At 43.5% G+C, this 71,203-nt stretch overlaps 2 protein-coding genes and 1 long non-coding RNA gene across 3 annotated transcripts; all 3 read left to right on the forward strand.

Annotated features, from left to right (window-relative positions):
- The first annotated feature begins 21,918 nt into the window (after nt 1-21,918).
- LOC121540816 (very-long-chain 3-oxoacyl-CoA reductase-A-like) lies at nt 21,919-55,586 on the forward strand. The gene is made up of 11 exons (XM_041849927.1): nt 21,919-22,201; nt 39,052-39,098; nt 39,421-39,496; nt 41,865-41,972; nt 42,651-42,715; nt 45,700-45,744; nt 48,054-48,088; nt 49,031-49,112; nt 50,530-50,595; nt 51,534-51,683; nt 54,073-55,586. Exons 1-11 carry the CDS (start codon nt 22,024-22,026, stop codon nt 54,226-54,228), a joined length of 1,008 nt encoding a protein of 335 aa, XP_041705861.1. The 5' UTR covers nt 21,919-22,023; the 3' UTR covers nt 54,229-55,586.
- A 9,633-nt stretch (nt 55,587-65,219) lies between these two features.
- LOC121540016 lies at nt 65,220-66,093 on the forward strand. The gene is made up of 3 exons (XR_005995460.1): nt 65,220-65,268; nt 65,648-65,760; nt 66,018-66,093. It is a non-coding gene; the product is annotated as an uncharacterized LOC121540016 (long non-coding RNA).
- Nucleotides 66,094-68,790: 2,697 nt separating this feature from the next.
- LOC121540108 (alpha-ketoglutarate-dependent dioxygenase alkB homolog 3-like) lies at nt 68,791-70,630 on the forward strand. The gene is made up of 4 exons (XM_041848730.1): nt 68,791-68,835; nt 69,245-69,447; nt 69,596-69,641; nt 70,463-70,630. The coding sequence occupies exons 1-4, from the start codon at nt 68,791-68,793 to the stop codon at nt 70,628-70,630; spliced, it is 462 nt and encodes a 153-aa protein (XP_041704664.1).
- The last annotated feature ends 573 nt before the right edge of the window (nt 70,631-71,203 follow it).

Consider the following 71,203-nt stretch of genomic DNA (forward strand, 5'->3'; position numbering starts at 1 on the left):
CTACCCTCAACCTCTCCGATCATTTTCATGATGTCCATCCGGTTTGCTTCTATATGCCATATCTTTCTAACTGTGCTCTTTCACAAAAGCTCTCAACCTATAACCTATATACTTATTATGGACACAGTATGCTTTACATTAGTTATCTTGTTGTTATTAGTTGTTGTTAGTTGTTATTAGTCCCATTCACCATTTTTTATTTAGTAAATATTTTCTTAACTCTATTTCTTGAACTGCATTGTTGGTTAAGGGCTTGTAAGTAAGCATTTCACAGTAAGGTCTACACCTGTTGTATTCGGCGCATGTGACAAACATAATTTAATTTGATTTGAATCTTACCAACACATTCAGGAACTGTGAACAGTCTGTCCAGAGATGCCCGGGGGCTGGTAAGACTGTAACACCCACCGTCAAGAGTCCCAGCCCAAAGAGGAGCACTGCTCCTCCTACTGCAACACTAACACAATGGTGTTCTGTTAATTACTGCACCCCCATGTAACGTGCTCAGCTCGGGGCAATGACAGAATTCCTTTAAGTAATGTGAACAGAGTGTGACTGCACCATGTCTGGGGCCTACCTAGGGTTGCAAAATTCCGGTAACTTTCTAGATTTCCTGCTAATTCCCCTCCTGATTCCGGGAATCTTCCAACTGGGATTTTCTGGAAAACCTGGGTAACCCTAGGCCTAGTGAAACGGGGTTGTTTAATTCTTTAATCTTAGTATTTTCACTTGAATTCATTTCAGGGCATCTATCCTAATTATTCTAAAGTATCTCCAATTCCCAACGTATTTTGAATGCAATTTTAATGGCAAGGCACACAAGAGTGCTTTAAGACAACCAATAACACCCGAATGGTTTAGGAGGAATAGTGTTTAACAAATCAGAAGCTCTGATTGTGTGTAGTTAAGAGACCCAAACTGCTTGAATGGATAGATGCACACATGTGTGTGTGTGTGTGTGTGTGTGTGTGTGTCTGTGTGTCTGTCTGTGTGTGTGTGTGTGTGTGTGTGTGTGTGTGTGTGTGTGCTGCACATGTGAGTTTTACAGTGTGTTTGTCACTGTCCTCATAGCAGTAGCAGTGTTTGTCACTATGTCCTCATAATACATACTGATACCTCCTGATACCTCTTAATACCTCCTGATACCTCCTGATACCTCTTGATACATACTGATACCTCCTGATACCTCCTGATACAGTAGCAGTGTTTGTCACTATGTCCTCATAGCAGTAACAGTGTTTGTCACTATGTCCTCATAGCAGTAGCAGTGTTTGTCACTATGTCCTCATAGCAGTAACAGTGTTTGTCACTATGTCCTCATAGCAGTAGCAGTGTTTGTCACTATGTCCTCATAGCAGTAGTAGTGTTTGTCAATATGTCCTCATAGCAGTAGCAGTGTTTGTCACTATGTCCTCATAGCATTAACAGTGTTTGTCACTATGTCCTCATAGCAGTAGCAGTGTTTGTCACTATGTCCTCATAGCAGTAGCAGTGTTTGTCACTATGTCCTCATAGCAGTAGTAGTGTTTGTCAATATGTCCTCATAGCAGTAGTAGTGTTTGTCAATATGTCCTCATAGCAGTAGCAGTGTTTGTCACTATGTCCTCATAGCATTAACAGTGTTTGTCACTATGTCCTCATAGCAGTAGCAGTGTTTGTCACTATGTCCTCATAGCAGTAGCAGTGTTTGTCACTATGTCCTCATAGCAGTAGTAGTGTTTGTCAATATGTCCTCATAGCAGTAGCAGTGTTTGTCACTATGTCCTCATAGCAGTAGCAGTGTTTGTCAATATGTCCTCATAGCAGTAGCAGTGTTTGTCACTATGTCCTCATAGCAGTAGCAGTGTTTGTCACTATGTCCTCATAGCAGTAGCAGTGTTTGTCACTATGTCCTCATAGCAGTAGCAGTGTTTGTCACTATGTCCTCATAGCAGTAGCAGTGTTTGTCACTATGTCCTTAATGCAGTAGTAGTGTTTGTCACTGTCCTCATAGCAGTAGTAGTGTTTGTCACTGTCCTCATAGCAGTAGCAGTGTTTGTCACTATGTCCTTAAAGCAGTAGTAGAGTTTGTCACTGTCCTCGTAGCAGTAGCAGTGTTTGTCACTATGTCCTCATAACAGTAACAGTGTTTGTCACTATGTCCTCATAGCAGTAGTAGTGTTTGTCACTATGTCCTCATAGCAGTAGCAGTGTTTGTCACTATGTCCTCGTAGCAGTAACAGTGTTTGTCACTATGTCCTCATACCAGTAGCAGTGTTTGTCACTATGTCCTCATAGCAGTAGCAGTGTTTGTCACTATGTCCTCATAGCAGTAGCAGTGTTTGTCACTATGTCCTCATAGCAATAGCAGTGTTTGTCACTATGTCCTCATAGCAGTGGTAGTGCATTGCTCCCATTGTTATGAGCAGAGTCTTTATGGTGACTGTCTTTCTTTTGTTTTCATAGGAGATTTATAAAATACAGGATGTTGTGAATGGGGAAGTGGTGAAACGGAGGGATATGTCCTGGGAGAAGAAGAGGAGAAGAAGAGGACGAAAGCAACTGGGGGGGTCAAATAGAAGGAGAAGAATCCATAAAGTTGAAGAGAGGAGGTATCAGGAGGTATCAGGAGGTATTAAGAGGTATCAGGAGGTATCAGTAGGTATCAGTATGTATCAAGAGGTATCAAGAGGTATCAGGAGGTATCAGGAGGTATCAATATGTATCAAGAGGTATCAGTAGGTATCAGTATGTATCAAGAGGTATCAGGAGGTATCAGTATGTATCAGGAGGTATCAGGAGGTATCAGTATGTATCAGGAGGTATCAGTATGTATCAAGAGGTATCAGGAGGTATCAGTATGTATCAGGAGGTATCAGGAGGTATCAGTATGTATCAAGAGGTATCAGGCGGTATCAGGAGGTATCAGGAGGTATCAGGAGGTATTAAGAGGTATCACGAGGTATCAGTATGTATCAAGAGGTATCAGGAGGTATCAGGAGGTATCAGGAGGTATCAGTAGGAATCAGGAGGTATCAGTATGTATCAAGAGGTATCAGGAGGTATCAGTATGTATCAGGAGGTATCAGGAGGTATCAGGAGGTATCAGGAGGTATTAAGAGATATCAAGAGGTATCAGTATGTATCAAGAGGTATCAGGAGGTATCAGTATGTATCAAGAGGTATCAAGAGGTATCAGTAGGTATCAGTATGTATCGAGAGGTATCAGGAGGTTGCAGTATGAATCAGGAGGTATCAGGAGGTATCAGTATGTATCAAGAGGTATCAGGAGGTATCAGTATGTATCAAGAGGTATCAGGAGGTATCAGTATGTATCAGGAGGTATCAGGAGGTATCAGGAGGTATCAGTATGTATCAAGAGGTATCAGGATGTATCAGTATGTATCAGGAGGTATCAGGAGGTATCAGTATGTATCAAGAGGTATAAGGAGGTATCAGGAGGTATCAGGAGGTATTAAGAGGTATCAGGAGGTATCAGTATGTATCAAGAGGTATGAGGAGGTATCAGGAGGTATTAAGAGGTATCAGTAGGAATCAGGAGGTATCAGTATGTATCAAGAGGTATCAGGAGGTATCAGTATGTATCAGGAGGTATCAGGAGGTATCAGTATGTATCAAGAGGTATCAGTAGGTATCAGTATGTATCAGGAGGTATCAGGAGGTATCAGTATGTATCAAGAGGTATCAGGAGGTATCAGTATGTATCAGGAGGTATCAGGAGGTATCAGGAGGTATTAAGAGGTATCAGGAGGTATCAGTATGTATCAAGAGGTATCAGGAGGTATCAGTATGTATCAAGAGGTATCAAGAGGTATCAGGAGGTATCAGTATGTATCAAGAGGTATCAGGAGGTATCAGTATGTATCAGGAGGTATCAGGAGGTATCAGTATGTATCAAGAGGTATCAGGAGGTATCAGGAGGTATTAAGAGATATCAGGAGGTATCAGTATGTATCAAGAGGTATCAGGAGGTATCAGGAGGTATTAAGAGGTATCAGTAGGAATCCGGAGGTATCAGTATGTATCAATAGGTATCAGGAGGTATCAGTATGTATCAGGAGGTATCAGGAGGTATCAGTATGTATCAAGAGGTATCAGGAGGTATCAGTATGTATCAAGAGGTATCAGGAGGTATCAGTATGTATCAGGAGGTATCAGTAGGTATCAGTATGTATCAGGAGGTATCAGGAGGTATCAGTATGTATCAAGAGGTATCAGGAGGTATCAGTATGTATCAGGAGGTATCAGGAGGTATCAGTATGTATCAAGAGGTATCAGGAGGTATCAGTATGTATTAAGAGGTATGAGGAGGTATCAGTATGTATCAAGAGGTAACAGGAGGTATCAGGAGGTATCAGGAGGTATTAAGAGGTATCAGGAGGTATCAGTATGTATCAAGAGGTATCAGGAGGTATCAGTATGTATCAGGAGGTATCAGGAGGTATCAGTAGGTATCAGTATGTATCAGGAGGTATCAGGAGGTATCAGTATGTATCAAGAGGTATCAGGAGGTATCAGTATGTATCAGGAGGTATCAGGAGGTATCAGTATGTATCAAGATGTATCAGGAGGTATCAGTATGTATCAGGAGGTATCAGGAGGTATCAGGAGGTATTAAGAGGTATCAGGAGGTATCAGTATGTATCAAGAGGTATCAGGAGGTATCAGTAGGTATCAGGAGGTATCAGGAGGTATCAGTATGTATCAAGAGGTATCAAGAGGTATCAGTAGGTATCAGTATGTATCAAGAGGTATCAGGAGGTATTAGTATGTATCAGGAGGTATCAGGAGGTATCAGTATGTATCAAGAGGTATCAGGAGGTATCAGTATGTATCAAGAGGTATCAGGAGGTATCAGGAGGTATTAAGAGGTATCAGTAGGAATCAGGAGGTATCAGTATGTATCAAGAGGTATCTGGAGGTATCAGTATGTATCAGGAGGTATCAGTATGTATCAAGAGGTATCAGGAGGTATCAGTATGTATCAAGAGGTATCAGGAGGTATCAGTATGTATCAGGAGTTATCAGGAGGTATCAGGAGGTATCAGTTTGTATCAGGAGGTATCAGTATGTATCAAGAGGTATCAAGAGGTATCAGTATGTATCAGGAGGTATCAGGAGGTATCAGTTTGTATCAGGAGGTATCAGTATGTATCAAGAGGTATCAGGAGGTATCAGTATGTATCAGGAGGTATCAGGAGGTATCAGTAGGTATCAGTATGTATCAGGAGGGATCAGGAGGTATCAGTATGTATCAAGAGGTATCAGGAGGTATCAGTATGTATCAGGAGGTATCAGGAGGTATCAGTATGTATCAAGATGTATCAGGAGGTATCAGTATGTATCAGGAGGTATCAGGAGGTATCAGGAGGTATTAAGAGGTATCAGGAGGTATCAGTATGTATCAAGAGGTATCAGGAGGTATCAGTAGGTATCAGGAGGTATCAGTATGTATCAAGAGGTATTAAGAGGTATCAGTAGGTATCAGTATGTATCAAGAGGTATCAGGAGGTATCAGTATGTATCAGGAGGTATCAGGAGGTATCAGTATGTATCAAGAGGTATCAGGAGGTATCAGTATATATCAAGAGGTATCAGGAGGTATCAGTATGTATCAGGAGGTATCAGGAGGTATCAGTATGTATCAGGAGGTATCAGTATGTATCAAGAGGTATCAGGAGGTATCAGTATGTATCAGGAGGTATCAGGAGGTATCAGTATGTATCAAGAGGTATCAGGAGGTATCAGGAGGTATTAAGAGATATCAGGAGGTATCAGTATGTATCAAGAGGTATCAGGAGGTATCAGGAGGTATTAAGAGGTATCAGTAGGAATCCGGAGGTATCAGTATGTATCAGGAGGTATCAGGAGGTATCAGTATGTATCAAGAGGTATCAGGAGGTATCAGTATGTATCAAGATGTATCAGGAGGTGTCAGTATGTATCAGGAGGTATCAGTAGGTATCAGTATGTATCAGGAGGTATCAGTATGTATCAAGAGGTATCAGGAGGTATCAGTATGTATCAGGAGGTATCAGGAGGTATCAGTATGTATCAAGAGGTATCAGGAGGTATCAGTATGTATTAAGAGGTATGATGAGGTATCAGTATGTATCAAGAGGTAACAGGAGGTATCAGGAGGTATTAAGAGGTATCAGGAGGTATCAGTATGTGTCAAGAGGTATCAGTATGTATCAGGCGGTATCAGGAGGTATCAGGAGGTATCAGTTTGTATCAGGAGGTATCAGTATGTATCAAGAGGTATCAAGAGGTATCAGTATGTATCAAGAGGTATCAGGAGGTATCAGGAGGTATTAAGAGGTATCAGTAGGAATCAGGAGGTATCAGTATGTTTCAAGAGGTATCTGGAGGTATCAGTATGTATCAGGAGGTATCAGGAGGTATCAGTATGTATCAAGAGGTATCAGGAGGTATCAGTATGTATCAAGAGGTATCAGGAGGTATCAGTATGTATCAGGAGGTATCAGGAGGTATCAGTAGGTATCAGTATGTATCAGGAGGTATCAGGAGGTATCAGTATGTATCAAGAGGTATCAGGAGGTATCAGTATGTATCAGGAGGTATCAGTATGTATCAAGATGTATCAGGAGGTATCAGGAGGTATCAGTATGTATCAAGAGGTATCAGGAGGTATCAGTATGTATTAAGATGTATCAGGAGGTATCAGTATGTATCAGGAGGTATCAGGAGGTATCAGTAGGTATCAGTATGTATCAGGAGGTATCAGGAGGTATCAGTATGTATCAATAGGTATCAGGAGGTATCAGTATGTATCAAGAGGTATCAGGAGGTATCAGTATGTATCAGGAGGTATCAGGAGGTATCAGTATGTATCAAGAGGTATCAGGAGGTATCAGTATGTATCAAGAGGTATCAGGAGGTATCAGTATGTATCAAGAGGTAACAGGAGGTATCAGGAGGTATCAGGAGGTATTAAGAGGTATCAGGAGGTATCAGTATGTATCAAGAGGTATCAGGAGGTATCAGTATGTATCAGGAGGTATCAGGAGGTATCAGTAGGTATCAGTATGTATCAGGAGGTATCAGGAGGTATCAGTATGTATCAAGAGGTATCAGGAGGTATCAGTATGTATCAGGAGGTATCAGGAGGTATCAGTATGTATCAAGATGTATCAGGAGGTATCAGTATGTATCAGGAGGTATCAGGAGGTATCAGGAGGTATTAAGAGGTATCAGGAGGTATCAGTATGTATCAAGAGGTATCAGGAGGTATCAGTAGGTATCAGGAGGTATCAGGAGGTATCAGTATGTATCAAGAGGTATCAAGAGGTATCAGTAGGTATCAGTATGTATCAAGAGGTATCAGGAGGTATTAGTATGTATCAGGAGGTATCAGGAGGTATCAGTATGTATCAAGAGGTATCAGGAGGTATCAGTATGTATCAAGAGGTATCAGGAGGTATCAGGAGGTATTAAGAGGTATCAGTAGGAATCAGGAGGTATCAGTATGTATCAAGAGGTATCTGGAGGTATCAGTATGTATCAGGAGGTATCAGTATGTATCAAGAGGTATCAGGAGGTATCAGTATGTATCAAGAGGTATCAGGAGGTATCAGTATGTATCAGGAGTTATCAGGAGGTATCAGGAGGTATCAGTTTGTATCAGGAGGTATCAGTATGTATCAAGAGGTATCAAGAGGTATCAGTATGTATCAGGAGGTATCAGGAGGTATCAGTTTGTATCAGGAGGTATCAGTATGTATCAAGAGGTATCAGGAGGTATCAGTATGTATCAGGAGGTATCAGGAGGTATCAGTAGGTATCAGTATGTATCAGGAGGGATCAGGAGGTATCAGTATGTATCAAGAGGTATCAGGAGGTATCAGTATGTATCAGGAGGTATCAGGAGGTATCAGTATGTATCAAGATGTATCAGGAGGTATCAGTATGTATCAGGAGGTATCAGGAGGTATCAGGAGGTATTAAGAGGTATCAGGAGGTATCAGTATGTATCAAGAGGTATCAGGAGGTATCAGTAGGTATCAGGAGGTATCAGTATGTATCAAGAGGTATTAAGAGGTATCAGTAGGTATCAGTATGTATCAAGAGGTATCAGGAGGTATCAGTATGTATCAGGAGGTATCAGGAGGTATCAGTATGTATCAAGAGGTATCAGGAGGTATCAGTATATATCAAGAGGTATCAGGAGGTATCAGTATGTATCAGGAGGTATCAGGAGGTATCAGTATGTATCAGGAGGTATCAGTATGTATCAAGAGGTATCAGGAGGTATCAGTATGTATCAGGAGGTATCAGGAGGTATCAGTATGTATCAAGAGGTATCAGGAGGTATCAGGAGGTATTAAGAGATATCAGGAGGTATCAGTATGTATCAAGAGGTATCAGGAGGTATCAGGAGGTATTAAGAGGTATCAGTAGGAATCCGGAGGTATCAGTATGTATCAATAGGTATCAGGAGGTATCAGTATGTATCAGGAGGTATCAGGAGGTATCAGTATGTATCAAGAGGTATCAGGAGGTATCAGTATGTATCAAGATGTATCAGGAGGTGTCAGTATGTATCAGGAGGTATCAGTAGGTATCAGTATGTATCAGGAGGTATCAGTATGTATCAAGAGGTATCAGGAGGTATCAGTATGTATCAGGAGGTATCAGGAGGTATCAGTATGTATCAAGAGGTATCAGGAGGTATCAGTATGTATTAAGAGGTATGATGAGGTATCAGTATGTATCAAGAGGTAACAGGAGGTATCAGGAGGTATCAGGAGGTATTAAGAGGTATCAGGAGGTATCAGTATGTGTCAAGAGGTATCAGTATGTATCAGGCGGTATCAGGAGGTATCAGGAGGTATCAGTTTGTATCAGGAGGTATCAGTATGTATCAAGAGGTATCAAGAGGTATCAGTATGTATCAAGAGGTATCAGGAGGTATCAGGAGGTATTAAGAGGTATCAGTAGGAATCAGGAGGTATCAGTATGTTTCAAGAGGTATCTGGAGGTATCAGTATGTATCAGGAGGTATCAGGAGGCATCAGTATGTATCAAGAGGTATCAGGAGGTATCAGTATGTATCAAGAGGTATCAGGAGGTATCAGTATGTATCAGGAGGTATCAGGAGGTATCAGTAGGTATCAGTATGTATCAGGAGGTATCAGGAGGTATCAGTATGTATCAAGAGGTATCAGGAGGTATCAGTATGTATCAGGAGGTATCAGTATGTATCAAGATGTATCAGGAGGTATCAGGAGGTATCAGTATGTATCAAGAGGTATCAGGAGGTATCAGTATGTATTAAGATGTATCAGGAGGTATCAGTATGTATCAGGAGGTATCAGGAGGTATCAGTATGTATCAAGAGGTATCAGGAGGTATCAGTATGTATCAGGAGGTATCAGGAGGTATTAAGAGGTATCACGAGGTATCAGTATGTATCAAGAGGTATCAGAAGGTATCAGGAGGTATTAAGAGGTATCAGGAGGTATCAGGAGGTATCAGTATGTATCAAGAGGTATCAGGCGGTATCAGGAGGTATCAGGAGGTATCAGGAGGTATTAAGAGGTATCACGAGGTATCAGTATGTATCAAGAGGTATCAGGAGGTATCAGGAGGTATCAGGAGGTATCAGTAGGAATCAGGAGGTATCAGTATGTATCAAGAGGTATCAGGAGGTATCAGTATGTATCAGGAGGTATCAGGAGGTATCAGGAGGTATCAGGAGGTATTAAGAGATATCAAGAGGTATCAGTATGTATCAAGAGGTATCAGGAGGTATCAGTATGTATCAAGAGGTATCAGGAGGTATCAGTATGTATCAGGAGGTATCAGGAGGTATCAGTAGGTATCAGTATGTATCAGGAGGTATCAGGAGGTATCAGTATGTATCAAGAGGTATCAGGAGGTATCAGTATGTATCAGGAGGTATCAGTATGTATCAAGATGTATCAGGAGGTATCAGGAGGTATCAGTATGTATCAAGAGGTATCAGGAGGTATCAGTATGTATTAAGATGTATCAGGAGGTATCAGTATGTATCAAGAGGTATCAGAAGGTATCAGGAGGTATTAAGAGGTATCAGGAGGTATCAGTATGTATCAAGAGATATCAGTATGTATCAGGCGGTATCAGGAGGTATCAGGAGGTATCAGTTTGTATCAGGAGGTATCAGTATGTATCAAGAGGTATCAGGAGGTATCAGGAGGTATCAAGAGGTATCAGTATATATCAGTATATATCAGTATGTATCAGTAGGTATCAGTAGGTATCAACTAGAGAGGAGGTACGCTGAATGACGGACATTTTGGGCGGGGCACATTCACTATGAGAGAGCGAGAGAGAGCGAGAGAGAGCGATCAAGAGAGCGGAGAGAGAGAGAGAGAGAGAGAGAGAGAGAGAGAGAGAGAGAACAAACTTGGAGGGAAAAAAGAGCAACATCTAGATTGTGTCTAGATACAAATTGAAATTGCCCAAATGTTGTCCAAATCTGTTCCGAAACAAATCTCAAAGGCTGACAATAACGCTGACTGCACTGTTTTCTGAGGAGAGTCTCTCAAGCAGTACTTGACATTTCAATGTAAGTAAAACCATGAATATAGTGTATTCAGTGTCAGGGGAAACAAGATCATGCACATCATATTAGGAGTGCTGTTGTAGGCTCAGTTTTGTCTTTTAGATCCCAATGGATAAGATTATATGGACAGGTGGGTGGCTGATCCTAGATCAGCACTCTTATTCTGACACATATGGCACCAGAGGTCAAGGGTAGAAACAAGACTTAGGGCTCCTCTCTGTGTCTTGTTAGTCATTGTCTCTGTGTCCTGTTAGTCATTGTCTCTGTGTCCTGTTAGTCATTGTCTCTGTGTCTTGTTAGACATTGGCTCTGTGTCCTGTTAGTCATTGTCTCCGTGTCCTGTTAGTCATTGTCTCTGTGTCCCGTTAGACATTGTCTCTGTGTCCTGTTAGTCATTGTCTCTTTGTCCCGTTAGACATTGTCTCTGTGTCCCGTTAGACATTGTCTCTGTGTCCTGTTAGTCATTGTCTCTTTGTCCCGTTAGACATTGTCTCTGTGTCCTGTTAGTCATTGTCTCTGTGTCCTGTTAGACATTGTCTCTGTGTCCTGTTAGTCATTGTCTCTGTGTCCTGTTAGTCATTGTCTCTGTGTCCTGTTAGTCATTGTCTCCATGTCCTGTTAGACATTGTCTCTGTGTCCTGTTAGTCATTGTCCCTGTGTCCTGTTAGTCATTGTCTCTGTGTCCTGTCAGTCATTATCTCTGTGTCCTGTTAGTCATTGTCTCTGTGTCCTATTAGTCATTATCTCTGTGTCCTGTTAGACATTGTCTCTGTGTCTTGTTGAGTGTGTGCCACTTTATAAAGTCCCCGTAACTCAGTCATGGCAAAAAGGAACATCTTTCCCAGGATGCTTTGTCATGAAAAATACTAAACTCAACAATGGCTAAAGTAAGGTTTCTCATGTAGACCAGGCAGACGTGGGTAGGTGCCATCTTTGTATTTTGACACCACACCCAGTAATGGTGATTCACATTTCCACCATTTTCCAGGCATTCTGTCGTCAGATTCAGTCATTTCCTAGTGCTATAGATGGCATTTATGAGATGATACTCAGAACAAGCCAAGTAAAATCATGCATGTATTTACATCAGACAATCTGTTTATATTTCAAATACTTTGTTTGATATCAAAATGACTATATAAACCCAGATATAAAGCCACACATTTACAACTGCGCATATTTCTGTTCTCAACATATTATATTAGTATATTGTATTGGTCATTGATTTAAAGCTCTTGTCCTCTAAAACTAATATCCAGTTTGATAAAGAGATTAGAACAGAAAAATGACAATGAGTATTCTTAGAACAGAAAAATGACAGATTATTCTTAGAACAGAAAAATGACAGATTATTCTTAGAACAGAAAAATGACAGATTATTCTTAGAACAGAAAAATGACAGATTATTCTTAGAACAGAAAAATAACAGATTATTCTTAGAACAGAAAAATGACAGATTATTCAATCTTCCTGTTCCATTTGTGAAGTATCCCATTGATAATTCAATGTGAGATGAGAAAATAGTATTTGCTCCAAGAGACACACATTCAATATCTTTAGCACCTGCCATTCAATCCTTATATTGCTCTTGAGTTGTTAGTGTTCTTGAAGCTCTGAGATGTATTGTTAGCGCTAAGATTTACTATGAGAAATTGTAATACCGGTAGGTTAGAGTTTGCAATAGTTGTACTGGTGACGATTGTCTTAGTTGAGGTGGACATTTTCAACTCCAACATGTAAAGTTAAGTAAGTGTGTGTGTGTGTGTGTTTGTGTGTGTGTAAGTGAGAAGGGTGTATATGAAGAGTGTGTGAAAGGGAGAGATGGAGAGAGTCAGTTGGGTGAGAGATGGAGAGTCAGTTGGGTGAGAGATGGAGAGAGACAGTTGGGTGAGAGATGGAGAGAGACAGTTGGGTGAGAGATGGAGAGAGACAGTAAATATAGTATGTTATTCTAAGAACATACCCACTGGACACGGACGTCAATTCAACGTCTAGTTTTTATTTACATTTGGTTGAGTTGTCAACTAACGTGAATTCAATGTCAAATCAACAAAAAAATTCTACATGTAATTTGGTTTAGGTTAAAAGTTGGGTGAAAAAAATATAAGTGGATGACCTTTGGCAAATCAAATCAGTTTTCCACATTGATTCAGCGTCATCAAATTGAATTTTTGGGTTGAAATGACGTGGGAACAAATTTGACTCAACCAGTTTTTTTCCCCCAGTGGGTACACATTGTCAGACAACCTTGGAGTCCTTGAGGGGGCTGAAATGAAACGTTTATTTGTTTACATTACAGGAGAAGTGTGTGTGTCCTCTCCCCTGGCCGTTCCAATGAACCTGGACCGAGTCTGATACACACCTGTCACTCTGCCTCCAGAAGAAAACAGTCACAGGTAAGTATCCACTATTCTGTATATAGCCCATAGGGGTCTGGTGAAAACTAGTGCACTGTCAAGGTAATAGGGTGTCATTTGGGACGAAACAAAATCGCACAGTTAGATTCTCCATAGACACACAGACAACATTCAGAATCTAAATACTGTCAATATTGTTTATTTCAAAAGTTGTCAAAAAATTAGTGCAATTGGGTAGCGTAAACATGGCAGTTTTCATTGTGTAATTGTGACCAGGTTAGAATTGATACAATTCTTGAAATGCAAGGTGTCCTGAGACTAATCACCTGGTGGTTCTGTCAAATAAAACATTTTAAAAGTTAAAACAATTTCAGAACCAGAGAAATTATATGAAGTCTTGTTTATGATCAATGTGATCAATTAGACTATTAATATATAGGTTATGGCCAGCAAAGAAAAACTTCAAAGAAAAACTGAAGAAAAGCAGAATTTACATCATAATAAATTGCACTTAAAATACATAATACATAGCATAAATAGATCACAGGACTGTTAAAACATATTACAGGACATTTATTTTTTAAGACATTGAAGAGAGTGATTGTACAGTCTGACAGCAGAGTATTGTTTCTTAGGCAGTTCACACAGCCAGATGTCCTTTGAACTCCCAAATAATATTGTGTGTGTGTGTGTGTGAGAGAGAGAAAAGAGTGTGTTTGTGTGTTTCAAGAGTGTGTGTGAAGGTATATTGTGTAAGAGGAGTGGCTGATAGGGAGTGTGTGTGTGTTTGTGTGTGAGAGAGAGAGAGAGAGAGAGAGAGAGAGAGAGAGAGAGAGAGAGAGAGAGAGAGCGAGAGAGAGAGAGAATGTGTATGAATATATTGATTGAAAAAGATTTGAAGTCCTCTCTGTAAGAAATGTAATACATTTTAGCATTATACAGTTAGACTCTTTTGCTTGCAAAATCATGTAGCCTATATGTACGACCTTGTGTAGCCTACTGATTTGATTTGACCATGCAAATATCATCACGGTACTGTAATTATTCAGAGGTTAGAAAGACATTAATTTAATATAAAATGTAATATGTTCTGTGTAGTAAGATTAAGACATTAGTAAATTGCTTGTTAATTTGTTAGGGAGTGTTTGATAAAGTTAGAACTGAAATTCTTGATACAAACATGGTAAGACTATTCTTGGGATCTGTAAAGTATTGCTATTCTTCTCAGTGTGAATACGGTCTAATCGTTTGTGAAGGAGCAGGCGGTTTTATGGTATATTTGAAAACTGTGGTACTGTGACAGAACCATACGTTTGTCAGGAAACCGGTATTTTGTTATGACTGTTAGGGGACATTTAAACACTTACACATCAAATAAATGATTGATTGGCATATTTTATTACAAATGTAAAATGTGAACTTTAAGTACAAATACACATGGTGATTGTTTGAAATGGGGGCAAAGTTACCTGCACTGGACAAAAGAGAGGGGAAGTGTATCAGCCCAAGTGATACTAGGGGAGTGGCTGTGTGTTTCAGAGGAAATGGATGCAACACCCAGGAGTTTCAGAATATTGTCAAGATGAGAGTCCATATATTTTCTATACTTCTGAATGAGTTGTATGTTCCATTCCAACTGCACAAGATGCTGAAATGTGTTCAAGTCAAATATGACGCAGATGACTTTGACTTCAAAGAAAAACTGAAGAAAAGCAGAATTTACATCATAAAAAATTGCATTTAAAATACATAATACATAGCATAAATAGATCACAGGACTGTTAAAACATATTACAGGACATTTATTTTTGAAGCCATTGAAGAGCTAGTGTGATTGTACAGAGTAGTGTTTATTAGGCGGTTCACAAAGCCAGTTATACACATGATGCAGGATTAGACCACTAGAATATACAGATGTCCTATGAACTCCCAAATAATATTGTGTGTGTGTGTGTGTGAGAGAGAAAATAGTGTGTTTGTGTGTTTCAAGAGTGTGTGTGAAGGTATACAATTTGTACGAGGAGTGGCTGAAAAGGTGTGTGTGTGTGAGAGAGAGAGAGAGAGAGAGAGAGAGAGAGAGAGAGAGAGAGAGAGAGAGAGAGAGAGAAAGGATGTGTATGAATATATTGATTGAAAAATATTTGAAGTCCTCTCTGTAAGAAATGGAATACATTTTAGCATTATACAGTTAGACTCTTTTGCTTGCAAAATCATGTAGCCTATATGTACGACCTTGTGTAGCCTACTGATTTGATTTGACCATGCAGATATTATCACGGTACTGTAATTTTTCAGAGGTTAGAAAGACATTAATTTAATATAAAATGTAATATGTTCTGTGTAGTAAGATTAAGACATTAGTAAATTGCTTGTTAATTTGTTAGGGAGTGTTTGATAAAGTTAGAACTGAAATTCTTGATACAAACATGGTAAGACTATTCTTGGGATCTGTAAAGTATTGCTATTCTTCTCAGTGTGAATACGGTCTAATCGTTTGTGAAGGAGCAGGCGGTTTTATGGTATATTTGAAAACTGTGGTACTGTGACAGAACCATACGTTTGTCAGGAAACCGGTATTTTGTTATGACTGTTAGGGGACATTTAAACACTTACACATCAAATAAATGATTGATTGGCATATTTTATTACAAATGTAAAATGTGAACTTTAAGTACAAATACACATGGTGATTGTTTGAAATGGGGGCAAAGTTACCTGCACTGGACAAAAGAGAGGGAAGTGTATCAGCCCAAGTGATACTAGGGGAGTGGCTGTGTGTTTCAGAGGAAATGGATGCAACACCCAGGAGTTTCAGAATATTGTCAAGATGAGAGTCCATATATTTTCTATACTTCTGAATGAGTTGTATGTTCCATTCCAACTGCACAAGATGCTGAAATGTGTTCAAGTCAAATATGACGCAGATGACTTTGACTTCAAAGAAAAACTGAAGAAAAGCAGAATTTACATCATAAAAAATTGCATTTAAAATACATAATACATAGCATAAATAGATCACAGGACTGTTAAAACATATTACAGGACATTTATTTTTGAAGCCATTGAAGAGCTAGTGTGATTGTACAGAGTAGTGTTTATTAGGCGGTTCACAAAGCCAGTTATACACATGATGCAGGATTAGACCACTAGAATATACAGATGTCCTATGAACTCCCAAATAATATTGTGTGTGTGTGTGTGAGAGAGAAAAGAGTGTGTTTGTGTGTTTCAAGAGTGTGTGTGAAGGTATACAATTTGTACGAGGAGTGGCTGAAAAGGTGTGTGTGTGTGTGTGTGTGTGTGTGTGTGTGTGTGTGAGATATATATATATATAGAGAGAGAGAGAGAGAGAGAGAGAGAGAGAGAGAGAGAGAGAGAGAGAGAGAGAGAGAGAGAGAGAGAGAGAGAGAGAGAGAGAGAGAGAGAGAGAGAGAGAGAGAAAAGATGTGTATGAATATATTGATTGAAAAAGATTTGAAGTCCTCTCTGTAAGAAATGTAATACATTTTAGCATTATACAGTTAGACTATTTTGCTTGCAAAATCATGTAGCCTATATGTACGACCTTGTGTAGCCTACTGATTTGATTTGACCATGCAGATATTATCACGGTACTGTAATTTTTCAGAGGTTAGAAAGACATTAATTTAATATAAAATGTAATATGTTCTGTGTAGTAAGATTAAGACATTAGTAAATTGCTTGTTAATTTGTTAGGGAGTGTTTGATAAAGTTAGAACTGAAATTCTTGATACAAACATGGTAAGACTATTCTTGGGATCTGTAAAGTATTGCTATTCTTCTCAGTGTGAATACGGTCTAATCGTTTGTGAAGGAGCAGGCGGTTTTATGGTATATTTGAAAACTGTGGTACTGTGACAGAACCATACGTTTGTCAGGAAACCGGTATTTTGTTATGACTGTTAGGGGACATTTAAACACTTACACATCAAATAAATGATTGATTGGCATATTTTATTACAAATGTTAAATGTGAACTTTAAGTACAAAACAGAGATAAACATACACATGGTGATTGTTTGAAATGGGGGCAAAGTTACCTGCACTGGACAAAAGAGAGGGGAAGTGTATCAGCCCAAGTGATCCTAGGGGAGTGGCTGTGTGTTTCAGAGGAAATGGATGCAACACCCAGGAGTTTCAGAATATTGTCAAGATGAGAGTCCATATATTTTCTATACTTCTGAATGAGTTGTATGTTCCATTCCAACTGCACAAGATGCTGAAATGTGTTTTTATTTTCCATCAAATGGGCTGTTGCAATTTTAGTAAATGCCTTATTTTGAATGTGTTACTGGGGACACTATTTCTGTGTATTGTTACTGGGGACACTATTTCTGTGTATTGTTACTGGGGACACTATTTCTGTGTATTGTTTCTGGGGACACTATTTTTGTTGATGTATAACCGGTGTGTGTGTGTGTGTGTGTGTGTGTGTGTGTGTGTGTGTGTGTGTGTGTGTGTGTGTGTGTGTGTGTCTGCGTATAGGCCTTTATGAATACATACCTGTCTATAATTCAACACGTGATGTTCCATTTAAAAAATGCATGTGCCAACATATACAGGTAAAAGTCAGTAAATTAGAATATTTTGAAAAACTTGATTTATTTCAGTAATTGCATTCAAAAGGTGTAACTTGTACATTGTATTTATTCATTGCACACAGACTGATGCATTCAAATGTTTATTTCATTTAATTTTGATGATTTGAAGTGGCAACAAATGAAAATCCAAAATTCCGTGTGTCACAAAATTAGAATATTGTGTAAGGGTTACATTTTGAAGACACCTGGTGCCACAAACTAATCAGCTGATTAACTCAAAACACCTGCAAAGGGCTTTAAATGGTCTCTCAGTCCAGTTCTGAAGCCTACACAAACATGGGGAAGACTTCAGATTTGACAGCTGTCCAAAAGGCGACCATCGACACATTGCACAAGGAGGGAAAGACACAAAGGTTATTGCAGAAGAGGCTGGCTGTTCTCAGAGCTCTGTGTCCAAACACATTAATAGAGAGGCAAAGGGAAGGAAAAACTGTGGTCAGAAAAAGTGTACAAGCGATAGGGATCACCGCGCCCTAGTCAAGATTGTGAAAAAAAACCCATTCAAAAATGTGGGGGAGATTCACAAGGAGTGGACAGCTGCTGGAGTCAGGGCTTCAAGATCCACCACCAAGAGACGCTTGAAAGACATGGGTTTCAACTGCCGCATACCTCGTGTCAAGCCACTGTTGACCAAGAAACAGCGCGAAAGCGTCTCACCTGGGCTAAGGAAAAAAAAGAGCTGGACTGCTGCTGAGTGGTCTAAAGTCATGTTTTCTGACGAAAGCAAATTTTGCATTTCCTTTGGAAATCGAGGTCCCAGAGTCTGGAGGAAGACAGGAGAGGCACAGGATCCACGTTGCCTGAAGTCTAGTGTAAAGTTTCCACCATCAGTGATGGTTTGGGGTGCCATGTCATCTGCTGGTGTCGGTCCACTCTGTTTCCTGAGATCCAGGGTCAACGCAGCCGTCTACCAGCAAGTTTTAGAGCACTTCATGCTTCCTGCTGCTGACCTGCTCTATGGAGATGGAGATTTCAGGTTCCAACAGGACTTGGCGCCTGCACACAGCGCAAAATCTACCCGTGCCTGGTTTACGGACCATGGTATTTCTGTTCTAAATTGGCCAGCCAACTCCCCTGACCTTAGCCCCATAGAAAATATGTGGGGTATTGTGAAAAGGAAGATGCAGAATGCCAGACCCAACAACGCAGAAGAGTTGAAGGCCACTATCAGAGCAACCTGGGCTCTCATAACACCTGAGCAGTGCCAGAAACTCATCGACTCCATGCCACGCCGCATTAATGCAGTAATTGAGGCAAAAGGAGCTCCAACCAAGTATTGAGTATTGTACATGCTCATATTTTTCATTTTCATACTTTTCAGTTGGCCAACATTTCTAAAAAATCCCTTTTTTGTATTAGCCTTAAGTAATATTCTAATTTTGTGACACACGGAATTTTGGATTTTCATTTGTTGCCACTTCAAATCATCAAAATTAAATGAAATAAACATTTGAATGCATCAGTCTGTGTGCAATGAATAAATATAATGTACAAGTTACACCTTTTGAATGCAATTACTGAAATAAATCAAGTTTTTCAAAATATTCTAATTTACTGACTTTTACCTGTATATATTCTCTAAAAGATAAAGTTGTTGCATGGCATGACGTATGAAATTGTTGCTAAAAAAGCTGTTGGGTGGTTAGAGTAGCCGACTGTAGAATATTTAAGTGGAAGGTTTTAGTTTGTTGTGCATTGTCATATTTGAAACCATGGCAGAAAATGATAATGACATATTGAGGAAGTAGTTGTGAGTTATGTTATGTGGTAAATAAGACTACTTCTTCGTTGGAGATGAGAAGGTGTCGGATATTTTCAGCATTGATGTTGTTGTTTTAAATAATTCGGAAATATCCGTGCGTGAATGGGGTGATGAATTGTTGATTTCACCTCTATTTTGGGGCATTTAAAAACCCTCTATATTTGGCTGGGGTGTCATTCAGTATTACTAATGTTACAGGGTGACGCATAATCACTTTTTTTTTCTTCAGATGTTCGTGGTGGGGGCTGAGAGCAGTGTGAACAACAACTACTGACGCAACTCACAAAACAGATGGACGTGACATGAATGTATTTCTGTCTAATTTACAATTACAATTGTTGTATTCATTTTATGTAGAATGTAGGCTGTCTCTTTTATGCACCTTCATAAGATCTCAAGTGCTGAAAGATCCTTTCAAAATACTAATTGGTTGTAAATATTTTTGCCCTTTTAGCTGTCTTTCATTTTGAAAATGAATTCTGATGGACCTTTATAAGATGGCACTATAGTTGGTAAAGTGAAATTACATCATATTCATAAGATATCTAAGCAGGATGATACAAAATATGCTACGTCTTAATGAATAACCCCTGTTTGAGTAATAGCCTATCATCTGAAGAGATATATGCATGTAAGAATATAAGTTTGCTAATATGCCAAATAGGCAAGGCTACAAAAGGGGGTTAAAACGGCTGAAACGCCAGTTCATCCAAGCCATAACCTGTCACGTATATTTCGAATGATCTTCACTTCTGTCAAAGAATGCAAATGTTTGCATGACGAATTGTCAAAAGTCAATCGTTTTTCCTATTAAGCACATTTTTCTGAGCACATTGCATTGGTAAAATGTTCTAAGGGCATTTCTGGTTTGTTCATATTTCATGTTTAGTTACATGTCGGTGCAAGCATCCAGCTAGTAGGTTATGGCGACAGTGGGGTGTCTTCAAGACGAAGATAGCCTAGGTTACACTGTTGTGAGAATTTCTGTCTGGATTGCAAGCTAACGAAATGGACATCAAAATGGCCAACAACAAGTCGAAATGTTTCTCCAGAGTCGTGACATCCTGCCAAGGTTACGCATATTCTCTCAATAATCATGTTCGAGTTGTCATTGTGGCTCACAAATGTACAGTGCAATGGAATAAAATGTTAAGACATTCACTGACTGTCTCTCTGTTTATGTAATCACACATCCTCGCTCTTCTCTTCCGTGTTTGGGAAATTTACTCAGAGACGGAAGAGGAAGCGAGACATCTCACTCGCTCCTATTTTCTGGTTCATATACAACTGAGCATACCAGACACAGCTGCTAATGCATTGGTGCCTATGAGAGACCCCTTAAGCAGACCGGAACTTTGACAATTTTTTTGTCACAATTGTGGGAGTGGGGCATCTTTATTTATCCACCATCTTTGATTTACTATGGTGAGACAGCAGTCTCGCGAAACGTGAGAATAGAATGAAATGTGCCAGATGGGATTTGTAGTTTTTTTTTGTTTAGTTTTTTAGGGGGGAGTTGTTCTTGTGCGCGTGCCTCGCCTCTAGCTCTCATAAAACGTAAGCAAAAAAACACGGGTGCGGGTTGTTTTAGGGCGCTTATAAGCTTTATATGTGAAGTGTCAAATAAAATAAATTGGTATTCGTCACATATGTTTAGACTAACAGTAAAATGCTTACTTACACATACCCTATCACATGTTGTAATTATCAATATAATGGTACCAGGATGCTTAAAATAGGCGAATGAGTCATGTGCAGACGCGTGGCGTGATTTGTTGTTTTAGGGCGCTTATAAACTTTATCTGTGAAGTGTCAAATAAAATAAATTGGTATTCGTCACATAAGGGCGGCAGGTAGCTTAGTGGGTAAGAGCGTTGTGCCAGTAACCGAAAGGTCGCTGGTTCTAATCCCCGAGCCGACTAGGTGAAAAATCTGTCGATGTGCCCTTAAGCAAGGCACTTAACCCTAATTGCTAAAGAGCGTCTGCTAAATGACTTAAATGCTTCGTAATCAATATGTTTAGACTAACAGTAAAATGCTTACTTACACATACCCTATCACATGTTGTAATTATCAATATATTAGTACCAGGATGCTTAAAATAGGCGAATGAGTCATGTGCAGAAGGGTGCGAGCTGATACCAATGATTGACATTTCTTTATCCAATGGCGTCTTTCCAAAAGCTCTCCGGGAGGCCGGTGGATAGATGATTGTTCGACCAATCGGAGCATCCTTCCATTCATAAAGTGGTGTGGACAGTTTTTTTGAACGTGTGGGTTTGGAGGGTTTCATAATCCTGACTGAAACTGAAAAACCTGTTCGACAAGAGCCAATAAAATAATAGGAAAATAAATTGCCGTAATGTGCGCCCAATCGCTCCTCACCTAGGACATACATTTGACCCACCCTCCTTCACACAGAAAATTGTATGAATGGGAAGAGACTCTTCGTGATTGACATGTAAATTCACCAAAGGGTGGGCCGTTTCTTTTGGTAGACAGCTGTTGTAGCCAATCACGAGCGGAGGTGGGTTTGCCGGCAGCTGTAGAGTAGGTGGTGGGCGTGTGCTTAAATCTGGATAGACTAGTGTTGGGGGAGTTGTGGGAGTGTGATGCTACAACCACCTTATAAAGGGACCCACGGTGTGTCTTGAAATTAGAGCACGTTGCCTACATTTGAGGTCTCCACACAGTCACTGAAAAGCCGTTGTCATGCATTCGTTGAAGGTGGAGGACATGTTTCATATGGCCGAGACGCCGCTCTTCTGGGTCGGGACATTCACGGTGGCCTCACTTTCTTTGTGGGTGCTCCACCGACTCCTCCAAGGTTTTCGGATATGGGTCTTGGGAAATGGACAGTTGCTCTCTCCGAAACTGGGCAGATGGGCAGGTGAGTTGGTCACACGAATTCCTTACGAAAAAACACAAGTCACGAAGGCTGCTCAATAAGCCTTGAACACGACAAGAAAATGTAAACATTGGGATATTTAGGGAAACTTTGCAATTCCCCAAAAAGCTGTATTCTCATCATTTTTGACGTATCAGCGACATTAGAAAGTTGAGTTGTGTAACAGGGCTATCGAGTAAACGCACTAATTGGTAAACAAGATCATGCTTATTGCTAAATTGGCTTTTCAGTGTGCAACACCCGCACTTCAGCACCTCTGACTGATGTTCCAGACCCCAAACCAGCGTCGTTTTTCGCCCTCCAGTATAGATGAACCACAAACCAAATTGCGCAGGTTGCGCACTCATTCAGAAATCTGTCATGTGTGGGTGAGCATTCATCCAGCGGCACACTGGGCAACCGTAGCCCATCCACTTGATATAGGAGTAACCTGCCCAATTAAGACGTGACCTAATATTTGGATTTTCTCAAAATATAGATTCCTAATGTTGACATCGTTAGGTTATTCAACAGTTTATATAGCCTAGGCTATATGTTGGTTTTGCGTACATTGTTGGCATGTTTTTTGTTGACGCAATGGGTTATCAAATAGATTGATTTTTGCTTATTAGATTGACATTTAGGTTGATAGTTTGTTTGCCTCATTCTTAGCATCTGGCTGTATTTGGTCTAATTCGTATCAAGATATTTTTCTTGTTTCAAAAAGGTTTTTTTGACTAGGGCTTTCTGTCGCCGTTTTGGTCATATAGAAGTTTATCTTCGCTGTTTAGACATTTTAGGATCGTGTCTTTGCATAATGCGCAGACTAGTCTCGTTGGAATAGCCTTGGCCTAGCTTGACCCAGTTATCCAGTCTACTCTTTCGAGATTACTACTGCGTCTGGAGCAGAAGCGCGTTTTCGTCTTGCTGCGCAATTGGCCGAGCGCTCCCCATACCATCCGGATAGGTTTTATCTAGATGTTCTCATCCAAAAAGGCCATATCTTTCTCAGCATCATGACGCACGTTTGTCTAAAATTGTTTCTGGTTTGGATGATATTATAATTTGGTACAAAATGAATGCCATGTGCGTTTAAGGAATCCAACATGTCACATTGGTAGAATGCTTCTTGAATGCATAATGGCTGAGTTTGATATTCTCTCGGTTTCTATGCCTCGGGGTACCGGTGTATGTTGGCACTCTAGCTATGTGATCGGTTATTGTCTTGTCATATATTCCAAAATCATGTCATGGTTCTCACGTTGCATGGACGTTCGTATGTAACCATTTTAGGTAACCCTTGCAGGTTCGTAGTCAATCTCCACATATTGATTGTTGCACATTGATGTTTGGCAGGCTGCCACGAGCCCATGTCACTGTACAATAGGTGACACTAAATATGCATGCCTCGCCCTGAAACCAACCTTCAGCCTCTTCGCGTTAATTTCCAATGATCACAGTCCTCAGTATGTACATCACTAGTGGAGGTGACTGTGCCAGGGTATAGGGAAACTTGTTCCTCTCCCTGATCCTGAAGCACAGGTCTTGCAGCAAAGTTAAGCAAGACACACACACACACATACACACACACACACACACACACACAACAGGCTGTCTTGCCAACTCCTATGGTCATTGTCTAGACGACACACAGATCTGGGACCAGGCTACCTGTTCATGGCTGTCATGCCAAAGTGTCTTGTTCAGGCTATTGTGTCTATGTTGGTGTCTTCAACAGAGTGTAAAATGGAAACTCACCTCGTGCTACGCCAATGTGTAGCACTCACTTGGGTGATGCACGGCAACCATTTGTGGCAGAACGCTCACCACACATCAGGTGAAGTGAGGAAGAATGTATGCCAATTAGGAATGAGGGGGATAATTAGAACAAGATGCCAAGCCTGCGGAGTTAACGCATGTCTCAGCCATGTCCCTGGTTTCAACATGGTTCCCATTGCAACACCCATGGCCTGACAAGTAAGTTCCACTTGCCCAAAGCCACTGTCAGAACAGTGGGCCTGTACTGGGTTGGAGTAGGTAACCCAATGCCACTGTCAGAACAGTGTGCCTGTACTGGGTTGGAGTAGGTAATCCAAAGCCACTGTCAGAACAGTGTGCCTGTACTGGTTTGGAGTAGGTAACCCAATGCCACTGTCAGAACATAATGTTCTCCCCCTTTGGCTAAGGTTTGGATTTAAAGGTTGAGAATCAGATTCTAGATCTGTTGCAACTTATTTTTTATTTGTCTCGACCTCGGGACTCGGGAGAGGCGACGGTCGAGAGCCATGCGTCCTCCGAAACATGACCCTGCCAAGCCGCTCTGCTTCTTGACACACTGCTCGCTTAACCCGGAAGCCAGCCTCACCAATGTGTCGGATATGTCGGGGGAAACACCGTCCAGCTGGCGACCGAGGTCAGCTTGCAGGCGCCCGGCCCGCCACAAGGTGTCGCTAGAGCGCCGGCCAAACCCTCCCCTAACCCGGACGACGCAGGGCTGATTATGCGCCGCCTCATGGGTCTCCCGATCACGGCCAGCTGTGACACAGCCTGGGATCAAACCCGGGTCTGTAGTGACACCTCATCTGTTGCAACTTCTACCTCTCCGGCCAGTTTCTTAGACACAGATTATGCTTAGTCGTGGACAAAAAATACCACATTTCCATTGAGCGTGCTTTCTAATCCAGGACTAGGCTTAATCTGACACCAGTGAAGAAAGTAATAAAAAAAAGTTGAGACATCCATTCAGTATTATGATCTCTCTTTCACCCTCTGTCTGTCTTGCTGTAGCCTACGGGGGTAGGGGAGGAGAGGCGTGTAGGAGAGCAGGGGAGGAGAGGCGTGTAGGAGAGCAGGGGAGGAGAGGCGTGTAGGAGAGCAGGGGAGGAGAGGCGTGTAGTAGGGTAGGAGCTGCGAGTAGGGGAGGAGACGCGAGGACAGGAGGAGACGCGAGGACAGGAGGAGACTCGAGGACAGGAGGAGACTCAAGTAGGGGAGGTGACTTTAACGCTCGCTCGCTCGCTCTCTCTCGCTCTCATCTCTCTCGATCTCTCTCTCTCTCTGTGTTAGCGCGCTCTCTCTGTGTTAGCTCTCTCTCTGTTAGCTCTCTCTCTCTGTGTGTTAGCTCTCTCTCTCTCTGTGTGTTAGCTCTCTCTCTGTGTGTTTTAGCTCTCTCTCTGTGTGTTTTAGCTCTCTCTCTGTGTGTTTTAGCTCTCTCTCTGTGTGTTTTAGAGCTCTCTCTCTGTGTGTTAGCTCACTCTCTCTCTGTGTGTGTTAGCTCGCTCTCTCTCTCTGTGTTAGCTCTCGCTCTCTCTCTCTGTGTGTTAGCTCTCTCTCTCTCTCTCTGTGTTAGCTCTCTCTCTCTCTCTCTGTGTTAGCTCTCTCTCTGTTAGCTCTCTCTCTCTGTGTGTTAGCTCTCTCTCTCTCTCTGTGTGTTAGCTCTCTCTCTGTGTGTTTTAGCTCTCTCTCTGTGTGTTTTAGAGCTCTCTCTCTGTGTGTGTTAGCTCGCTCTCTCTCTGTGTGTGTTAGCTCTCTCTCTCTCTGTGTGTTAGCTCTCTCTCTCTCTCTGTGTGTTAGCTATCTCTCTCTCTCTCTGTGTTAGCTCTCTCTCTGTTAGCTCTCTCTCTCTGTGTGTTAGCTCTCTCTCTGTGTGTTTTAGAGCTCTCTCTCTGTGTGTTTTAGAGCTCTCTCTCTGTGTGTGTTAGCTCGCTCTCTCTCTCTGTGTGTGTTAGCTCGCTCTCTCTCTGTTAGCTCTCTCTCTCTCTGTGTGTGTTAGCTCGCTCTCTCTCTGTTAGCTCTCTCTCTCTCTGTGTGTTAGCTCTCTCTCTCTCTGTGTGTTAGCTCTCTCTCTCTCTGTGTGTTAGCTCTCTCTCTCTCTGTGTGTTAGCTCTCTCTCTCTCTGTGTGTTAGCTCTCTCTCTCTCTGTGTTAGCGCTCTCTCTCTCTGTGTGTTAGCTCTCTCTCTGTGTGTTTTAGAGCTCTCTCTCTGTGTGTTTTAGAGCTCTCTCTCTGTGTGTTTTAGAGCTCTCTCTCTGTGTGTTTTAGAGCTCTCTCTCTGTGTGTGTTAGCTCGCTCTCTCTCTCTCTCTGTGTTAGCTCTCTCTCTCTCTGTGTTAGCTCTCTCTCTCTCTCTCTGTGTTAGCTCTCTCTCTCTGTGTGTTGGCTCTCTCTCTCTCTGTGTGTTGGCTCTCTCTCTCTCTGTGTGTTGGCTCTCTCTTTCTCTGTGTGTTGGCTCTCTCTCTCTGTGTGTTGGCTCTCTCTCTCTGTGTGTTTGCTCTCTCTCTCTGTGTGTTGGCTCTCTCTCTCTCTGTGTGTTTGCGCTCTCTCTCTGTGTGTTAGCTCTCTCTCTGTGTGTTAGCTCTCTCTCTCTCTCTGTGTGTTAGCTCTCTCTCTCTCTCTGTGTGTTAGCTCTCTCTCTGTGTGTGTTAGCGCTCTCTCTCTCTGTGTGTTAGCTCTCTCTCTCTGTGTGTTAGCTCTCTCTCTCTGTGTGTTAGCTCTCTCTCTCTGTGTGTTAGCTCTCTCTCTGTGTGTGTTAGCTCTCTCTCTGTGTGTGTTAGCTCTCTCTCTGTGTGTTAGCTCTCTCTCTCTGTGTGTTAGCTCTCTCTCTCTGTGTGTTAGCTCTCTCTCTCTCTGTGTGTTAGCTCTCTCTCTAAGTGTTAGCTAGCTCTCTCTCTGTGTGTTAGCTAGCTCTCTGTGTGTTAGCTAGCTCTCTCTCTGTGTGTTAGCTAGCTCTCTCTCTGTGTGTTGGCTCTCTCTCTCTGTGTGTTGGCTCTCTCTCTCTCTGTGTGTTGGCTCTCTCTCTCTCTGTGTGTTGGCTCTCTCTCTCTCTCTCTGTGTGTTGGCTCTCTCTCTCTCTCTCTGTGTGTTGGCTCTCTCTCTCTCTCTCTGTGTTGGCTCTCTCTCTCTCTCTCTGTGTGTTGGCTCTCTCTCTCTCTCTCTCTGTGTGTTGGCTCTCTCTCTCTGTGTGTTGGCTCTCTCTCTGTGTGTGTTGGCTCTCTCTCTCTCTCTGTGTGTGTTGGCTCTCTCTCTCTCTCTGTGTGTGTTGGCTCTCTCTCTCTCTGTGTGTTGGCTCTCTCTCTCTCTCTGTGTGTTGGCTCTCTCTCTCTCTCTGTGTGTTGGCTCTCTCTCTCTCTGTGTGTTTGCTCTCTCTCTCTCTGTGTGTTTGCTCTCTCTCTCTCTCTGTGTTTGCTCTCTCTCTCTCTGTGTGTTTGCTCTCTCTCTCTCTGTGTGTTTGCTCTCTCTCTCTCTGTGTGTTTGCTCTCTCTCTCTCTCTGTGTGTTTGCTCTCTCTCTCTCTCTGTGTGTTTGCTCTCTCTCTCTCTGTGTGTTTGCTCTCTCTCTCTCTGTGTGTTTGCTCTCTCTCTCTCTGTGTGTTAGCTCTCTCTCTCTGTGTGTTAGCTCTCTCTCTCTCTGTGTGTTAGCTCTCTCTCTCTCTGTGTGTGTTAGCTCTCTCTCTCTCTGTGTGTGTTAGCTCTCTCTCTCTCTGTGTGTAAGCTCTCTCTCTCTCTGTGTGTGTAAGCTCTCTCTCTGTGTGTGTTAGCTCTCTCTCTGTGTGTGTTAGCTCTCTCTCTCTGTGTGTTAGCTCTCTCTCTCTCTCTGTGTTAGCTCTCTCTCTCTCTCTTAGCCCTCGCTCTCTCTCTTAGCCCTCGCTCTCTCTCTTAGCCCTCGCTCTCTCTCTTAGCCCTCGCTCTCTCTCTTAGCCCTCGCTCTCTCTCTTAGCCCTCGCTCTCTCGCTCTCTCTCTCTCGCTCTCTCTCTCACTCTCTCTCTTAGCCCTCGCTCTCTCTCTCTCACTCTCTCTCTTAGCCCTCGCTCTCTCTCTCGCTCTCTCGCTCAGCTCTCTCTCGCTCAGCTCTCTCTGTGTGTTAGCTATCTCTCTCTCTGTGTGTTAGCTCTCTCTCTCTCTGTGTGTTGGCTCTCTCTCTCTGTGTGTTGGCTCTCTCTCTCTGTGTGTTGGCTCTCTCTCTCTGTGTGTTGGCTCTCTCTCTCTGTGTGTTGGCTCTCTCTCTCTCTGTGTGTTGGCTCTCTCTCTCTCTGTGTGTTGGCTCTCTCTCTCTCTGTGTGTTGGCTCTCTCTCTCTCTGTGTGTTGGCTCTCTCTCTCTGTGTGTGTTGGCTCTCTCTCTCTCTGTGTGTTGGCTCTCTCTCTCTCTGTGTGTTGGCTCTCTCTCTCTCTGTGTGTTGGCTCTCTCTCTCTCTGTGTGTTGGCTCTCTCTCTCTCTGTGTGTTGGCTCTCTCTCTCTCTGTGTGTTGGCTCTCTCTCTCTCTGTGTGTTGGCTCTCTCTCTCTCTGTGTGTTGGCTCTCTCTCTCTCTGTGTGTTAGCTCTCTCTCTCTCTGTGTGTTAGCTCTCTCTCTCTCTGTGTGTTAGCCCTCGCTCTCTCTCTTAGCCCTCGCTCTCTCTCTTAGCCCTCGCTCTCTCTCTTAGCCCTCGCTCTCTCTCTCTCTCTCTCTCTCTCGCTCTCTCTCTTAGCCCTCGCTCGCTCTCTCGCTCTCTCTCTTAGCCCTCGCTCGCTCTCTCGCTCTCTCTCTTAGCCCTCGCTCGCTCTCTCTCTCTCGCTCAGCTCTCTCTCGCTCAGCTCTCTCTAAGTGTTAGCTATCTCTCTCTCTGTGTGTTAGCTCTCTCTCTCTCTCTGTGTGTGTTGGCTCTCTCTCTGTGTGTTGGCTCTCTCTCTGTGTGTTGGCTCTCTCTCTCTGTGTGTTGGCTCTCTCTCTCTCTGTGTGTTGGCTCTCTCTCTCTCTGTGTGTTGGCTCTCTCTCTCTCTGTGTGTTGGCTCTCTCTCTCTCTGTGTGTTGGCTCTCTCTCTCTCTGTGTGTTGGCTCTCTCTCTCTCTGTGTGTTGGCTCTCTCTCTCTCTGTGTGTTGGCTCTCTCTCTCTCTGTGTGTTGGCTCTCTCTCTCTCTGTGTGTTGGCTCTCTCTCTCTCTGCGTGTTGGCTCTCTCTCTCTGTGTGTTGGCTCTCTCTCTCTCTGTGTGTTGGCTCTCTCTCTCTCTGTGTGTTGGCTCTCTCTCTCTCTCTGTGTGTTGGCTCTCTCTCTCTCTCTGTGTGTTGGCTCTCTCTCTCTCTCTGTGTGTTGGCTCTCTCTCTCTCTCTGTGTGTTGGCTCTCTCTCTCTCTCTGTGTGTTGGCTCTCTCTCTCTCTGTGTGTTGGCTCTCTCTCTCTGTGTGTGTTGGCTCTCTCTCTCTCTGTGTGTTGGCTCTCTCTCTCTCTGTGTGTTGGCTCTCTCTCTCTCTGTGTGTTGGCTCTCTCTCTCTCTGTGTGTTAGCTCTCTCTCTCTCTCTGTGTTAGCTCTCTCTCTCTCAGCTCTCTCTCTCTCTGTGTTAGCTCTCTCTCTCTGTGTGTTAGCTCTCTCTGTGTTAGCTCTCTCTCTCTCTGTGTGTTAGCTCTCTCTCTCTCTGTGTGTTAGCTCTCTCTCTCTCTGTGTGTTAGCTCTCTCTCTCTCTCTTAGCCCTCGCTCTCTCTCTTAGCCCTCGCACTCTCTCTCTCGCTCTCTCTTAGCCCTCGCACTCTCTCTCTCGCTCTCTCTCTTAGCCCTCGCTCGCGCTCTCTCTCTCTGTGTGTTAGCTCTCTCTCTCTCTGTGTGTTAGCTCTCTCTCTCTCTGTGTGTTAGCTCTCTCTCTCTCTGTGTGTTAGCTCTCTCTCTCTCTGTGTGTTAGCTCTCTCTCTCTCTGTGTGTTAGCTCTCTCTCTCTCTGTGTGTTAGCTCTCTCTCTCTGTGTGTTAGCTCTCTCTCTCTCTGTGTGTTAGCTCTCTCTCTCTCTGTGTGTTAGCTCTCTCGCTCTCTTAGCCCTCGCTCTCTCTCTTAGCCCTCGCTCTCGCTCTCTCTCTCTCTCTCTTAACCCTCGCTCTCGCTCTCTCTCTCTCTCTCTTAACCCTCGCTCTCTCTCTCGCTCTCTCTCTTAGCCCTCTCTCTCGCTCTCTCTCTCTCGCTCTCTCTCTTAGCCCTCGCTCTCTCTCTCTCGCTCTCTCTCTTAGCCCTCGCTCGCTCTCGCTCTCTCTCTTAGCCCTCGCTCGCTCTCGCTCTCTCTCTTAGCCCTCGCTCGCTCTCGCTCTCTCTTAGCCCTCGCTCGCTCTCTCTCTTAGCCCTCTCTCGCTCTCTCTCGCTCTCGCTTAGCCCTCGCTCAGCCCTCGCTCTCTCGCTTAGCCCTCGCTCTCTCGCTTAGCCCTCGCTCTCTCGCTTAGCCCTCGCTCTCTCGCTTAGCCCTCGCTCTCTCGCTTAGCCCTCGCTCTTTGCCCTCTCGCTCTCTCTCTCTCTCTCTCTGTTAGCCCCCCTCTCTCTCTCTCTCTCTCTCTCTCTGTTAGCCCCCTCTATCTCTCCCTCTCTGTCTGTTATCCCTCTCTGTCTGTTATCCCTCTCTCTGTTCGCTCATCTCCATCTCTCTTAGCTCTCTCTCTTAGCCCTCTCTCGCTCTCTCTTAGTCCTCTCTCTCTCTCAGCCCCCTCTCTCCCTCTCTCAGCCCCCTCTCTCAGCCCCCTCTCTCAGCCCCCTCTCTCAGCCCCCTCTCTCAGCCCCCTCTCTCAGCCCCCTCTCTCAGCCCCCTCTCTCAGCCCCCTCTCTCAGCCCCCTCTCTCAGCCCCCTCTCTCTCTCTCAGCCCCCTCTCTCTCTCTCTCAGCCCCTCTCTCTTTCTCTCTCTCTCTCTCAGCCCCTCTCTCTCTCTCTCTCTCTCAGCCCCCTCTCTCTCTCTCTCTCTCTCAGCCCCCCTCTCTCTCTCTCTCTCTCTCAGCCCCCTCTCAGCCCCCTCTCTCAGCCCCCTCTCTCCGCCCCCTCTCTCAGCCCCCTCTCTCAGCCCCTCTCTCAGCCCCCTCTCTCAGCCCCCTCTCTCAGCCCCCTCTCTCAGCCCCCTCTCTCAGCCCCTCTCTCAGCCCCCTCTCTCAGCCCCCTCTCTCAGCCCCCTCTCTCTCTCTCTCAGCCCCCCTCTCTCTCTCAGCCCCCCTCTCTCTCTCTCAGCCCCCTCTCTCTCTCTCAGCCCCCCTCTCTCTCTCAGCCCCCTCTCTCTCTCTTAGCCCTCTCTCTCTCTCAGCCCCCTCTCTCTCTCTCTCTCTCTCTCTCTCTCTCTCTCTCTCTCTCTCAGCCCCCTCTCTCTCTCCCTCTCCCTCTTAGCCCTCTCTCTCCCTCCCTCTCTCTCTCTCTCTTAGCCCCCCCTCTCTCTCTCTCCCTCTTAGCCCTCTCTCTCTTAGCCCTCTCTCTCTTAGCCCTCTCTCTCTTATCCCTCTCTCTCGCTCTCTCTCTCTTAGCCCTCTCTCTCTCTCAGCCCTCTCTCTCTCAGCCCGCTCTCTCTTAGCACTCTCTCTCGCTCTCTCTTAGCCCTCTCCCTCTCTCTCTCTCAGCCCTCTCTCTCTTAGCCCCTCTCTCGCTCTCTCTCCCTCTTAGCCCTCTCTCTCTCTCTCTCTCTTAGCCCTCTCTCTCTCTCTCTCTCTCTTAGCCCTCCCTCTCTCTCTCTCAGCCCTCTCTCTCTTAGCCCCTCTCTCGCTCTCTCTCCCTCTTAGCCCTCTCTCTCTCTCTCTTAGCCCTCTCTCTCTCTTATCCCTCTCTCTCGCTCTCTCTCGCTCTCCCTCTTAGCGCTCTCTCTCGCTCTCCCTCTTAGCCCTCTCTCTCGCTCTCCCTCTCTCTCCCTCTTAGCCCTCTCTCTCCCTCTTAGCCCTCTCTCTCCCTCTTAGCCCTCCCTCTCCCTCTCTCTCTTAGCCCTCTCTCTCTTAGCTCTCTCTCTTAGCCCCCCCTCTCTCTTATCCCCCCTCTCTCTCTCTTAGCCCTCTCTCTCTTAGCCCTCTCTCTCTCTCTCTCTCTCTTAGCCCTCTCTCTCTCTCTGCCCTCTCTCTGCCCTCACCCTCTCTCTCTGCCCTCTCGCTCTCTCGCTGCCCTCTCTCTCGCTCTCTCTCTGCCCTCGCTCTCGCTCTCTCTCTCAGCCCTCGCTCTCGCTCTCTCTCAGCCCTCGCTCTCGCTCTCTCTCTCAGCCCTCGCTCTCGCTCTCTCTCTCAGCCCTCGCTCTCGCTCTCTCTCTCTCAGCCCTCGCTCTCGTCTCTCTCTCAGCCCTCGCTCTCGCTCTCTCTCTCAGCCCTCGCTCTCGCTCTCTCTCTCAGCCCTCGCTCTCGCTCTCTCTCTCAGCCCTCGCTCTCGCTCTCTCTCTCAGCCCTCGCTCTCGCTCTCTCTCTCAGCCCCCGCTCTCTCTCTCAGCCCTCGCTCTCTCTCTCTCTCTCAGCCCTCGCCTCGCTCTCTCTCTCAGCCTCGCTCTCGCTCTCTCTCTCAGCCCTCGCTCTCGCTCTCTCTCTCAGCCTCGCTCTCGCTCTCTCTCTCAGCCCTCGCTCTCGCTCTCTCTCTCAGCCCTCGCTCTCGCTCTCTCTCTCAGCCCTCGCTCCGCTCTCTCTCTCAGCCCTCGCTCTCGCTCTCTCTCTCAGCCCTCGCTCTCGCTCTCTCTCTCAGCCCTCGCTCTCGCTCTCTCTCTCAGCCCTCGCTCTCGCTCTCTCTCTCAGCCCTGCTCTCGCTCTCTCTCTCAGCCCTCGCTCTCGCTCTCTCTCTCAGCCTCGCTCTCGCTCTCTCTCTCAGCCCTCGCTCTCGCTCTCTCTCTCAGCCCTCGCTCTCGCTCTCTCTCTCAGCTCTCGCTCTCTCTCTCAGCTCTCGCTCTCTCTCTCTCTCAGCCCTCTCTCTCTCTCTCTCTCAGCCCTCTCTCTCTCTCTCTCTCTCTCAGCCCTCTCTCTCTCTCTCTCAGCCTCTCTCTCTCTCTCTCTCTCTCTCTCAGCCCTCTCTCTCTCTCTCTCTCAGCCCTCTCTCTCTCTCTCTCTCTCAGCCCTCTCTCTCAGCCCTCTCTCTCGCTCTCTCTCTCAGCCCTCTCTCTCGCTCTCTCTCTCGCTCTCTCTCTCAGCCCTCTCTCTCGCTCTCTCTCTCAGCCCTCTCTCTCGCTCTCTCTCTCAGCCCTCTCTCTCTCTCGCTCTCTCTCGCTCTCTCTCGCTCTCTCTCGCTCTCTCTCGCTCTCTCTCAGCTCTCTCTCGCTCTCTCTCAGCCCTCTCTCTCTCTCTCTCAGCCCTCTCTCTCTCTCAGCCCTCTCTCTCTCAGCCCTCTCTCTCGCTCTCTCTCTCAGCCCTCTCTCTCGCTCTCTCTCTCAGCCCTCTCTCTCGCTCTCTCTCTCAGCCCTCTCTCTCGCTCTCTCTCTCAGCCCTCTCTCTCGCTCTCTCTCTCAGCCCTCTCTCTCGCTCTCTCTCTCAGCCCTCTCTCTCTCTCTCTCTCAGCTCTCTCTCTCTCTCTCTCAGCCTCTCTCTCTCTCTCAGCCCTCTCTCTCTCTCAGCCCTCTCTCTCTCTCTCTCTCTCAGCCCTCTCTCTCTCTCTCAGCCCTCTCTCTCTCTCTCAGCCCTCTCTCTCTCTCTCAGCCCTCTCTCTCTCTCTCAGCCTCTCTCTCTCTCTCTCAGCCCTCTCTCTCTCTCTCTCAGCCCTCTCTCTCTCTCTCTCAGCCTCTCTCTCTCTCTCTCAGCCCTCTCTCTCTCTCTCAGCCCTCTCTCTCTCTCTCAGCCCTCTCTCTCTCTCTCAGCCCTCTCTCTCTCTCTCAGCCCTCTCTCTCTCTCTCAGCCCTCTCTCTCTCTCTCAGCCCTCTCTCTCTCTCTCTCAGCTCTCTCTCAGCCCTCTCTCTGTTAGCCCCCTCTCTCTCTCTCGCTCTCTCTTTTAGCCCCCCTCTCCCTCCCTCTCTCTTTTAGCCCCCCTCTCCCTCCCTCTCTCTGTTAGCCCTCTCTCCCTCCCTCTCTCTGTTAGCCCCCCCCCCTCTCTCTCTCTGTTAGCCCTGGTTTGTGTGTGAAGCTGGAGTGGGGCTGAAGAGCGAGCGAGAGCGGCGTTGCAGTTCATGTGACGAACACGCTCTGGGGCTGCTGGGTAAAGAATGCTGCAGCCCCCCCCCCACCACCACCACTCCCCTCCATCCCTCTCTTTTCCATTTTTCATGATATTTTTTCTGTCTTTCTCTCTCCTCTCTTCTTTCCCTCCCTCCGTTTCTTCACCCACTGGTCTTTATTTGTTAGAAAATTATTTTGGAATAGCCCACACTTTGTCGCCACGATAAAAATAATCCCACAAGTTTCCTGTCCACTTGTCCTGTTTAGTCAGTCTGAATGGTTTGAACCTAAACCCTTTTCTACTGTATTTTTGTCAATGTCAGTTTATTCAGCCTTTGTTAGGAATGGAGCGTGTTAGGAGAGCCCACCTTAGCAGTATAGCTGTTTTTTATTTATTGTTGTATTTGACCCCCTTTTCTCCCCAATTTCATGGTATCCAATTGTCCCATCACTGCATCTCCCGTACGGACACAGGAGAGGCGAAGATCGAGAGTCGTGCGTCCTCCGAAACACAACCCAACTGAGCCGCACTGCTTCTTGACACAGTGCCCGCTTAAACCGGAAGCCTGCCACACCAATGTGCCGGAGGAAACGCCGTACACATGGCGACCGAGTCAGCGTGCACTGCGCACTGCCCGCCACAGGAGTCGCTAGTGTGCGACAGGACAAGAACATCCCTGCTGGCCAAACTCTCCCCTACCCTGGATGGCGCTGGGACAATTGTGCGCCGCCCCATGGGTCTCCCGGTCGCGGCCGGCTGCGTCAGAGCCTGGACTCAAACCAGGATCTCTAAGTATAGCAGTTTTTAATGGGGTGAACTGAATACGATTCACTGTACAAGACTGCCCGTAAGTGTTGATTTGGTAGTCCAATATCAAAGCACCAGTTCTCATTTGTGCAGGTGTCAAGTCAAAGTGCAACACACAACACATAGTGTAGTGCCCCATTTGGAGTCCGGCGATGTATTCCATCAGAAATACTTCAGTATTGCTAATGATCTCTAAACCTGTCAATCAATAGCGTTTCAGTCGAGAGTGTTGGGTATTGGAATCAGAATGGTTACCTCCTCCTTGGAATTAAATCGGAACCCTAACACCGTTCTTCTCTTGCATTCTGTTCATCTATTGGTTGTCTGAGTATCGGTGGAACATTCGAGACCTGCATTGACATCGTGCAAACCTCTACAGTCGAGTTTGGGTATTGGATACCTCCTTGGCAATAACTCTTGACTGTAGAGCTTTGGGACGCTTTTAACCATAATTGTAAGGTTTGTAGGTGCAACCTGAGGTAACATAACATTGCAGTGTTTCATATAGAAAATGAATGCCCATAACTGGCTTTCATTTAGAATGGTGTTTTTATGAATCCCCAGTTACACTATTCTAAAGGAATGCCTGTTCTGGTCATTCAACATATAATATATGCTACAGTTACAGCATGTTATCCATTGAAATTAATTTGTTCTATTTATGTTAATCTTTTAATAAGTTATAATCCCCCCCCCCAAAATATATGCTGTTTTGGGACCTGGGTGGCACTGAAGTATTTTTTTAAATGTATTTTCGTTCCCTCTCTCTTGGCTCATATCGCTCTGCAGTATTTTTGTTTGTTTGTTTGCCCATGTGACTTTCTTCTTCCTCTGCTATTTAAAGCGGCGTGTGTCTGAGAGTGGGAGGTGTATGGAGGACACGTTGGATCTTCTACTGCAGCCTCCCCTCCCCACCACACACTCCTTTCTTGGGTTGGGGAGGGGGCGGCTCGTTGATAGGAGGGAGAGGGGTGCGACAGATGACGTAACGAGAGGAGAGAGAGGCTCGCCTCTCCTTATAGAGAATGTTATTCGGGATGGAGATCTACTTGTAGTTTGGCACCCATTTTGATTTGCTCTGTTTAGGGAGCTACAGCGCTATATTGTATACAGCCATGAACTGTGCTGAAATAGGATGCTAAAATAAGGACGCTTGCACTGCTCCAATGTGTCTTCCCGTATATCTTTTGTCAGGGGGAATGCATTGCTGAGTGCAGACACGATTCCAGCCAATGCAGGTGTTTTTTTTTCTCCTGCTCCCTTTTCCTTGACAAGGTATCTGCTATGAAGAGACCTTTACTAAAGAATCTCTGTTGCATGAGCTTTACTAAAGAATCTCTGTTGCATGAGGCTCTAGTCTACAGTATGTGTTTTCAGTTTCAAGAGACCCTATGTGTGTTCCAGGCTGCTCGATGCGACTGAGTTGCATAGAGTAGCCATAGGGGGTCTGTAGGGGGACGAGGTCGTCGCGGTAGGCAGGGGCAGCTCCGCTGTGCGTCCGAGGGAGGGAACATCGATATACAGCAGCTACCTCGGCTACGTGATGTGCAGCACTCAGCGCCGAGTGCAAATGATGCCCCCCATTCGGGGCATCATTGAGCCAAAATGGCATTTAGGATATTTTTTGGTCTTGAAGGTAATCGGCATAGAGGAGATGGAAGTGAAACGTTTGAGCCAATGAGACATTCTACAATCCAATTAAACACCATGGAAACATGTATACATGCGCACACACACAGTAACACCCCCCCAAGCGTCAGTTGGTGTCACTCACGTGCCTGCTTGCGTAGCACCTTTCTGTGAGGATTGTCACTGACGTAACGCTCGACTCGCGTGAGGGGAATTAACAATTCTACTGGGAGCACTGGTGTGTGTGTTTGTATGTCTGAGACTGAGAAGTTTGGACACATTGTTCCTTTCTGGGTCCATGAGTGGAAATGTTGAATGAATGGGTGATTTGCAATTTTCCAGCATCTCGTCTTTTTCATCTATCGTTTTATTCCATATCACAAGAGTACAACGCAATGGGGCAGTCTACGAATGCATCTGAAATGGTGCCATGAATTAGGATATCCACTTGCAACAAATTGTTTTTTTTACTCACTCACTAGTTTTTTTCCTCCCTCGTTGACAACATTTAGTTTATTGAAAGAGTGGGGCTGTTATATAGTATAAGGGAGAGGTGTAGCCATTTGTGAGTTACAGCACAGGGGGAGGGGTTTAAGATGCTTTGTAGGGTCAGTAGTTTTGCATTTCAGAATGTCGTAGCTTTCTGCAAGGAAATGGTCTTGAGCAATACTTTTTTTTGGGGGGGTTCTGTGTCGCTCTCTCTCTGTCTCGCTCTGTTTTTCCTGTAGAGTGGATGGAGTGACGCGAACATGGTGTTTCTTTCTCTCTTCGTCCCACCCTTTCTGTCAATCTTGTGAATACCCCCCTCCTCCTCCCATCCCTCAGTCTCCACTCTTTGATCCCCTCATATGAATACAGTAAATTTTGATGTACACACTGGTGAAAGTTTGAGCAATAATGCTCTTGAGCGCACACACACACACACACACACACCTACATGTCAGGGGATGAATAGTATGTGCACAAACCCATGCACCACAGTTCCCTTAGGATTCCATAGGCATATTTAACTTTTAGTGTGAGGTGCAAACCCTTGACGTTCCATGTGTCAATATCTCAGTGGAATGTGGTCTGTGCAGATTCAGAATCTCTCTTACCTCCCCACCCTACGGCCCATTCTCTTACCTACCCAAGGGGGTGTGTGTGTAACTGTAGTCTTTAACGTCTGGCCATGCCCTGTGTACCATCTTTTGTCTAGTCAACCTGATGTGATGCAGTCAGTTGCCCATTGATGCTTTTCTGCCAAGGAGCGTTTCATTCTTAAGATGGGCTTCTTAAGGGGTCTGCTCATCTTTTTACTTTGTGCTTCTCTTTCTCCCTCCTTTGTTCACTTTCTCTCTCTCTCTTGTCTCTCTCTCTCTGTCCTCTTGCTCTCTGTTTCTATTTTTAGCCACCCCTAGGATCCCTGCTCTCCCACTCTCCTCTCCTCCCCCTCTCCTTTCCTCCCTCCAGCTCGGTGCTAGATAATAATGGCTACTGCTTGTGTGAATCTTTGATCAGCCCTGGGTTGGTTCCTCTGCTACAGTGCTACTCATGGTGCACAATGGTTTGTGGTGAGGGAATAGTAAGCATTGGTGCCCCCTTCCCACCCTGAACATCCTGCATCTGGTGGCTTTGGGTAGTGGTGACAGGAAATAGGGGTGACGGGCAGAAACTGGTTAAAATAGCCGTGCTCTGTCTCCTGACAAGGTGAGGGGAGCAGAGAATTTCACAAGAACATCAGACCGGACTCCTTGTACATCCATCTATCCTGCTTGGGCTCCACTGTCTTTAGTTCTATACAAAGTGGTTACAACAAAGACTATCTCTTCGGGCCAACTGTAAAGAGCATTGTCAAGAGGCCTCGTTTTAAAATGAGTCGGCGTAGCTTAACGATAACGTTATAGTGTTGATACTAGTTTATTTTCTTCATTCAGTACCACGTGTATTCGTTAATCCACATGACAATGGACGAACAAGGTTGTTGGGTGTGTCTCCTTGACTGATTTTGCTGTTGTCACAGATATAATTGTATTGACACGTTTGCCATTCAGTCACCTGTGAAGGCTGCAGTACTATGGAAACTCTTTATTGCTGCACTGAGCTGTTTTGATCGTCAGGAATTGCATGAGGACACTTACATGTTAATGTGTACTGAACAAAAAATATAAACGCATGTAAAGTGTTGGTTTCATGAGCTGAAATAAAAGATTCCAGAAATGTTTCATACGCACAAAAAGCTTAATTCCCTTAAATTCTGTGCACAAGTTTGCTTACATCCCTGTTAGTGAGCATTTCTTCTTTGCCAAGATAATCCATCCAGCTGACAGGTGTGGCATATCAAGAAGCTGACTAAACAGCATGATTATTACACAGGTGCACCTTGTGCTGGGGACAATAAAATACCACTGAAATGTGCAGTTTTGTCACACAACACAATGCCACAGATGTCTCAAGTTTTGAGGGAGCGTGCAATTGGCATGCTGACTGCAGGAATGTCCACCAGAGCGGTTGCCAGAGAATTGAATGTTAATTTCTCTACCATAAGCCACCTCCAACGTCGTTTGAAAACCATAGATCTGGCCTCTCTCTATGCTGGCCTCTCTATGCTGACTCCTCCCCCTTTTTTCTCTCCAGTTGTGACGGGAGCCACAGACGGAATCGGGAAAGTCTATGCAGAGGAGGTGAGTTTCCTGCATGGGCCCATTATTTAATTTCCTCCATAGAAATGCTCTCACACACACAAGCAGTGGTACCAAGGCTACCACACAGTTCCATGTTGAGTTGGAGAACCCTTGTCACCCTTGTCATTGGGCCATGTGTTTAGAGTAGCAGTAAAAGCCCAAGTCAAGACGTAGTAGTTGGCCCATGCAACATCATAGCTTGATTCCTATTAAGTCTCTCATTCAAGACCAGTAAGGTTCCCTGGTTCAATATGGTCTTCAATAACTGGGGTGATGGTTTTCAGGTATACTCAACCTTCTCTCCCTCGTCCCTCACTCTCAGCTCGCTCGAAAAGGGTTCGCCATGATGCTCATCAGTCGCTCCCAGGACAAGCTGGATGACGTCGCCAGGCAGCTTGGTAAGTGTGTGAACCGGGATGTGTGTGCACCCCTTTCAGACTGACTGTCAGTCATCCCAGTGCTAATTAGTGGAGTATTGTGTGTGTGTGTGTGTGTGCACGCGCCAGGTCTGCTGATGTATAAGCTAGGGCCACTGTAAAGAGCTTCCCCAGCCATCGCTAAAGGCAAGCCTGTGTACGTCATTACAGGAACTCAATATGACATGAGGATACACATACACACTCCCCTCTGGAAGCCCTTCAGATGGCTGGCGGCACTTTTTAACTTTTGATACTTCAGTACATTTTAGCAATTCCATTTACTTTTGATACTTAAGTATATTTAAAACCAAATACTTTTAGACTTTTTACTCAAGTATTATTTTACTGGGTGACTTTTACTTGAGTCATTTTCTATTAAGGTATCTTTACTTTTACTCAAGTATGACAATTGGGTGCTTTTTCCACCACTGGATTTCATGGCACACCTGTTAATTGAAATACATTCCAGGTGACTACCTCATGAAGCTGGTTGAGAGAGTGCCATTTATTATGATTATTTATTATTATTATGATGATGATTATGATCAACTGCTAATTGTGTCAAAGGAGAAGAGGGAGAGGGAAAGAGAATTAGGTTTTTAGGGTTCTGTTTTGGCCCCCTCCTGTTTGAGTAGGGAAAGTTGTGTATTTTATCTACTCATTTCAATGGAATGTTTGGTGTTGAAAGAGTGATCGATCACCTGTTCGATGGTGCATGGAATGGGCTTAGTGCAATCAGTGAATGGGCTGACTGATGATAACGTATGAATTGTGTGGTGAGTGTACGTTTTGGTACGTGTTGTGGTGCAGTACCAGTCAAAAGTTGGTGTTTTTCTTAATTTTTACTATTTTCTACATTGTAGAATATTAGTGAAGACATCAAAACGATGAAATAACACAGAATCATGTAACCAAAAAAGTGTTTAAAAAATCAAAATGTATTTTAGATTCTTCAAAGTAGCCACCCTTTGCCTTGATGACAGCTTTGCACACTCTTGGCATTCTCTCAACCAGCTTCACCTGGAATGCTTTTCCAACAGTCTTGAAGGAGTTCCCACATATGCTGAGCACTTGTTGGCTGCTTTTCCTTCACTCTGCGGTCCGACTCATCCCAAACCATCTCAATTTGGTTGAGGTCAGTGAATTGTGGAGGCCAGGTCATCTGATGCAGCACTCAATCACCCTCCTTCTTGGTAAAATAGCCCTTACACAGCCTGGAGGTGGGTTGAGTCATTGTCCTGTTGAAAAACAAATGATAGTCCCACTAAGCCCAAACCAGATGGGATGGCGTATCGCTGCAGAATGCTGTGGTAGCCATGCTGGCTAAGTGTGCCTTGAATTCTAAATAAATCAGACAGTGTCACCAGCAAAGCACCCCCACACCATAACACCACCTCCTCCATGCTTTACGGTGGGAAATACACATGCGGAGATCATCCGTTCACCCACACTGCGTCACACAAAGACACAGCGGTTGGAACCAAAAATCTCCCGACCAAAGGACACATTTCCACCAGTCTAATGTCCATTGCTCGTGTTTCTTGGCCCAAGCAAGTCTCTTCTTCTTATTGGTGTCCTTTAGTAGTGGTTTCTTTGCAGCAATTCGACCATGAAGGCCTGATTCACACAGTCTCCTCTGAACAGCTGATGTTGAGGTGTCTGTTAATTGAACTCTGTGAAGCGTTTATTTGGGCTGCAATTTCTGAGGCTGGTAACTCTAATGAACTTATCCTCTGCAGCAGCAGTAACTCTGGGTCTTCCATTCCTGTGGCGGTCCTCACGAGAGCCTGTTTCATCATAGTGCTTGATGGTTTTTGCGACTGCACTTGAAGAAACGTTCAAAGTTCTTAATGTTTGTATTGATTGGCCTTCATGTTTTAAAGTAATGATGGACTGTCATTTCTCTTTGCTTATTTGAGCTGTTCTTTACATAATATGGATACCCCCATACCTTGTCACAACACAAATGATTGGCTCAAACGCATTAAGAATGAAAGAAATTCCACAAATTCACTTTTAACAAGGCACACTTGTTAATTGAAATGCATTCCAGGTGACTACCTCATGAAGCTGGTTGAGAGAATGCCAAGAGTGTGCAAAGGGTGGCTATTTGAAGAATCTCAAATATAAAATATATATTTTTTTTTTTTGGGGGGGGGGTTACTACATGATTCCATATGTGTTATTTCATAGTTTTGATGTCTTCACTATTATTCTACAATGTAGAAAATAGTAAAAAATACAGAAAAACCCTTGAATGAGTAGGTGTTCTAAAACTTTTGACCGGTAGTGTATGTTGTATTAATGTCTCACCGTTAACCCAACTGTGTTTTCCTCCTATTTACAGAGGAGCAATACAAGGTGGAGACCAGGACCATTGCTGTGGACTTTGGCCTGCTGGACATCTACCCCAAGATCGAGGCTGGACTTGCTGGCCTGGAGATCGGGGTGTTAGGTGGGTGTGTCCTTCTGTCTTGCTCGCTGTGTGTCCACACAAAACACATTTCTCATCTGTTTCACAATATATTCCAACAAACCGCCATTGGTCTGATAATATACGCAGATAAATGTTTCTCGCTCACACACTTTTGCAGTGTATTTTTTTTTTTTTTTACAATTCCAAGCAACACAGACTGACAATATATGGTGGCATGCATGTTGACATTTAGTTTATAACACCACATACCACTGTTCCATGGTATGTCCGGTGTCTCTTCTGTCATATTCTTTGACACCTTAATAAATAAGATGCAGTCAGTCCTGAGCCTGGCGTTATGATGTGACACTAAGAAGCTGAAGCAGTAGAAGTGGTACTCTATTCTCAGTGTGGTCATTTTATAATTAAACGCCTGGTAGTATGACTTCTTTAAAAAGTACCTAAGGAGTTTATTAGTGTTCAGATCTCACACTCCATCTGTCCACATTCTGGCTGTGTGACAGTGTCATGTTCAGGCATTGTTCTTTGTGTGAGAGCCCATGAGTACATGTGCTGCTTGGCTTGTTCTTCCAGTTTAAGGTGTGGTTGTGATCCCATTTATAAGGTTATGCTGCCTCCTGGCGGTTCGGAAGTGTAATAGCAGCACCATTTTTATTTCCTGATTTTTGTCTTGTCTTCTTTTTAAAAATTCAACAGTGAACAATGTGGGAATCTCCTATCCCTACCCCGAGTACTTCCTGCATATTCCTGATCTGGACAATGTGAGTATTTTATGTTTTTAGTTTAATGATGCATGGGCTCACCATCAGTTACTGTTATAGGCCAATTTCTATCTTGCCCTGTTTATCAAAAGTGTTGGAAACTTCAGCTGACTGGCTTTCTTGATGTCTAGTATTCTCTGGTATGCAATCTGGTTTCTGCTCAGGTTATTGATGTGTCACTGCAACCTTATACAGTTGAAGTCAGAAGTTTACATACACCTTAGCCAAATACATTTAATCCGAGTAAAATTTCCCTGTCTTAGGTCAGTTCGGATCACCACTTTATTTTAAGAATATGAAATGTCAGAATAATAGTAGTGATTTTTATTTCAGCTTTTATTTCTTTCATCACATTCCCAGTGGGTCAGAAGTTTACATACACTCAATTAGTATTTGGTAGCATTGCCTTTAAATTGTGTAACTTGGGTCAAACGTTTCGGGTAGCCTTCCACAAGCGTCCCACAATAAGTTGGGTGAATTTTGGCCCATTCCTCCTGACAGAGCTGGTGTAACTGAGTCAGGTTTGTAGGCCTTCTTGCTCGCACACGCTTTTTCAGTTCTGCCCACACATTTTCTATAGGATTGAGGTCAGGGCTTTGTGATGGCCTCTCCAAAACCTTGACTTTGTTGTCCTTAAGCCATTTTGCCACAACTTTGGAAGTATGCTTGGGGTCATTGTCCATTTGGAAGACCCATTTGCGACCAAGCTTTAACTTCCTGACTGATGTCTTGATGTTGCTTCAATATATCCACATACATTTCCTTCCTCATGATGCCATCTATTTTGTGAAGTGCACCAGTCCCTCCTGCAGCAAAAGCACCCCCACAGCATGATGCTGCCACCCCCGTGCGTCACGGTTGGGATGGTTTTCTTCGGCTTGCAAGTGCCCCCTTTTTCCTCCAAACATAATGATGGTCATTATGGCCAAACAGTTCAATTTTTTTGTTTCATCAGACCAGAGGACATTTCTCCAAAACGTATGAACTTTGTCCACATGTGCAGTTGCAAACCGTAGTCTGGCTTTTTTATGGCGGTTTTGGAGCAGTGGCTTCTTCCTTGCTGAGTGGCCTTTCAGGTTATGTCGATATAGGACTCGTTTTACTGTGACTATAGATACTTTTGTACCTGTTTCTTCCAGCATCTTCACAAGGTCCTTTGCTGTTGTTCTGGGATTGATTTGCACTTTTCGCATCAAAGTACGTTCATCTCTAGGAGACAGAAGGCATCTCCTTCCTGAGCAGTATGATTGCTGCGTGGTCCCATGGTGTTTATACTTGCGTACTATTGTTTTTACAGATGAACGTGGTACCTTCAGGCGTTTGGAAATTGCTCCCAAGGATGAACCAGATTTGTGGAGGTCTACCATTTTATTTCTGAGGTCTTGGCTGATTTCTTTTGATTTTCCCATGATGTCAAGCAAAGAGGCACTGAGTTTGAATGTAGGCCTTGAAATACATCCACAGGTACACCTCCAATTGACTCAAATGATGTCAATTAGCCTACCAGAAGCTTCTAAAGCCATGACACAATTTTTCAAGCTGTTTTAAAGGCACAGTCAACTTAGTGTATGTAAACTTCTGACCCACTGGAATTGTGATACAGTGAATTATAAGTGAAATAATCTGTCTGTAAACAATTGTTGGAAAAATTACTTGTGTCATGCACAAAGTAGATGTCCTAACCGACTTGCCAAAACTCTAGTTTGTTAACAAGACATTTGTGGAGTGGTTGAAAAACTAGTTTTAATGACTCTAACCTAAGTGTATGTAAACCTCCGACTTCAACTGTACATTGCTACCTCAATTACCTCGTACCCCTGCACATGGACTCGGTACTGGTACTCCCTGTATTTTTTTGTTAAATGCTTTCTTCGTGTCCAACAAGCTTTCTCTGCCCTTAACCTTCAAATCCTCCAAAACAAAGGTCATGTGGTTTGGTAAGAAGAAGGCCCCTCTCCCCACCGGTGTGATTACTACCTCTGAGGATTTAACGCTTGAGGTAGTCCTCTCATACAAGTACTTGGGAGTACGGCTAATTAACTCTGATTCAGATGACCATCCTACCCATGCTGGATTACGGAGACGTAATTTATAGATCGGCAGGTAAGGGTGCTCTCGAGCGGCTAGACGTTCTTTACCATTCGGCCATCAGATTTGCCACCAATGCTCCTTATCGGACACATCGCTGCACTCTATACTCTTTTCAGTTCGCTGCAGCTAGCGACTGGAACGAACTGCAAGAAACACTCAAACTGGACAGTTTTATCTCCATCTCTTCATTCAAAGACTCAAATCATGGACACTCTTACTGACAGTTATGGCTGCTTCACGTCATGTATTGTTGTCTCTACCTTCTTGCCCTTTGTGCTGTTGTCTGTGCCCAATAATGTTTGTAGCATGTCTTGTGCTGCTGCCATGTTGTTGCTACTCATGATGTTTTCATGTTGGGTTGCTACCATGCTGTGTTGCTGCCATGCTATTTTGTCTTAGGTCTCTCTTTATGTAGTGTTGTCTCTCTTGTTGTGATGTGTGTTTGGTCTTATATTTATATAAAAAAATGTAATCCCAGCCTCCGTCCCCGCAGGAGGCCTTTTGGTAGGCCGTCATTGTAAATAAGAATTTGTTCTTAACTGACTTGCCTAGTTAAATAAATCAAAAGCTTCAGGGAGACCAACACCTTTTGAAACCAGTTGAGTGCCACAAGGTTCCTAGCTTTACTTTAGCTGTAGAAAGAACTAAGACTGCTTGCATTTGGAATGTTTTAAAAATGCAATCTGTAATCTTAATCACAACATTTGTAACATGTTGCACAAATTGGATTCGTAACATATCACACTATTTGTAAAATTCGTGAAACATATCACAAAATGAATGACGTAGTATACAACGGGGACCTGTTTTGGCTCTTGAACTACTTTCAAAACTGTTTTGAAATTATTCAAAAGTTTAAGTGCAAAAGCTAATGCTTTTCTTCTTCATTCTAGTTCATCACCAACATGATCAATGTCAACATGACCTCTGTTTGCCAGGTAAGGGTTCTCTCGTTTCTGGAGCAGTTCTATGAGTGTATATATCTATACCATAGATTTTTCATCTACAGTCGTGGTCAAAAGTGTTGAGAATGACACAAGTATTGGTCTTCACAAAGTTCGTTGCTTCAGTGTTATGAGATATTTTTGTCAGATGTTACTATGGTATACTGAAGTATAATTATAAGCATTCCATAAGTGACAAAGGCTTTTATTGACAATTACATTAAGTTTATGCAAAGAGTCAATATTTGCAGTGTTGACCCTTCTTTTTCAAGACCTCTGCAATCCGCCCTGGCATGCTGTCAATTAACTTCTGGGCCACATCCTGACTGATGGCAGCCCATTCTTGCATAATCAATGCTTGGAGTTTGTCAGAATTTGTGGGTTTTTGTTTGTCCACCCGCCTCTTGAGGATCGACCACAAGTTCTCAATGGGATTAAGGTCTGGGGAGTTTCCTGGCCATGGACCCAAAATGTCGATGTTTTGTTCCCCGAGCCACTTAGTTATCTCTTTTGCCTTATGGCAAGGTGCTCCATCATGCTGGAAAAGGCATTGTTTGTCACAAAACTGTTATTGGATGGTTGGGAGAAGTTGCTCTCGGAGGATGTGTTGGTACCATTCTTTATTCATGGCTGTGTTCTTAGGCAAAATTGTGAGTGAGCCCACTCCCTTGAATGAGAAGCAACCCCACACATGAATGGTCTCAGGATGCTTTACTGTTGGCATGACACAGGACTGATGGTAGTGCTCACCTTGTCTTCTCCGGACAAGGTGTTTTCCGGATGCCCCAAACAATCAAAGGGGATTCATCAGAGAAAATGACTTTACCCCAGTCCTCAGCAGTCCAATCCCTGTACCTTTTTCAGAACATCAGTCTGTCCCTGATGTTTTTCCTGGAGAGAAGTGGCTTCTTTGCTGCCCTTCTTGACACCAGGCCATCCTCCAAAAGTCTTCGCCTCACTGTGCGTGCAGATGCACTCACACCTGCCTGCTGCCATTCCTGGGCAAGCTCCGCACTGGTGGTGCCCCGATCCCGAAGCTGAATCAACTTTAGGAGACGGTCCTGGCGCTTGCTGGACTTTCTTGGGCGCCCTGACGCCTTCTTCACAACAATTGAACCTCTCTCCTTGAAGTTCTTGATGATCCGATAAATGGTTGATTTAGGTGCAATCTTACTAGCAGCAATATCCTTGCCTGTGAAGCCCTTTTTGTGCAAAGCAATGATGACTGCACGTGTTTCCTTGCAGGTAACCATGGTTAACAGAGGAAGAACAATGATTTCAAGCACCACCCTCCTTTTAAAGCTTCCAGTCTGTTATTCTAACTCAATCAGCATGACAGAGTGATCTCCAGACTTGTCCTCGTCAACACTCTCACCTGTGTTAACGAGAGAATCACTGACATGATGGGAGCTGGTCCTTTTGTGGCAGGGCTGAAATGCAGTGGAAATGTTTTTTTGGGATTAAGTCAATTTTCATGGCAAAGAGGGACTTTGCAATTAATCTGATCACTCTTCATAACATTCTGGAGTATATGCAAATTGCCGTCATCAAAACTGAGGCAGCAGACTTTGTGAAAATTAGTATTTGTGTCATTCTCTATATTTCTTCAGTGATGGTGTACGGTTGGTGTGCACTTTTGTCTGTCCGAGGCGAAGTTCAGGGTTTTCAGTGGTACGACAACGTATTGATGACACACTGGCACAGATGCCATGTAGACGGGCGTCCATCTTCCTCTTCCTCCCCCCTCTTTCCTCTTCTCCTTCTCCACTGTTGCTGCTGTGCTACCTGCGGCAAACTGTCAGTGTTCACCAATGCACTACACACTCACTCACTCACTCACACACACACACACACACACACACACACACGGCTGAAATATGCCATACATCTCCCATAATGACACTGGGGTAAATCTGTTGCAGGATCTGAAGTTCCTCGCCGGTCCTGTATGACTTTAAAACAGTTTGTTTTTAGAGAACTTTATTGTCCATCGAAATTTTAATTTTGTCTGGAAATTGAATATTTGCATAAAATTGAACATGTAGTATTGTCCCACATGGTGTCTTTCATTTGTGCTGTTTATGGTGCAGCCACTGTGATTCCTGACCATGCTGTTTATGGTGCAGCCACTGTGATTCCTGACCATGCTGTTTATGGTGCAGCCACTGTGATTCCTGACCATGCTGTTTATGGTGCAGCCACTGTGATTCCTGACCATGCTGTTTATGGTGCAGCCACTGTGATTCCTGACCATGCTGTTTTGTCAGGTCATTGACCTTTCTCTTTCCCTGTCCCCTGTTCAGATGACCCGTCTCGTTCTGCCCAGAATGGTTCAGAGGTGAGTTTGTTGCCATTAGTGCTGTTGCCACATTCATAAAGGAACATGCATTCACTTTTTATTTGCATTAGTGCCAATGATAGTCTGTCAAACTAGGTAGTCTGATGCAGTTCTTTTTAAATGGGTTTTTACATCTCGGGCAAATTCTTGCCATACTCATCCACATGAAGTGCTTCAACTACAAATGCAAAATAAAATCCTTTGTCAACCTGAGTGGTTGATTTTCACCCACCCCCTTCTAATGCTAGCCTGGGTACCAGTCTGTTTAGCTATCATCCCACTCCTTGTCATGCTAATTCCATAAATAGTTGGCAAGAGGGCAGAAACGGGCTGGCTCCCAGGCTATTCTAATGCTGGAACCTACATCAGAAAAGCCTAAATGTGCTCCATTAGAATGTCCATGATATGAAGACAGGCTTTAGAACAACAGTGTTATACAGAGGATACACTAATACACAGCCCCTCTTCCCAGCTGCTGCTCCTCTGCTCTTCCCCAGCTGCTGCTCCTCCCCAGCTGCTGCTCTTCCCCAGCTGCTGCTCTTCCCCAGCTGCTGCTCCTCCCCAGCTGCTGCTCCTCCCCTCCTCCTTTCTAGCCCTATTTCTTTGTTCTCCATTCTGACCAGCTGCTTTTCAATTCACACGAAGTGCACCCTCTTCAGATTGGCTCGGACGAATCACATGGGATCTCTGGGCCAATGGGAAGGTGAGGGGCCAACCAACCCCGTTTTCACTACATCACTGCAGCAACAGGGGCGCAAACTACGTCAGCAAGCGGCTGCCATGGCAACCCGAACAGTGACTTTGATTACTGTGTGTGTGTGTGGCAGTTTATAGTGGAACTAGTCTGCTTGTATTCTGTGACAAACAGACCACAGCACCTTTCAGCACGTCATAGCAGAACAAGAAGAAAGTCCTCTCATCCCATTTTGTTGTGTGTTTCAGGTCCAAAGGTGTGGTCCTCAACATCTCCTCTGCCAGTGGCATGTACCCTGTCCCACTGCTCACTGTATACTCCTCTTCCAAGGCAAGGGCCACTCATAGACATCTATATACACACAGACCACACCACACCACACCCAGACACCACCACACACCACCACACCACAGACAGACACCACCACACACCACCAGACACCACACACGTGTTTATAAAATGTTCCATAGTAGGATTTGTTACATATAGCAAAGTCTTTTGGTTCTCCAGCTGTAGTTCAGAAGGGGGCGCACTCTCGCTCAATTCAAAGGGCTTTATTGGCATGGGAAACATATGTTTACATTGCCATAGCAACTGGAATAGATGATAAACAAAAGGGAAATAAACAAGGGGAATAAACATTACACTCACAGTTTTAAATATAAATATAGAGATTTCAAATGTTATATTATTGGCTAAGTACAGTGTTATAACAATGTGCAAGTAGTTGAAGTATGAAAGGGAAAATAAATGCAGATAAATATAGGTTGTATTTACAATGTTTGTGCTCCACTGGTTGCTCTTTTCTCATAGCAACGGGCCACAAATCTTGCTGCTGTGATTACACACTACGGTATTTTGCCTAACAGATATGAGTTTATCAATGTTTGATTTGTTTTCAAATTCTTTGGGTCTGTGTGATCACGGGGAAATGTCTCTCCTAATGTGGTCATACATTTGACAGGAGGTTAGGAAGTGCAGCTCAGTTTCCACCTCATTTTGTGGGCACATAGGCAGACCTGGCTCTCGAGAGAAGACAAGCTATGGCGGCCTCTCTCAATAGCAAGGCTATGCTCACTGAGTCTGTACATAGTCAAAGATTTCCTTAAGTTTGGGTCAGTCACAGTGGTCAGGTACTCTGCCACTGTGTACTCTCTGTTTAGGGCCAGACAGCATTCCAATTTGCTCTGTTTTTTGGTTGATACTTTCCAGTGTGTCAAATTGTTATCTTTTTGCTTTCTCATAATTTGGTTGGGTCTAAATGTGTTTCTGTCCTGGGGCTCTGTGGGGTCTGTTTGTGTTTGTGAACAGAGCCCCATAACCTGCTAGCTGAGGGGACCACTCTCTAGGTTCATCTCTCTGTAGGTGAGGGTTTTGTGGTGGAATGTGTGGGCATCACTTCCTTTTTAGGTGGTTGTAGAATTTAACAGCTCTTTTCTGGATTTTGATAACTAGCGGGTATCGTCCTAATTCTGATCTGCATGCATTGTTTTGAGTTGTACACAGTATACTTTTGCAGAATTCTGCATGCAGAGTATCAATTGGGTGTTTGTCCCATTTTGTGAATTCTTGGTTGGTGAGTGGACTGGTTCGATAACTGATTGAAGTATTGTAATTTTTTTGCCAGATCCTAATTGGGATTTCATGTTCCTTTTGATGGCATAGAAGGCCCTTCTTGCCTTGTCTGTACACAGTAGTAGTAATAATAATAATAATAATAATAATAATAATCTCTTGGTTTCTTTAGGCTTTTGTGGACTTCTTCTCTCGTGGACTTCAGGAGGAGTACAAGGCCAAGGGAATCATTGTCCAGGTGAGAACTCTCTTCCTGTTGACCTGGGCCATTTCAGCAGGACACCACATTGGCCAGCGTTCAGGTAGAATTGTATTATGTAGAACAAACATGCCTCTGGCAGGTAGAATAGGCATAGGATAAGGGATCACGTCAGCTCTATTCATGGCATTTCTATCTGCAACGTTCCACAACGTTTGCATTCAGAACATGGCCCTGTTCGCTACTTGTTGCCGTCTGACTTCTCCATCAGTTCTACAAAGCTAGCTATGGCTACACCATACAGTCCTACAGTCCTACAAAGCTAGCTATGGCTACACCGTACAGTCCTACAAAGCTAGCTATGGCTACACCGTACAGTCCTACAAAGCTAGCTATGGCTACACCGTACAGTTCCACAAAGCTAGCTATGGCTACACCGTACAGTTCCACAAAGCTAGCTATGGCTACACCGTACAGTCCTACAGTCCTACAAAGCTAGCTATGGCTACACCGTACAGTCCTACAAAGCTAGCTATGGCTACACCGTACAGTTCCACAAAGCTAGCTATGGCTACACCGTACAGTCCTACAAAGCTAGCTATGGCTACACCGTACAGTCCTACAGTTCCACAAAGCTAGCTATGGCTACACCGTACAGTCCTGCCTCTTTTTTATGTCTCACTCGAAGGTTGTTCTTGGTCTACCTCAGTTTGAGACCTGTTGAGTTATCTCAATGTTTCCTGGTCCTGAGGAACCAACGTTTGTTTAGTTTTTGCCCTAGCACTCATACGCTTGATTCACCTATTCAACTCCTCATCAATCCTTTTGATTTGAATCCGGTGTGAGTGGGTGCCAGGTCCAGAATTGGGAAACATTAAGATGTCTCAAGTCATCTATTTAACGTGGATACTGTTGCTGTATGTACATTGTTTAATTTTCAGCTGCGCTCTTTCTCTCTCACATCTTTTGTTTTCTAGAGCGTGCTGCCCTTCTTTGTGGCCACCAAGATGACCCGTATCAGGAAGCCCACCCTGGACAAGCCCACCCCCGAGCGCTATGTGGCCGCTGAGCTGACCACCATCGGACTGCAGGACCAGACCAATGGCTACTTCCCCCACGCTGTCATGGTACGGACCGAACTCTCATATCCCTTAGTTTTGCTTTTGTTTTAAAACGTTTTTGAAACAACAACAAAAAATGAACGTTTCTTGTTGGACAAGTCCAGGCAGCCCTTCCCAGTTTCAGTCCGTTTTCTTCTGTTTGGTGCAGAACATTCCGAGCTGATATGATCTGTTTGTCATGTAGAAGCATTCAGTTTCACATCACTGAATAGTGAATACACCCTCAATGTGTACAGTGCATTTGGAAAGTATTCAGACCCCTTGACTTTTTCCACATTTTGTTACGTTACAGCCTAATTCAAAAATTGATTAAATTAATATTTTTCCTCATCAATCTACACACAATACCTCATAATGACAAAGTGAAAACAGGTTTTTTTTAATGTTTGGAAATATAAACACGTACCTTAGCAAAGGGTCTGAATACTTAAGTATGAGACTCTAAATTTAGCTCAAGTGCATCCTGTGTCCATTGATCATCCTTGATGTTTCTACAACTTGACTGGAGTCCACCTGTGGTAAATACAATTGTTTGGACATGATTTGGAAAGGCACACACCTGTCTATATAAGGTCCCACAGTTGACCGTGCATGTCAGAGCAAAAACCAAGCCATGAGGTCGAAGGAATTGTCCGTAGAGCTCCGAGACAGGATTATGTCAAGGCACAGATCTGGGGAAGGGTACCAAAATCTGTCTGCAGCTTTGAAGGTCCCCAAGAAGACCGTGGCCTCCATCATTTTTAAATGGAAGAAGTTTGGAACCACAAAGACTCTTCCTAGAGCTGGCCACCCGGCCAAACTGAGCAATCGGGGGAGAAGGGCCTTGGTCAGGGAGGTGACCAAGAACCCGATGGTCACTCTGACAGAGCTCCAGAGTTCCTCTGTGGAGATGGGAGAACCTTCCAGAAGGACAACCATCTCTGCAGCATTTCACCAATCATGCCTTTATGGTAGAGTGGCCAGACGGAAGCCACTCCTCAGTAAAAGGCACATGACAGCCCGCTTGGAGTTTGCCAGAAGGCACCTAAAGGACTCTCAGACCATGAGAAACAAGATTCTCTGGTCTGATGAAACCAAGATTGAACTTTATGGCCTGAATGCCAGGCGTCACGTTTGGAGGAAACCTGGCACCATCCCGACGGTGAAGCATGGTGGTGGCAGCATCATGCTGTGGGGATGTTTTTCAGCGGCAGGGACTGGGAGACTAGTCAGGATCGAGGGAAAGATGAACAGAGGTCCTTGATGAAAACCTGCTCAGGACCTCAGACTGAGGCAACGGTTCACCTTCCAACAGCACAACGACCCTAAGCACACAGCCAAGACGACGCAGGAGTGGCTTCGGGACAAGTCTCTGAATGTCCTTGAGTGGCCCAGCCAGAGCCCGGACTTGAACCCGATCGAACATCTCTGGAGGGACCTGAAAATAGCTGTGCAGCGACGCTCCCCATCCAACCTGACAGCGCTTGAGAGGATCTGCAGAGAAGAATAGGAGAAACTCCCCAAATACAGGTTTGACAAGTTTGTAGCATCATACCCAAGAAGACTCAAGGCTGTAATCGCTACCAAAGGTGCTTCAACAAAGTACTGAGGAAAGGGTCTGAATACTTATGCAAATTTGATATTTCAGTTTTTTATATTTGCTGAATTTTCTAAAAACCAGTTTTTGCTTTGTCATTATGGTGTATTGTGTGTAGGTTGAGGGGGGGGGAACGATTTAATCCATTTTATAATAAGGCTGTAACGTAACAATTTTGGAAAAAGTCAAGGTCTGAATACTTTCCAAATGCATTGTATACACTGAGTATATGAAACATTAAGAAACACCTTCTTTGCGTTGCACCCCGCCCCCCCCTTTTGCCCTCAACAGTCAATTTGTCGGGGCATGGTCACTACAAGGTGTCGAAAGCATTCCACAGGGCTGCTGGCCCATGTTGACGCCAATGCTTCCCACAGTTGTGTCAAGTTGGCTGGATGTCCTTTGGATGGTGGACTTTCTTGAAACAAACTGTTGAGCATGAAAAACCCAGCAGTGTTGCAGTTCTTGACTCAAACAAGTGTGCCTGGCACCTACTACCATAACCCGTTGAAAGACACTTAAATATTTTGTCTTGCCCATTCACCCTCTGAATGGCACACATACACAATCCATGTCTCGAGGCTTAAAAATCATTCTTTAATCTGTCTCCTCCCCTTCATCTACACTGATTTTGAAGTGGATTTAAGAGGTGACATCAATAAGGGATCATAGCGTTCACCTGGTCAGTCTATGTCATGGGTCTATGTTCTTAATGTTTTGTATACTCCGTGTGTAGTATGTCCACTAACTAACCTCTGGCCTCAGGGCTGGCTGACCACTGTCCAGGTGCCCATTAACCTGGTCCTCTGTTGTCTTCAGGGCTGGCTTACCACTGTCCTGGTGCCTATTAACCTGGTCATCTACTTCGGGGCCAGGATGAACCGAGCCCAGCGCACCGGATACCTGAAGAGGAGGAAGCTGAGGGATCTGGGCAACCAGAGCAACGGGAAGAGTGACAGGCTAAAGAGCGAGTAAGAAGAACTCCATAGCAACAAATGGAGACTAGAAGCTGACCATAGAACTACCATTCAAGTACTCTGACTACCCTTGACTATGTCCATTTTAGATCAGGGTTTCCCAACCCTCTCCTCGGGATGATTAGTTGACTAATGGAGTCAGGGGTGCCAGTTTAGGGTTAAAACGATGTGAAACGTCTGGGGAAGCCCGACCAGAGGGTTGGGGAACCCTGCATTAGATAATGGTGTTGAATATTCGCTTGACTGTGTTTTACCATTTTGGAAGGGTGTGGAAGTGTGCCACTGAGCCCATATTGATGTAACTGTAGCATGTATTTTGAATGAAGTGGTAACCAAAGTGGCTGGAACAAAAATGAAATGAAAGAAAAGGTATTTTGTTTTCAGCACAGGGAATAGTTATTATTTTTCTATGTGACCAAAAATAATTGTTTAGAGAATCATCTTTAACCGGGGTGATTTTCGTTGACTCTGCTGTTGTAAGCAGTGAAATGGTGGTGGGGTAAATACATTTTATAATATTTGATGTACGTAAAAGCAAGCCACATCTTCAGGGACATTTACACACTGTGGCTGAAAAGTGTACAAGCGATCAAATCTTGATTCCTCCTGTCCTTGATTCCTCATTGCCTTACAGACCTTTCTTAGCTCATTGGAAGAGAGGCTCAAAGGTCCCACCCCTCGGACCGCTTCCTCCAATGAGCTTTGAGAGGGAGAAATCAAGGACCGGAATAGTCAAAGATTTGATGGCTTGTACACTTTTCAGACCTAGCCCATGTAAGAGAGAGCTCGCTCCAGCCTCCGCTTGTTTGTCTTGACTTGCTGAGTTGTTTGTCAATCATGAATGTTGGCCTTTTGTGTGTCTTTGTTGCACTGACGTATTCCTTTTTGTTTCCTGACTTGTTGTCCAACCTCAGTCTTGTAAGGTTGTTTTTGTACCTTTTTCCATCAAATCCATATCACTCTTCTCTATCATTCTCATCCACATGCCTTCCAGTTCATGTTGGTATTGGTCCAATGAGATGGACTCTGGCACATTGAAGTCCTTATATGGAGCTCTGAACGAGTGACATAATAGTAGTTGTAAAGCTGACAATACACCCTGTTGGCTTACAGTTCATATACTGTATTGCCGATGCCAAAGATTGTATGTCTTATATTGTGCAAGATTGCATCTTCGTACAACAACAAGCACAACTATTTCTGACTGTGTTTGTATGGGTGTTGGTCTATTTTATAGTATCAGGAATGTGGAGCATGGAATTGCAATGTACTCCCGTCGCTCTTGCTGCTTCGCACCTGTATCGAACGTTTCTATGATTTTATAATAAATAAATAAATACTGTACAATGTGCTCTATATTTTCACTCCGACTTTTTATGATTTCTGGATATTAATGAACAAGAACTATGCTGTTTTTAAAAGGGGTTGCAATGTTAAGTTCATTGGTCGTGTAAAAAAACAAATATAAAATAAAGATTATACAGGTATTTTGGGTATATTTTCTCTGGTGTTCCTTCATCCCAAATGGCACCCTATTCCCCTACTCAAAAGTAGTGTACTATGAGGAATGGCATGCCATTTGGGGCACATCCAATGTGTCTCCCCCCCTCCCTCCATATTTACCAAGATTTTGGGGGCAAGACTATCACTCTTATGATGTCACTTTATGATTTCACAACAGGGATTCCGCTGTTGTCAGAGTTCCAAGAACAGCAAAGCAACATCACTTCCTGGTCATTCCGCATGCAGACAATGTCAAGACGAGTGGTAAGTGGCTACTTCTCTGAATATTTAAATAGTTTTCTTTTACTGTATTTCTTACATGGAAATGAAAATAATTGGATAAAACTGAGTTTTTTCTTTTTGCTATAAATAACTTTTTAATGTTGAAGATGGACATATTGAATGAAACACCTGCCACTAATATGAGCTAATGTTTAGTTGTGTGGGGAAAGCCTATATCTTATTGGTTTGCAATGACTTGGCTTGGAAGGTCTAATCAGAAGTAAGTCCTTTCAAAGCATCCACTTGGCTTTGCACTTATTCTACTGAACAAAAATATAAACGCAACATGCAACAATTTTGAAAGATTTCATATGAGGAAATCAGTCAATTGAAATAAATTCATTAGGCCCTAATCTATGGATTTCACATGACTGGGAATACAGCTATGCATCGGTTGGTCACAGATACAGTGGGGGAAAAAAGTATTTAGTCAGCCACCAATTGTGCAAGTTCTCCCACTTAAAAAGATGAGAGAGGCCTGTAATTTTCATCATAGGTACACGTCAACTATGACAGACAAATTGAGATTTTTTTTTCTCCAGAAAATCACATTGTAGGATTTTTAATGAATTTATTTGCAAATTATGGTGGAAAATAAGTATTTGGTCACCTACAACCAAGCAAGATTTCTGGCTCTCACAGACCTGTAACTTCTTCTTTAAGAGGCTCCTCTGTCCTCCACTCGTTACCTGTATTAATGGCACCTGTTTGAACTTGGTATCAGTATAAAAGACACCTGTCCACAACCTCAAACAGTCACACTCCAAACTCCACTATGGCCAAGACCAAAGAGCTGTCAAAGGACACCAGAAACAAAATTGTAGACCTGCACCAGGCTGGGAAGACTGAAATCTGCAATAGGTAAGCAGCTTGGTTTGAAGAAATCAACTGTGGGAGCAATTATTAGAAAATGATCAAGAACGGTGAGCAAAAATCCCAGAACCACACAGGGGGGCCTAGTGAATGACCTGCAGAGAGCTGGGACCAAAGTAACAAAGCCTACCATCAGTAACACACTACGCCGCCAGGGACTCAAATCCTGCAGTGCCAGACGTGTCCCCCTGCTTAAGCCAGTACATGTCCAGGCCCGTCTGAAGTTTGCTAGAGTGCATTTGGATGATCCAGAAGAGGATTGGGAGAATGTCATATGGTCAGATGAAACCAAAATAGAACTTTTTGGTAAAAACTCAACTCGGTCGTGTTTGGAGGACAAAGAATGCTGAGTTGCATCCAAAGAACACCATACCTACTGTGAAGCATCGGGGTGGAAACATCATGCTTTGGGGCTGTTTTTCTGCAAAGGGACCAGGACGACTGATCCGTGTAAAGGAAAGAATGAATGGGGCCATGTATCGTGAGATTTTGAGTGAAAACCACCTTCCATCAGCAAGGGCATTGAAGATGAAACGTGGCTGGGTCTTTCAGCATGACAATGATCCCAAACACACCGCCCGGGCAACCCCATAGAAAATCTTTGGAGGGAGTTGAAAGTCCGTGTTGCCCAGCGACAGCCCCAAAACATCACTGCTCTAGAGGAAATCTGCATGGAGGAATGGGCCAAAATACCAGCAACAGTGTGTAAAAACCTTGTGAAGACTTACAGAAAACGTTTGACCTGTGTCATTGCCAACAAAGGGTATATAACAAAGTATTGAGAAACTTTTGTTATTGACCAAATACTTATTTTCCACCATAATTTGCAAATAAATTCATTAAAAATCCTACAATGTGATATTCTGGATATTTTTTTCTCATTTTGTCTGTCATAGTTGACGTGTACCTATGATGAAAATTACAGGCCTCATCTTTTTAAGTGGGAGAACTTGCACAATTGGTGGCTGACTAAATACTTTTTTTCCCCCACTGTACCTTAAAAAAAATGGGCCTCACATTGGGCCTCAGGAACTCGGCACGGTATTGAAATTGCCATTGATGAAATGCAATTGTGTTTGTTGTCCCTAGCTTACGCCTGCACATACCATAACCCCACCGCCACCATGGGGCACTCTGTTCACAACGTTGACATCAGCAAACCGCTCGCCCACACGACGCCATACACATGGTCTGCGGTTGTGAGGCTTGTTGGACGTACTGCCAAATTCTCTAAAACGACGTGGAGAAATTAAAATTCAATTCTCTGGCAACCGCTCTTGTAGACATTCCTGCAGTCAGCATGGCAATTGCACGCTCCCTCAACTTGAGACATCTGTGGCATTGTGTTGTGTGACACAACTGCACATTTTAGAGTGGCCTTTTATTGTCCCCAGCACAAGGTGCACCTGTAATGATCAGCTTCTGGATATGCCACACCTGTCAGTTGCTCTTTTATTTCAGCTCATGAAACATGGGACCAACACTTCACATGTCGCATTTTAGATTTTTTTCAAGTTATAAACAGCCACCGGGGTAGAACAAATTTCAAAAGTAGGTTTTCCAACTATGTTAGGCATGCTACTAAAATGGTAAAAGCTCATTTAGTTTGAAGAAGCAGGATTGGGTGTTAGGGTGAGGATCAATAATATATAGCCTATGTATTGTAGCCTATATTTGTACTACACTGTGTTTCTAGTGTGTTGGAATGATAATGCCATTAGTTAAATAAGAAAAAAGGTATCCGTTAACATAGGCCTACTGCTAAGAGTGGGTGATGTCACAGAGGGGTCATGACATGGAGACAGATAACCATGGCAATTTTAGTTTTCAAAATAGAACATATGGCATGTGATGTCATAAAGGCTGTTAAAATTAAGAGGTGCTCCTGAGGAAATAATAATACATTTGTATAGCGCTTTTCGTTAGTTGTCTCGACGCTCTACTGAGATTTTTTTGGTGTATATATATACTCTCTCTCTCTCTCTCTCAAAAGTTTTAGAACACCTACTCATTAAAGGGTTTTTCTTTATTTTTACTATTTTCTATACTGTAGAATAATAGTGAAGACATCAAAACTATGAAATAACACATGGAATCATGTAGAAACCAAAAAAGTGTTAAACAAATCAAAATATATTTTATATTTGAGATTCTTCAAATAGCCACCATTTGCCTTGATGACAGCTTTGCACACTCTTGGCATTCTCTCAACCAGCTTCATGAGGTAGTCACCTGGAATGAATTTTAATTAACAGGTGTGCCTTCTTAAATGTTAATTTGTGTAATGTCTTTCCTACTTAATGCGTTTGAGCCAATCAGTTGTGTTGTGACAAGGTAGGGGGGTATACAGAAGAGAGCCCTATTTGGTAAAAGACCAAGTCCATATTATAGCAACAACAGCTCAAATAAGAAAAGAGAAATGACAGTCCATTACTTTAAGACATGAAGGTCAGTTCAATATGGAAAATGTAAAGAACTTTCTAAGTTTATTCTAGTGCAGTCGCAAAAACCATCAAGCGCTTTGAAACTGGCTCATGAGGACAGCCACAGGAATGGAAGACCCAGAGTTACCTCTGCTGCAGAGGATAAGTTAATTGGAGTTACCAGCCTCAGAAATTTCAGCCCAAATAAATGCTTCACAGAGTTAAATTTACAGACACATCTCAACATCAACTGTTCAGAGGAGACTGTGTGAATCAGGCCTTCATGGTCGAATTGCTGCAAATAAACCACTCCTCAAGGACACCAATAATAATAAGAGACTTGCTTGGGCCAAGACACCCGAGCAATGGACATTAGACCGGTGGAAATTTGTCCTTTTGGTCAAGTCCAAATTTGAGATTTTTGGTTCCAACCGCTGTGTCTTTGTGAGACGTGGTGTGGGTGAACGGATGATCTCCGCATGTGTATTTCCCACCGTAAAGCATGGAGGAGGAGGTGTTATGGTGTAGGGGTGCTTTGCTGGTGACACTGTCTGTGATTTATTTAGAATTCAAGGCACACTTAACGTGGTCCTCTGTAGCTCAATTGGTAGAGCATGGCGCTTGTAACGCCAGGGTAGTGGGTTCGATCCCCGGGACCACCCATACGTAAAAATTTATGCACACATGACTGTAAGTCGCTTTGGATAAAAGTGTCTGCTAAATGGCTTATTATTATTATTATTATTATTATTATTATTATTATTATTTAACCAGCATGGCTACCACAGCATTCTGCAGCGATACGCCATCCCATCTGGTTTGGGCTTAGTGAGACTATCATTTGTTTTTCAACAGGACAATGACCCAACCCACCTCCAGGCTGTGTAAGGGCTATTTTACCAAGAAGGAGAGTGATGGAGTGCTGCATCAGATGACCTGGCCTCCACAATCCCCCGACCTCAACCATATTGAGATGGTTTGGGAAGAGTCGGACCGCAGAGTGAAGGAAAAGCAGCCAACAAGTGCTCAGCATATGTGAGAACTCCTTCAAGACTGTTGGAAAAGCATTCCAGGTGAAGTCCAGGAATTCATTCCAGGTGGTCCTCTGTAGCTCAGCTGGTAGAGCACGGCGCTTGTAACGCCAAGGTAGTGGGTTCGATCCCCGGGACCACCCATACACAAAAATGTATGCACGCACGACTAAGTCGCTTTGGATAAAAGCGTCTGCTAAATGGCTTATTATTATTATTATTATTATTATTATTATTATAGTGAAGCTGGTTGAGAGAATGCCAAGAGTGTGCAAAGCTGTCATCAAGGCAAAGGGTGGCTACTTTGAAGAATCTCAAATATAAAATATATTTTGATTTGTTTAACACTTTTTTTGGTTACTACATGATTCCAAATGTGTTATTTCATAGTTTTGATGTCTTCACTATTATCCTACAATGTAGAAAATAGTAAAAATGAAGAAAAACCCTTGAATGAGTAGGTGTTCTAAAACTTTTGACCGGTAGTGTATATTAAAAACAATGTAGTTATGGCTTAAGCCCCTCCCCTAAACGTACATACATGTACATCTAATGGTCCATTGGAATGTCTGAGCCTTTTACATTCAGGGTCATGTTCAGTTGTAAAGAAGAGAAACACGTGCCACAGACAGGTATAACCTGAACTTGTCCAAGAAAGACTCATTTCTTTTTTTCCGGCTGAACACAACCCAGGTAAATACAATGTTAAGTCCTCTCTGCAAGCTCATACACCTGTCTCGTTTTTGCATTGAATCATGGGAAGAAAAAATGGAGGATGAGTGGGTGAACTTTCTCACCGCAAGGTACGTACTGTACTATGATTTTGATCAATGATGCTTGGAACGCAATGCTCTTACTAGCATTCCAGATTAATCTAACTATGCTAGGGTATGGATTACCAAACAGATCCTGTAATGTACGATTCTGTTGTTGATTTCTCTAGTGGAGAATAAATGTTTGCTGTATGTTCTAATGTGTTGACTCCATCCAGGATGAGTGTGGAGAATAAGGACTACTGGATGAGTGAGGAGAACAGTGCATTCATCATAGAATTAGGAATCAGAATACTAGAATGGTGACCAACCTTCTTATGATGGTCCAAAGGTCAGCCATGTTGGTCAGGGAGTTGGTCAACCATGGTTTGCCAGTGCTGTGATAAGATACTGTGTAAAACAATGAATGCGAGGAATTTGTCTGCACTGTGTGTGTTCGCTAGCTTGCCAGCCAGTTTTAAAGGAATGATTCCATTCATTTTTCAAATGAACTGCCAATATGCCAACATTCCATTCAAAAGATACAATCCACAGCCATACACTGGCTCAAATCAGTTGATGATACGACAAGTTGTAAATGCAACAGGTACATTTATGGTCTGTTTACATATCTTTAGAGGCTATTTATACAGACAATTGGTGTAAAAGCTGTTTAAACTGTATTTATAATTATATGACAATCGGTTGACTATAATTACGTTACACACTTTCTGATAAATCACATGCCACTTGACTTTTATTTTCCTGCATAAGTAAAAACAGGAAATACATCACCTCTGCCTCTACTGACATTAATTCCAATTAGACTGGTTTTGGATTTCTCCATGATCAAGATGGCTGCCATTTTCGCCCCATTATGGCACTTTGAGGGTTTATGACCTTGCCCCTCTAGTAATTTCATAGTACCTCTATGGCTTTCATACTTAAGCAGCTCCATAGGCTGTAGGACAAACTGATTCAGGCCCGCATTGAGGCCCGCTTCAGTGAGCTGCGGCAGGAGTTCCTTATCAGGGAGCAAGCTCCGAGAGAGGAGAGCTATAAGCTACTGGACTCAGAGCCAGGCCTCAAAATGGCTGCTGTGTTGCGGGAGCAGTTGAGGAAGAAGGACGGAGGAGGCGACAGAAGACTGATTCTATAAAAATAAATGTTGTTTATTTTTTGTAGGCCTACAGGCAGACCTATTTACTTTTATTTAATCTTGTACACATTTGCAGCAAAAAATTGCAGTATACAGACGAAGGAAAAAAATGGATAGCTAATAATTGTAGACAGCCTACAGTATACTGCTATTAAGTTACTGGTTTAGGCCATGGACAGGAATATGGGGTTTAATCAATTCAATCATTCAACCCATCAGGTGACAGGAAGTCCGTTTTGGAATTCAGGTCAAAGAAAGAGAGGAGTCTGGAGGCTCAGAGAGGGGAAAGTGAGAACAGGAGGATGAATTAGAGGAGTGTTAGAGAGAAGCAGAGGGCGAGATTATCTGAGAAATGTGAAAACTTGAGGGAAACGGAGGATGATGAGATTGAGAGAAAAGCAAAGGAGATGAATAAATAAATAAATAAATGTCAGTGTAAAGTCAAACAGATTGCAAAGCTGAAAAAAGAGCGGGAGATCGAGAAAGAAACACACGAGCAGATGCAGAAAGAGAGGGAGAGCGCATAAAACTGGTTCAAGGACATCAGAGGAAGAGAGAAGGAGAGACAGAAGAATGAGAGAGACTTGCCAGGGAGTACTTCATGTATTGAGAATACATTAATGTACTTAATGTATTGAGTTTATATACCAATTCTGGGGGTCAATTGGACTAATGGTAAGACGTGAAATATTTACAGTGTATTGGTATATTGTGGTCAACTTTGAATCCTGGTACTTCCTTTTGTCGAAATCTGTTTGTGTAAATGATTAAGACTGATGTAATGTTTCTAAATACAAAATCTGGAGTGAATCTGATGTATGGTTAATGAGGAGAAGATGATTGCAGATGATTTTGAGCATTAGCATAACATATGCAACGAATTAGTTGTTAATAGTTTCCTTGTTTTTAGAGATATCAATACCAGATTCAGTGTGGTTTATCTTAGGGACATCCATGATAGCAATTACAAGTTTCAACTTGCTAGGCCACTATGGAGTGGATTTACAGTGATATATTTTATCAATCCTTTAGCTAAGTTAAGAAATACACGATGGGCCACCTACATTGCAAAGTTGGTGTAATTTGGTCCTATGGTTCATGAGAAGAAGATTTTTGAAGTCAACGTTATTTTCTCAAACTCTTTAGGGACTATGTGATGTGTCCAAAGACAACATTTTGGAGTGAATCTGACTTTTAGTCCATGAGAAGATTTTTTAAATGATTATTTTAAGTATTAGCATTACTTGGTCAAAGTTAATTGTTAATAATTTCCTTATTCTTTAAGATATCAATGCCAACCTTAACATGGTTCATCATGGTAATGTCTTTGATGACCCTTAAGTTTCATAGGCCATTGTGAAGTGGATTTACAAAATATTTAAATGAGCACGTAAAATCGGATTTCCTGATTTTATAAATAACTCAGCCATCTCATAACCAATCCCTTAGCTTTTCTCAAACTAAGTTAAGAGATGTAACATTGGCCTACATTATTTTTTTAAAGAGAATACGTTTTTCAAAGGTTTTCCAAAATTTCCAAGATGAAGGAAAATCGATCCTGACAGACCTTATGGGTCCTTGAGGCTAATTTGTTCAGCATGAGGAAAGGTTTTAGTGAGACTGCTTATAAACAGCGCCACCTATAGGCCAATTACTCATGGCCTCTAGTTTTTGTGCGCCAACTTTAACAAAGTTATCAATCTATGCTTGAGTTATTTGACCATGTCAAGGAATAATGAAGACTAAGAATAACAATAGCTTCGCTTTCAACCCCTAATAAATAATATTAACATTTGAAGAAAGCCTTTCCATTCTGTAAGCTTCCACAAACAGAGATAGAATATGGCTCAATATTTTTCTCTGAATATTCAGACCTTTTTATTTTAGCTGCCAAGCTATTGTTGAGTAGGTGTTTGTAGGCTACCCATATACAGTGCCTTCGGAAATTATTCAGACCCCTTGACTTTTTCCACATTTTGTTACATTACAGCCTTATTCTAAAATGGATTATATTTACAAACAATACCCCATAATGACAAAGCAAAACAGGTTTTTAGAAACTTTTGCTAATTTATAAAAATTAAAAAACTAAATCATATTTACATAAGTATTCAGACCCTTTACTCAGTACTTTGATGCACCTTTGGCAGAGATTACAGACTTGAGTCTTCTTGAGTATAGCGCTACAAGCTTGGCACACCTGTATTTGGGGAGTTTCTCTCATTTTTCTCTGCAGATCCTCTCAAGCTCTGTCAGGTTGGATGGGGAGCGTTGCTGCACAGCTATTTTCAGGTCTCTCCAGAGATGTCCGGGCTATGGCTGGGCCACTCAAGGACATTCAGAGACTCTGCCCGAAGTCACTCCAGTCAACCTCTCATCAAGTTGTAGAAACATCAAGGATAATCAATGGAAACAGGATGCACCTGAGCTCAATTTCAAGTCTCATAGCAAAGGGTCTGAATACTTATGTAAATAAGGTATTTGTTTTTTAACTTTTATAAATTTGCAAAAATGTATATAAACCTGTTTTCGCTTTCTCATTATGGGGTATTGTGTAGCGATTGCTGAGGAATTTTTTTTAAGGTAACAAAATGTGGAAAAAGTCAAGGGGTCTGAATACTTTCCGAAGGCACCGTAGCTCTCTAGTTACTCCAAGCAGGCTAAACCTCAGGGTGTTCAGGTACCTGGTAACAGAGCCAATCAAAGTCAAAAAGCTCCGTGATACCAAGCTCTGTGGACAGAATAAATACATATTTGATGGACATATGAACCAAACCGAGACAGCCTCTCAATGTCACATTCTGACTATTTGTTATTTATGATATAACATTTACGGCTTTAAATAGATAATATTATTTTGGGACTACGCTGTAAAATTGTTGGACTGTTGAGGACTGCATAATTAGTAAATAGGAACCATGAATTTAGTTGAAGTTCCAGGACGACTTATTTCAAGTAACACATGACAGAGCTGCTATGTAGCTAGCTAGCTTTTTATTTTCTGTAATCCATTTGGTAAGTAACAAACAAGCAATAAAGTGATATTTAATGACAATATCTTTGGAGACCTTCATAGACCATGTTCGAATCTAGTGATACATGTTACTCAAGCTGTAAGTTAGTAGCTAAGTAGCTAGCTAAACATGCTAGCTAAACATGAGTCCTAGATAATTAGCTTGTAGGTAGCTGATAAAATCATGACATTTTATTCTATGCATTTGTATTGTAAACTGTGTTCTTGGAACAGAACGATCTCTGTCTGTCCAAATACATTTTTAACATTTAAACACAACCAGCTTGCTAGCTTCAGAGAACCTGCAGTTTGATGTTGTTACACAAAGTTGGCCTCTCGGTGGCGGTGTACGAATGCAAAAAAGTGACTGACTCTTTACAGACTAGATTCAACCCTCTTGGGACCTCTAATCCTGAACCAGAGTTGATGTCGAATAAACGTCAGGGTCCAGGGTTCGTGGGCCAAACCACTGCCCAAACAACCACGTCCAACAGGTCTCTGACTATACTAACTAAATTAAACCAGGGCCCATATTCACAAAGCCTTTGAAAATAGTCTGCTCTAGGATACGTTTTAGCTTTCAGATAATAATTAATAAGATTATCTTGACGGGGGCAGATCCTAGATCAGCACTCTTACTCTGAGAAGCTTTGTGAATACAAGCCCAACTCTTCAACTGTTTAGGGATGTTCCATCCATGGTAACATGAGTGTTTTTAAATAGTCATATGGAGGTGTATTTTCTTTGGTAGGAGCAGTTCCCACCAGCAGTGTTGTGAAACCAAGTGCCAATCCACCACCTGCAGCAAGGGGACAGCAGATGTTTGAGTATGAACAGCCCGCTAATGTCAAAAATAAAGAATTATTGGACTTAATCCGATTAGTAATAGAAGTCGCTCTGGAGGGGGGGTGATTATGACAATCATTTATTAATTCATTTATTAAATTCATTAATTTATTTATGAGATGAATCATCAGTGATTCAGCCATGACCCATCAGGAGTGTCCAGGTGTGTGTGGTCCTGTGTTGTTTTAGTTGGTATGAGCAGGGTCCAGAGCCCATATCCACAGAGCTTCTCAGATGAGTGCTGATTTTACAATTGGTTTCGCTTTTTAGCTACTTGCTATTTAATTTCAATTCTTGAATTTGAATTTAATTTAAATTGGCCACACCCCACTGGAAGCAGAATTTGAATTAAAGGAAGTAGAATTTAATTCAATGAAATGTAAATAAAATTGATGGTTTATTTATTCTAGCCACCTTTCCTTGTTTCCTTCCCTTTGTGACCACAAGACGGTAGGACTGGATCGAGTTCCACTTCCACCATAGTACCTATATAGCCTTTATCGATCTGGACAAGTTTTCGCAAACGAGTGGTCACATAAGGAAAAGAGACAAGGAAAAACCAATTAAGTCTAATTGGAACCCAGCCATAAATGAAGTTGCATCCGATTTCCCATCTGTCTCTCTCAGTGGAACTGAATCCAGCCACGTTCCATCACTGAGAAGGACACAGTAGCAGAGGACAACAACAGGAAGGAGCTCACGACTAAAAACCATCTGTAGGAAAAACATGGCCGCCGGGCCACAACCCCCTCACATGGTGTCAACAAGGGAGTCAAATGGGACATCTAGGGTCAATAGGGAATGGGGGAGGGGCGCTACTGCCACACACACACACACAATGTACACACACTGTGTACAGACATACACTACGTACACACACTATGTACACACACACACACACACTAGTACACACACACACTATGTGCACACACACACACACACATTTATAGCCTTGCTGTATGTTGACTCACTTTTTCCTACTCAAGCGAGACTTTAAATAAGCTCTATGTGACGAAGGTGGTGTCCTAAATGGAACCCCATTCCCTATAAAGTGCACTACTTTTGACCAGAGCTTTATGGGTCCTGGTCCAAAGTAGTGCACTCATTGTGAAGGGAATAGGGTTCCATTTGGGACACAGCCCATGCCTAACTAGAGTTTTGTTTACCCTTGTCCCGATTTCATCTTTTTATGGGTACAGTCGAAGGTTTTGTTTTTAGCTGTAATAAATGAAATCACGTGTAAATATTTGCTTTGGGTCTGATGTGTGTACTGTGAAGTCTAAACTCAGGGGCCAGTGGAATGACGTTTTGGCTTCAGGGATGTTTTCTGTAATAAAATGCCCAAATGGAGCTCTTTGAGAAATGTGTTAGTGCTTGCTTCCATAGAAAGGAGAAATGAAGCAGGGTTTTATAAAGATGACCTTGGAACTGCAGGTTTCCCACATTTGGGAAAACATTTTGATGGTACAAAATAGTTCAAATCTTTTGCACCATTAAAATGTCGCTCTTGGGGTGAAACAAAGCCCAAACACTTAGAACAATGACCACATTACTCAGCCCACACACTGCCAAATATGGATGCAAATGATGATGATGATGATGATGATTTTTGGTAATTGCACTCAAATCAAATCAAATTTTATTTGTCACATACACGTGTTTAGCAGATGTTATTTCGGGTGTAGTGAAATGCTTGTCTCCTTTTCACCTCATTTAACACCTGGTTTACTTAACAAAAGGCACATCTCAATAGGTGGTCCAGGTGAGTCATGACATAACACAAGTGGGAGGGGCTGTCCTCTTTTGTTCTCTATTGTTCCTCAAGCAAGGGGGAGGCCGATGACATCACGGATTCCCAGCAGACCAATTCCTTGAATGACCTACTCCTTGAAGTTTGCATTTGTCTAAAAAAATATATAATAATTTGCTCAAAACATATTTTTATACACGTTAGTGTGTGTACTTTACTGTATTTATACTTGGGATATCTTTTTTCAACAGTAAAAGTACAAAAATTGCCTGAGAAACATCTTTAAATACCAAATATATTACAAGTATACATCACCATTCCAGTTACATTTACATTTACATTTTAGTCATTTAGCAGACGCTCTTATCCAGAGCGACTTACAGTTAGCGCATACATTATTTTATCGAACCCACAACCCTGGCATTGCAAACGCCATGCTCTACCAACTGAGCTACATCCCCTGCCGGCCATTCCCTCCCCTACCCTGGACGACGCTGGCCCAATTGTGCGCCGCCCCAGTTAAGTTATCGGGACCTGAAAATTAACACTTTGGTTATATATCACTAGACTATATTATTCTAGTTCTTGCCAGAGCTCCAACTAGTCGTAATCTCTCCTCTTTGTCAAATTGCCTTGACCCAAATACAGTACAGTAGCAATATAGATACTGTTTACTTGTCCCTGGCTGCCTAGCTCTTTTGAAGCAACTGTGTCCGTGTGTGTGTGTGTGTGGAGTGTCCATGAGTCTCTGCGTGTATGTGTGACTGTGAACTACAGTAAGGGGTTGTGTGCACCTGTGTATCTACAGAAGATGTGCTTATATCACTAGGCTATCCGAGGACCGGTTACTCATGTAGTGGGACTGTACTGTTTCTGTGTTATAGGTGAGGCTTATGAGGAGCCTAGGTTAACCTGCTGGTATGGAGAAATGCTTTACACGTGTGCCTGCTCTGCTATGGAGGCCAACACACAGGTACGATATATATGAACCTCTGACTCATGAGGGGATAGTTTAATTTAATTGAATGAGCATTGTGTGTGCTTGTAAAAGAGATTTGACAATTTACTAATTTCTCTCAACCACAAAACACTTTTACTGTCTCACCCTTCTCTCGGACTCTTTCTTTCGCTCTCCCTCATTCTACCCATTCCTTTTTCTCCCTTTCTCTGCCAGTTTGTACACCAGTACTGCTAACACAACAGCTGATCTACATACTGACCCTAACCCTACGACCTCTCTAAGAAATGCTAAGTTCTAAATAATACTGTAAACATAGTGGAAAAAAAGTACTATAAACATCTAACACGAGGTCAAAACCATCTACCACAGTACATAACCTCCCTCCCTCACCCTCCATTTTCCTGCCCCCTCCCTCCCTCAGTGGCACCTGTTGCTGGTCACCATGCACTCGGCCGTAGAGAAGGCGAGCGGCCACCGCTTCAACTCGCTGCTGTGTAACCTGTACAGGAACTGCAAGGACCGCATCGGCTGGCACAGTGACGAGGCTGTGCTGGGCACCCAGCCCACCATCGCCTCCTTCAGCCTGGGAGATATGAGGTTGTTCAGCCTCTGCAAGCAGTCCCTGTAACACTGGAGGAGAGATTGGTTACGATAGTGTAAGGATAAGGTTAAAACAGTGATTCTCAACTGTATCCCAATCCCATTTTGCTCTGTTAGGAGTACCCCAGAAATACCCCCTCAGTAGGCCTATGTTCTAATGGGTCTTGCCAAGGACCCCCTATGGAAATGCAAAGTACTCCCAAGGGTACAACTTGACAGTTGGCCATAGATTACCGTGGTCTACATCTTGACAGTTGGCCATAGATTACCGTGGTCTACAATTTGACAGTCGGCCATAGATGACCGTGGTCTACATCTTGACAGTTGGCCATAGATTACCGTAGTCTACAATTTGACAGTTGGCCATAGATTACCGTGGTCTACAATTTGACAGTTGGCCATAGATTACCGTGGTCTACAATTTGACAGTCGGCCATAGATGACCATGGTCTACATCTTGACAGTTGGCCATAGATCACCGTGGTCTACATCTTGACAGTTGGCCATAGATTACCGTGGTCTACAATTTGACAGTTGGCCATAGATTACCGTGGTCTACATCTTGACAGTTGGCCATATATTACCGTGGTCTACAATTTGACAGTTGGCCATAGATTACCGTAGTCTACAATTTGACAGTTGGCCATAGATTACCGTGGTCTACAATTTGACAGTTGGCCATAGATTACCGTGGTCTACAATTTGACAGTTGGCCATAGATTACCGTGGTCTACAATTTGACAGTTGGCCATAGATTACCGTGGTCTACAATTTGACAGTTGGCCATAGATTACCGTGGTCTACAATTTGACAGTTGGCCATAGATTACCGTGGTCTACAATTTCACAGTTGGCCGTAGATTACCGTGGTCTACATCTTGACAGTTGGCCATAGATTACCGTGGTCTACAATTTCACAGTTGGCCGTAGATTACCGTGGTCTACAATTTGACAGTTTATACAGTGTTTATACAATGTTTATAAATGACTTCATCCTACCTAAGTGGTTCCGCTCATACTTCATGATGTGTGTCTGTCAGGAGGAGGAGGAGGGAGACTACATGTACGTGGAGAGACTGCGGATCCCTTTGACTCATGGCACTCTGCTGATGATGGAAGGAGCCACACAGGATGACTGGCAGGTAAACCCAGCCAATCAAACACAGGGACACGCCCCATCAACACCATATATGTCCAACACAGGATGACTGTCAGTTTGGCCCAGCCAATCAAACAGAGAAACAAGCCCCAACAACACCATATTTGTCCATCTATCAGTATCAATATACAGTGCTGTCACGGTTCAGACAGACGACAAGAGGACCACAATTGCGTCACACCAGAAAGTTTATTAAAACTTAAGGGAAAAGGGAAGTAGGGAGTGAGTGAAGGCTCCAGGGGTTATCCCGTCCAATGTGCTGGGTCTGTGCCCCCCCCCAGTGGCAGCGATGCGTCCGATGACGCCGGTGGTTGGTGGTCCAGAAGTCCTGGGGGGGGAGGAAACACAGACACAACGGGGCGGATGAAACAAGGCAGAAGTACAGTTCAAGGGAAATCCAAATACGTTGTAGCAAGGCAGAAGGCTGGTCAGAGTTACCGGGGTCGAAGAGTAGTCAGGAGTCGTAATGGCAGAAAGCAGGTCTGGTTTTCCTGGGGCAGAAGAGTATCCAAGAATCAGGCAGGTCCGGGGTCACAAAACAAGGGTGAGCCAGAAGCGCGAGCACACAGGTTCCGGGTGTGAGCTTTGCAGACGATCTGACAAAGGAGAGCTGAAAGACAGG

This window comes from Coregonus clupeaformis, chromosome 26 (genome assembly GCF_020615455.1).
Source record: "Coregonus clupeaformis isolate EN_2021a chromosome 26, ASM2061545v1, whole genome shotgun sequence".
Classification (NCBI taxonomy): Eukaryota; Metazoa; Chordata; class Actinopteri; order Salmoniformes; family Salmonidae; genus Coregonus; species Coregonus clupeaformis.

Excerpts from the sequence above, each read along its gene's own strand:
- LOC121540816 (XM_041849927.1), top strand. The coding sequence starts at position 22,024 with ATGCATTCGTTGAAGGTGGAGGACATGTTTCATATGGCCGAGACGCCG. Across the intron at positions 22,202-39,051 it reads GAAACTGGGCAGATGGGCAG|TTGTGACGGGAGCCACAGAC; the intron begins GTGAGTTGGTCA and ends TTTTCTCTCCAG. Across the intron at positions 42,716-45,699 it reads ATATTCCTGATCTGGACAAT|TTCATCACCAACATGATCAA; the intron begins GTGAGTATTTTA and ends TCTTCATTCTAG.
- LOC121540108 (XM_041848730.1), top strand. The coding sequence starts at position 68,791 with ATGCTTTACACGTGTGCCTGCTCTGCTATGGAGGCCAACACACAG. Across the intron at positions 68,836-69,244 it reads CTATGGAGGCCAACACACAG|TGGCACCTGTTGCTGGTCAC; the intron begins GTACGATATATA and ends TCCCTCCCTCAG. Across the intron at positions 69,448-69,595 it reads AGCCTCTGCAAGCAGTCCCT|GACCCCCTATGGAAATGCAA; the intron begins GTAACACTGGAG and ends GGTCTTGCCAAG.